General features: G+C 47.3%; 1 protein-coding gene across 1 annotated transcript; it reads left to right on the plus strand.

Annotated features, from left to right (window-relative positions):
* The first annotated feature begins 33,100 nt into the window (after positions 1–33,100).
* LOC146869900 (C-type mannose receptor 2-like) lies at positions 33,101–60,373 on the plus strand. Its single transcript, XM_085640736.1, has 5 exons — positions 33,101–33,219; positions 42,367–42,487; positions 57,185–57,323; positions 59,261–59,293; positions 60,297–60,373. The coding sequence occupies exons 1-5, from the start codon at positions 33,101–33,103 to the stop codon at positions 60,371–60,373; spliced, it is 489 nt and encodes a 162-aa protein (XP_085496862.1).
* Positions 60,374–63,019: the final 2,646 nt, after the last annotated feature.

Genomic DNA, 63,019 nt, shown 5'->3' on the forward strand with positions numbered 1-63,019 from the left:
CTCAAAGAGGTTAATGAACTTCAGGGCTTGGGACCTTATTGGTATTTCGCAATTGGGCGATGTATGGGTGGGGGACAACATGCGCTCCTTTGGCGACCTCCAGACCAGATACTCACTGCACCACTCACAATATTATAGGTATCTGCAACTGCGGCACGCCCTCCACACGCACCTTACAACAAGTATACAACTTCCTGATCACAGCCCACCTAAAGCTCAGATTATGTTTGGGGATCTGGGGAAGGGTGGCATCTCCCGCATTTACTGTACACTGATCAATAATACCCCTACTTCCCTAGGCCGACTGCGAGCTCAGTGGGTGGACTGGGAGGGACTCTTGGAGGAGGACTGGCGTGACACCCTTATGGCCCACAGAACGGTCACAGCATCCGCTAGGCTGCGCTTGGTGCAGCTCTACTATTTACATACCGCATACCTCACCCCGGTGCGCCTCCATCGGGCGGGGTTCAGTCCGACCTCAGCCTGTACTAGGTGCGTCCACGACCCAGCTGACTTCCTCCATATGGTGTGGGCCTGCCCCTGCCCGGCGCGGTTCTGGGGGGAAATCCAAGGAAGAACTCACCGAAGTCTTGGGGTGGGAGGTCCCCCATGACCCAAAACACACAATCCTGGGCATCACTGATGGGTTGGATGGGTCTCGAAATGAGAAATTGATTTTTACTACAGCTATGGTGGTTGCAAAGAGAAATATTGCGGCCTCCTGGAAATGCCCTGAACCCCCGAGTGTGGGGCGATGGCGGACTGGGGTGGACTGGTGCGCCACACAGGAGAAAGTCATGTATGTGACACGTGGGTGTCCCAAGAAATATAATAGAGTCTGGGGGAAATGGTTGGGGGGGGAGGTCTAGTCATAAAAGTGATTGTCCAATTTCATGCTATTTGGTTTTTATTAGTGTCTGTACATTGGGTAGCGCAAACTTGTTTATGTAATCCCCGATTATTATGGTGTGGTGCTGAATGGCTGGTGTATACTGTTTGCAAATCAATAAAAATGCGTTTATCAAAAAAAAGGAGCTACTGCCTTTGAAATGCAGGCCTGGCTTTCCTCACAGGAGAGGAAGCTGGCCTCCTTTTTCCAGAGCCCTTTGGCACTTGGACAGGCAGAAAAATCAGCTAGTCATGTAGGTGTGCAAACCCCCCAGGCTAGTACCAACCCTAAGATGGCCTAGTCTGAGGTGGACACAACTTTTCACAATCAGCCATCTCTGTGTTGGCAAACTTAGGAACTGTGGGACAGGGCTATGCCCACTTCCCACAGGAAATGGTCAAATAGGGGACAAAGTGACCCCAAGGGTCAATAGCCCATTGGATACTATCCTACACTGCCCTAACGCCCCTAAATAAAGTATTTTGGGGAGCCCCTGGTTCCAGAAAAGCAGATCCTGCTGACCTTAAAAAATAAGACTTACGTGAAGTCGCACAACAAGAACAGAAAATAACTTTGCGCCAACCCTGTCGGCCTACCTGCTGACGTAGACAATTGTGCAAAAAGACGACTTGTTCTGCAGCTGCTGAGTCTCCACAGCCTGGGAGACCTGCCAGCACTTCACTCAGGAGCCAAGACTTCCCATGGGACGGTGGAACTGTTCCCTGGGTCCTGCAGACTCTCAAAGAGGAACTGCGAATACTCCAGAGCCGCCAACACTCGACCCCTCCAAGTACCACTGCACCCTAGCTACCTAGCATGTGTTGAAGTTAGTCAGCTTTGTTAGGGTGGTCCCCAAGCCTTCAAGAGACACTGTGAATTTGTCCCTCATGAACTCTCTGGCATCACCTGCAGCCTCTTTGTGCAGGCCACCTAAACCACGAGTGTTGCCGGATGAGAAAACCCGAACAGCCCAAAACTCTGCACCCAGATGCAAGGGCGGCTGCTGCCAAAATAAAGTGATGGGGCATATAATATTAAAAAAATACTTAGCTGGTACTCCCGCTGCCGGCTCAGTGCTCCTCTTCCTGGAAGTCCATGGGCCAGCACAGGCTCCCAGACACCCCACCCAATCCAGATGCTGCTCTCATTCTATTACCCAGCATGAGAGCAGCATCAGGATTGGTCTGAGCAGCCTGTTTACGTGCTCACTAAAGGACTGAGAGCCTGTGCCTTTTCTCCACCCGACTGTACAATTTAGCTGTGTCGGAGAAATCCAAGTGTGCATGTCGGTTTGGCCGTCCTACGACAGCTGGGCAAACCGGCATGCACAGTTACAGTGCTACTGTGTGGCCCTGCCCTGCCCTAGTCTCTGCAGCATCAGCTGTCAGCAATAAATAAAATGATAATTAATTTTTTTTATTATTGTTTTATTTTTCATCTGCAGTGGGGCGACGCTCCTCCGCCATTACGGAGGAGCCATCGCTGCCCAGATGCCCCGTACTGAGGAGAAGAGGACCAAAGGTGTCCCCACGTCCCCCAACATCGCAAGTCCCGAAGCCACTCATTGGTTTTATAAATTGGTGTGGATCTCCTTATTGATGCATGTGTCTCACGTATTCACTATTATGTATATTGGTGACTCTCTAACACTTCCCTCTGTTAAGCATAAGACTGCTCAACCACACTACCCCCTAAAGAGCACGTTGGAATTGCTAGAGCAAGCACCTGTTCACTTGTAAGGCAATACCTGGACTCTTTGCATGATAGTCCTCTGTTCGAAGCATATGAGCTGTAGATCGCATACTTTGGCATAGATCGCCATCTGGTGTAAGGATCGGATGTTTGCACTTTGTTATTGTAGAAGTCTTTGTATTCACAAGATAAGTGACTCCTCCTTTGGTTAGTAGTGCGCATGGGCATCAACTCCATCCTTAGATTGTTTTTTTCCGCCATTGGGTTCAGACGTAATTTGCTGCGCACCGGGCCGACGTCGTTTCGATTCCCCTTCGACGCGCAAAATTCTCACCGCTCGACGGCATTCTTTCGATAGCGATCTCTCTCGATGCGTATCCAGTTCCAAAGAAATTTCGAGTCCGGTCGTCGTCGTGGGCTGTTGGGCCGATCGGCACCATCAACCAGCATATGGAAATGACTCCATTTAAAAAATGCAAGTGTGGGGCTAAATTCCCACACACAGATCTCCACGAGGTCTGCAACCTTTGTCTCTCGCCAGAACACGAGAGTAGACACTGCCAGGCCTGTGACTCTTTCAGGTCCAAGAAGACTATACGTGATCGCCGGGCTTGACATCACGAAATGTCCAGATCAACAGTCTCGGTGCCGGAAGACATCTTCGAGGAAGGCACCGACTATCTGGAACCAGAGACAGGAGATGAAAAGGCCAGCGTCTCCGAAGCCAACGAATCGGACTCAGAAAACCAGACTATTACTCTAGGTCAACGGAGCGTGAATACTGACTTCGACGCCCCTGCCCCGAAAAAACAAAAGGCTCCGGTAACACCTTCACCTTCGGGTCTGGGTTGACACCGAGACTAGACTAAAGAAGCCCCGCCTCCGGGCCCGGCTCTGAAGCCCACAAAGCCTTCAGGCAGCTCGGGATCGAGCCAGCTACACCACGGTGCAGAAAAACCATCTTCGGCACCAAAACATAAACCCAAGGTCACGTCGATGCCAGAATCTTCGGCACCTAAAGGGAAACCCAGGGTACCAGACTCTTCGGCACCGAAGCAAATTCAATCCAAGTCCTCGGAGCCGAAAAAACAGCCTAAATCTTTGGAGTCGAAAAGTCCACCTGAGCAGAAGCACACAAAAACCCCTCTTAAAGCTAAGGAAGATAGGCCAAAACACCACTCTGAGCCTAAGTCCTCGGCGCCGAAAAAAGACAACGGATCCAACAAAAAATCTTTTCCATCCAGATCCACCGGTTCCTAAGCAAAGAACACTCCATATTGACCCCATTACCGGCCAAGTCACCTCCATACCACCTAAGAAGAGAAAATTGGACACCTCAGAAACACCTGCGATACCCTCCAAGAACAACGACTCCTCAACCTCACCTATGAGGCCTTTCTCTCCACCTCCACAACCCCCAAACATTATACTCTCTCCAGCACACTCTCCAGTGCCTCCTCTTTCACCTGCACAACAAGAGGATGATGAAGATGTAGGGGATGAGGACATAAACCCACATCATACAGATACTGATGATGACACCCACAGTACCCCACCTCATGACTCTTGGGATGATTACAATGTCCCAGATGTGCCTGAGCCAGATTTATAGCCCTCCAGACCATCCCCCCAGATGATAATGTAGGGTTTGCGCAACTAATAAATAGATCAGCATACCATGGGGTTCAACTCCATTCAGACCCTCTAGAGGAAGATTTTCTTTTAGAGACATTCTCCCAGCCACAAAAAACAACAAATACTCTCCCTAGGCTCAAGAGGATGATTAAATATGCCCCTGAGGTTTTTAAAGATCCTGTCATGGCTAGGGTGCTTAATCCTAGGATTGAGAAAAAACTACAAGCCAGCTCCAAGCGATCCAGCTTATATTAAAGGTCAACTCCCTCTGGAGTCATTGGTAGTGGCAAATGCCCACAAACGGGCAAATTCCCAAACCACAGGTGTTGCCCCTCCGCCTGACAAAGAATCTAAGCTACTGGACGCATCAGGTAAAAGAGCTGTGTCCCAGGCAGCAAACCTTTGGCGCATTGCCAACTCACAAGCTTTAGTTGCGAGGTACGACAGGGCTCACTATGATGAGCTTGAAAAGTTAATGCAGCATCTTCCAGATGAGTACAAGACCAAAGCAAATGATCTCCTACAAGAGGGAAAGTTAATCACAAACACCTCAATAAACTGTGCCCTGGATGCAGCAGATACAGCATCCCGTGCAATTAATACAAGCGTATTACTACATAGACATGTGTGGCTGCGCATATCTGGTTTTAACAAGAGGTGCAGTTTACCATCCTCAATCAACCCTTAGATCAGGAACACTTGTTTGGACCCACTGTGGACACATGTTTAGAAAAGATGAAAAAGGACACAGACAGCCAAATCCACGGGGGCTCTACAAGCAACAACTAGTAGAGGTTCTTTTCATCGCTCCTCTTATAGAGGCGCCTCCATGACCACTGGAACAGAAACCACCTCCTCCACTTATAAAAGCACCACTCAAACTTCCCCTAACAAAGGGTACTTTAGAGGGAATTACAGAGGCAACAACAGAGGGAGAGGGCTTGGTTCTAATACCCGCAACTCCCCCACCACAAAACAGTGACTTCCCTCCACTCCCCGCAGACCATTCCACTCCAGTCGGGGGAAGAATATCAAAGTTCCTACCTGTATGGAATTCCATCACCACAGACAGGTGGGTAAGACAAATTATCCAGTATGGTTACTGCCTGGAACTCCATTCTACTCCACCCCACATACCTCCCAAACAATGTCCAATGTCCGCAGAACATCTTGCGCTTCTCAAGCAGTAGGTTCTCTCTCTCTTGCAAAAACATGCAATAGAACTGGTTCCCATACATCATCAAAACACAGGGATTTACTCCCTTTATTTCCTCATTCCCAAAAAAGGACGGCACTCTCAGGCCAATATTAGACCTCAGACCACTAAACCTGTACACACAATCCGACCACTTCCACATGGTCACGCTACAACAGGTCCTCCCCCTGCTTCAACAAGGCGATTTCCTTACCACTCTAGATCTCAAGGACGCCTACTTCCACATTCCTATTCACCCTGCTCACAGGAAATACCTACGGTTTGTAGTGGACGGACAACATTACCAGTTCCAGGTCCTACCATTCGGAGTCACAACACCACCCAGAGTCTTTACAAAATGCCTCGCGATGGTAGCAGCCCACTGAAGAAGACAACACATTCATGTATTTCCTTACCTAGACGACTGGCTTATAAAAGCCAAGTCACGCAACCATTGTGTAGAAGACACACACACAACACAATACAGCTGCTACACAACTTAGGATTCACAATAAACCTCACCAAGTCGCATCTACACCCGTCCCACACCCAACAGTATCTAGGTGCGACAATAGATACTTCCAAAGCCCTTGCATACCCCAACCCAACCAGGGTAGCCAGTATGCAAGCCCTCATAATAAAATTTCAGCCGCAACACTCACTACCAGCTCGAGTGTTCATTCAGCTGATAGGGATGATGGCCTCTTGCATCTTAATCGTTCCTTACGCAAGACTCCAGATGCGTCCTTTACAGGAATGCCTAGCACAACAATGGAACCTGACTCTGGGTCAACTTTCAGATCTGGAGTTGGTAGACAGGCGCACATATCGCTCTCTGCAATGGTGGAACACGCAAAATCTTTTCAAAGGGCGGCCGTTCTTAGACCCGGTTCCACAAATAGTGCTAACAGCGGACGTATCGCTCACTGGCTGGGGAGCTCATCTCTTAAACCACACCATACAGGGTATGTGGACCCCTCAACTAAAACTCCTTCACATCAATCACCTGGAGTAACTGGCCATATTTCTCGCCCTAAAGTCATTCCAGAAACATCTCATAGGCAAAGCTGTCCTCGACCGAACGGACAACATGACAGCAATATACTATTTACAAAAACAGGGCAGATCACACACTCTGCAGCTTTCACGCCTAGCACAAAGCATTTGGAGATAGGCCATTCCTCTACCTGGGATTCACAATCAAATTGTGGATCTGTTCAGTCGTCAACAGCAGATTCACAAATGGGAACTTCATCCGCAAGTTCTTCATCCATTTTTTCAAATCTCCTGCATCTACAAAGATGTAATCTGGCATACACATCCATACGATTACATCTAGCTGCTATAGCAGCTTACTTACAGAATAGAAAACACTTGTCGTTGTTTAGGGTACCTCACATCAAAGCTTTCATGGAAGGCCTTAAAAGGATTATCCCTCCCAGAATTCCACCCTCTCCAGTATGGAATCTAAACATTGTCTTTACTAGGCTCATGGGTCCCCCATTTGAACCTTTACATAAATGTGAGTTACAGTTCCTCACATGGAAAGTAGCTTTCCTTGTAGCCATCACATCTCTCAGAAGAGTGGGTGAACTCTAGGCATTAACCATAAAAGTACCATTTTTGCAAATACATCACAACAAAGTGGTTCATAGGACAAACCCTAAATTCTTGCCTACAGTAATTTCGGCCTTTCACCTTAACCAGTCTATTGAGCTCCCAGTCTTTTTTCCTCAACCAGCCTTGGTAGCAGAACGAGCTCTTCATATGCTTGACGTCAAAAGAGCTATTCTTTACTACTTTGAAAGGACAAACGATTTCAGGAAAACGAAACAATTTTTTGTAGCTTTCTCACCACCACTTAAGGGCAATCCCATATCAAAAGCTGGAATTGCCAGGTGGATCGTTAAATGCATTCAAATATGCTACTAAAAAGCAAAGCGTACATTATCCATTCCCCCTAGAGCGCATTCCACACGCAAACTAGGGGCATCCATGGCATTCTTGGGAAACCTCCCCATGGATGACATTTGCAAAGCCGCAACACTTTCACAAAACACTACTGCTAGTGTGGGCCAGGCTGTACTAAGAACACTTTTTAAAACTACTGCAACCCATACAGGTAGCCACTGCTAACATAGGAACTGCTATATAGTCTATGCAAAAGTATGCGATCTACAGCTCATATACCTCGAACGGAAAATGCTACTTACCAGTATGCATCTGTTCTTGGCATGTAGAGCTGTAGATCCGAAATTGCCCACCCGCCTCCCCGGACACCTATATGTGTTGCAGTACTGTAGGAGAGTAGGATCTGCACTTATGTTGCCACCACTTTTTTTCTGATGTTAACACTGGTTTCTGGCTATAGTCTGGCTGGGTCCCTGCTAATCAGGGCCCCAGTCTCTCTGTTCTCTCTAAACAACTTGGAGTGCATATTAGATGCACTAGTGATTGGATACTGTGGTGCCTTATGAGCCCCTAGTATATGGTACCTTGGGTACCAAGGGCATAGGTACTTTACAGGCCTACCAGGGGCTGAAGCATGTATTATGCCACCGCTGGGAAGCAGACTAAATCTGACACCCCAGGCCTGCTACTGCAGTCTGGGTGAGGTAGTGTTAGCACTCCTCAAAGAGGTTTAGGTTCCTATATCTCACCATACACACACATATAAAACCTATCAGTCACCCCTAAGGCAGGCCCTATCAATCCTGAGGGCAGGGTGCTTGGTTTCCAATGTGAGGGTGTGCCTCTGCCTGAGCAGGGCCCCTCTGCAGCTGGCAGAGACTATTCTCTGTGGCTGTTTGTGGATGCGGATAAACCATATACCCTTAAGTGCATTATAACCTAGCAGTAAATGCTAACTTTGGAATGACTGCATCAAAACATGTCATGTTTGGTGTCAAACAACTTGGAATCATACCCCCACACCAGTAACTGGTGTGGGAGTTTGATCCCACCCTTCTAGAGGGGACGACATGTACCTACTGTGGAAACACAGTAGAAATCTGAAAGAGCCCTGGCATCACAAAATGGATGCCACCAGCACAGACACTGGGCTGCCCTCCTGCTGCTGACTGAAACTCGCAGTGAAGGAGGCCCAACAATAGGCATCCTGTCACAGGGAGGTGTCACCACCTTCCAGACAGGATTTAGTGTATTGGGGCTGTGTGGGTGCACTCTCAGAGTGCTTTGAAGTCCTGCACTGGGGGAGCAGTAGGCTCTTCTGTGCATATGCCAGCTCAACCCGCTTCAGGGGCTACCTGCCCCTGCTCTGGCGCAAAACTGGACAAAGGGAAGTGAGTGTAACCACCCACTCCCCTGACCCTCCCAGAGGAGTGGACATAGAGCTAGTCCCTCCCTTTCCTTTAGTATAAGATAGGGAAACCTTGCCATTGCAAATCAGATATCCCTGGACGATGCTCTACAAGAAGAATCCTGGCCCTTCGACGTTCCACTACCTTTGGAAGACTGAAGAATCTCCCTTGGAGTCAAGGAGTGACTCCCCTGCTTGGCAGGCACCAAAAACTTGAATCAACGGTCGTAAACGTTCCCGCTCCCGCCTGAGTCCGAAGTCCCTGCAGCCCCGGAAGTGGATTTCCTGACTTCTCGACGGCCATTGTGAGTGCCCAGCAGAGCTGAGGCGAATGGACCCCACGAGTGACGAGGAACAGCAATACCCGGGTACCGTGCACTATTATCAAGTGCAACCCCTTCACGATGGTTTACGAACTTGTGCATTGGACCACGTGCGGTCCAAACCTCCAGCAGGATTTCCCACGAAAATCAGAGGCATACCTCTTCTCGAGTGACCGTGGGCTCCTGTGAAGCGAATCCTCCCGAGGCGTCTTTGCGATCCCTTGCCGGCTGGCTTGTGGGTCCCCTGAAGACTTTCTCTTTGGACCAAAGGGCTCCCCTGGTTGCTCCAGGCCTGCCCTGACTTACCCTCGCTGGGTGAGTCCCTCAGACCTTGCTGGTCTACACCGCTGACTTTCTTCGATTTCCATGAGACTTGCTGTTGCCAAGGCTTGTTGGCTCCAATCCGGTTGCCGACACCTCAGTAAGCTGCAGACTTTGTGGGACCCTCCGAATCCAGCTCCTGGCCGTCGTCAACGCCTCCTGGACCTCGTGGCTGAAGAGTCAAAACACCCTTGATCACCTGAAATCACCCGACTTCCGTGGGCATCCATCTTCCGGGCCCCGGGTCACTGGCAAGTGACGGTGAACACTGTCCCTTCTGCTTTCAGGTCTTCTTCATCTTGAATCCAGCCTTGGATTCCACCGGACACTTCTCCAGTCTTCGCAAGCAGCCAAACTTCTTCGGCTTCCATAGAAAACGACGACGCGACCCGACACCAAAAGACACCTATGCACCCGGATTCCCTGGGTAAGGTAACACGTGCACTCCGGTGCTCCTGTGGGTGTTGGCCCTCGAACTACTTACCTTGTAAGTGGCTTGCTTGTAGACTCTCTAGAAGTTTAAAAATCCAAACGCAACTTGCTCCATTGAAATCAATAGGGAACCCGCGGCTGTGTTCTCACACTGCACGCGTCTCCCGTGGGTCTTTTACTTACCTGCATTGGGTGGATTAGTGAAGCCCCAGCGATTCTACAGGCCCTTGGCCTTGTCCCCTTGCAAGTCGACTTTCCTAAACCTCTTTTTTAGTATATGGTCTGGTACGCCCCTAGGGCCCCAGCCATATTTGTGCTTAACTTATTGTGAAACGTTGATATTTGCATATGTTCCTGACTCATAAAGCGATTAGTAGTGTGTGTCTAGAAATAAATACATATATATTTGATATATATACCTGCGGGGTGTCCTTTCATTTGGTAATTCAAGAGATTATAAGGTAAAACAAGCTGCTTTACTTTCCTCTGAGACTTAGCCTGAAGGCAGCTCTCCACAGCTACCACTAGGATAGCTTTCTTTAAAAGGTTGTCTTAAACCTATCTACCATAAGAGTCGAATTGGACTGGTGCAAGGTGGCCACTATAACTAGTGACCAGCATATGCCAGGCCAACTTCTCACAAGTACTATCTTACTTAGATACATTACACATGGACATCTTATCTATTTCTAACTAACTCCATCATCACCCTTCATGGTAAAACAATCTAAGGATGCAGTCGATGCCCATGTGCACTACTAGCCAAAGGAGGAGTCACCTATCTCTTGACTACAAAGACTTCTACAATAACAAAGTGCAAACATCCGAGCCCAACACCAGATGGCGATCTATGCAAAAGAATGCACATCTACAGCTCTACATGCCAAGAACAGATGCATACTGGTATATCATATAGGGATCCAGCTTTCTACACCGGGACTACCGAAGATGCAGCTGCCCAGGCAGAGGTCGCCTTGCTTCTACAGGTTAGATCTGTCCGCCTTCCATGTGCGAGGATGCCAGGACCTGTCAAAGCCGTACAGCACCAATACCCGGGGTACCTGACCCCTTGCAGCAACCAAGGTTTAATATGCAACATACACTCCACACAATACCACTCAGTGCCACATAATTATATGCTACATAATTACACTGCACTGAATGCAACATACACTCCAAATACTACCACTCAGTGCCACATAATTACACACCACACAATTACACTGTACTCAATGCAACACAAATGCACTCCACATAATGTGAGAAAGTGCCATCTTTCTTGCATGGTATGCCCCCACTTTTTGCTGAATTGCTGAATGTACTTTGACTGAGTGTGCCCTGGGCTCCTGCCAATCAGGTGCCCAGGGCCTATGTTCCTTCCCTAAACCAAAACCTCCAACCCAAATTGGCAAACCCTGGCCACATGTCAGCCCCTGGTAAATGGTACCCCTGGTACCCAGGGCCTTGTGACCAGGGAAGGCCTCTAAGGGCTGCAGCACTCATTGTGCCACCCTTAGAGGCCCTGTACCCTAACGCACACACACTGCCCTTGTAAATTGTAAATTGATACTTGTATAGCGCACTACTCACCCGCAAGGGTCTCAAGGCGCTTGTACGAATACCGCTGTGGAACCCATCCTGGCTTTTCCCTGTGAGGCGTCCACTCCTGGGCACCCCCAAGGTGGAGGCCAGGCATCCTTAGCGTTGTGGGGGCCGTTGTGGAGATTAAGCAAGCTATTGCCCAGAGTTGCAGAGTGTGACTCCATGATTGGAATGGCACCGAGGCGAGAATTATCAGGTCCGTGGAATTTTGAGCCCAAGACTCGCCGAGGCGGGGAATTGAACCCTGGTCCCGGGCTAGACCTCTGCATCAGGGTCTGCCGCTCTAATCATTGAGCCACACTTCTCCACACTTCTCCTTGCAGGCTGAGTGTCTGGCTACAGGACAAAACAGAGTCGACATGGCACACATGCCTGTGTGCCATGCCCACAACCTACACTGCCCTGGCATACATCAGCCACCCCTCTAGCTGGGTGCCCTATGCCAGTGGTGTGGGCACAGGAGCATGAGCCCTGTGCCCCTACAGTACCCAGGTCCATTCCTTGGCCCTGTAAGTGCAGTGCTGCCATTTAAGAGTACATGGCGCTGGGAGCTTGTCAAACACAAACTCCATAGCACCATAATGGCAACACTGAAGACTGAGAAGTTTGGTATCAAACTGCTCAGCACATTAAACCCACACTGATGCCAGTGTGTGATTTAATGTACCAAGCACCACAGAGGGCATCTTAGAGATGCCCCCTAAAACCTAACCTATAATCCACGTCTGGTCTGAGAGGCTGCCTAGGCTGCCACACAGCAGACATGTTGCTGGACCCCTGGGTAGGAGCGCCCCTGCTCTCCTGGGCCTGTAACAATGCACATCCTGGGCGAGGTGCTAGATCTCCTCCCCCAGGATGGGCAGGGGGAAGCTTCAAAGGCATGCCGCCTCTGTGAGCTTTCCCAGGCCACTTGCAACCCCCACTCTGGTGGGAAGCTTGGCCGGAAACCCCAAATAAGGACAGGGGATGTGCCAGCCTGCCAACCCCACCCCTCAGGTGGGGGAGGCGAGGTGAAGCACATCTCCGGGCGGTCGCCATCTTGAAGATGGGAGGCCCTGCCCAATCAGGACTAGGCTACTGCCTCCCCTCCCACAGGAGAGTGGCAGAATAGGGGGTGTACCCACCCCAGGACAGGGACCCATTGGTCCCTGCCCTTTACCTACCTGTAACGCCCCTAACTCTAGTATTTAGGGGCACCCTGAACCTTCCTTCCCCAGATTTCGAAATACAAAGAAGAAAGAAGACCTGCCCTGCAGCTGCTAAGAAGAGGAAGGCACCAACTGGTTTGGCCCCAGCTCTACTGGCCTGTCGACCCTCGAACCTGCTCCTGCTGCAACCCGGCATCTCTTGTGGCCAGCAACCTCACAAACCCCGGAGGACCTGGCTACCTGTTGGCTCTAAGCACCTGGGACTCCCATGAGTCGAGGCTCTACTCAAAATCAGCTTCTAATCCCTGGCATCAGCCCGGAACCGCGAACCCTACACAATCTGCACCCGCCAAGCCTGGCCTGTACCGGAGTGAACAAAGACCCCGAGTCCGGCACCCAAGGACTTCCCTCGACGCTCCTGATGACGCCTACAGCCTCAGAAGCAGGTGCCCCCCCCAACCGCGATTAACAGATGGTAAGATTTCCCGACACCAAAAGGCACCCCTGCACCGGGCGCCCCACGGCCCCCTGTGCCCAACTCCTGGGTACCTACCTATCCTTCAACTACCCAATTTACCTTTCGAAGTGGTGGTGGCACCTGAAGAATCTTCGTCCCCGAGCTTGCAGTCTTTTTCTAAACTGGAGCTTTCCCATTGAAATCAATGGAGCGCCCGAAGGCTCAAAGCACCCTGCACCCAGCCACCCGAGAGGCCCTGGCAGTGTAACCTTTGCACCGATCTACTTCCCCATTTGCCCTGAGCAAGTGACCAGGAGCCCAGCTCCCACAGCCGCGTGGCCTGCTAGTTAGCAGCCACCCACCAAGGCCCCCCTGCCTCCCATAGGATAACATTGGGCCTAACTCACTCTGCACCCGGCTGCCCCTGTGCCGCTGAGGGCGTAACAACTGTACCTACCTGACCCTGGGAGACCCCTGAGTCTGTGCCCCAGAACCTTAACTGTGCCAGTCAAGTACTTACCTGAAAGCCGATAACTCTATTTTCTCCATAGGGTAACATTGACTGGTTTTTCCTGAAATTTCTTGTAAGTGTGGACTTTACAAAACTTAAATTATTCACCAAAAATCAGCCGAGTAACGAAAACGAAAATACTCACCTGCTATTAGGTGCGCTCCCAGTTCTGGATCTTGGTGCCCAGCACTGACCCTGAAAAATATTCACAACTGTACTTACCAGTAACCCAATTTTCTTCCATAGGAAACCATTCTTCTAAGTGTCGATTTCTGCAAACTTTAAATATTCTTTAAAAATCGTATAAATTGTGAAAACGTAATTAATTAACCTGTTTTGGATAAAGGTCCCAGTACTGAGTTTAGGCACCCAGTACTGGATTACAAAAGTAACAAGAACATACTATACCTGCAACTTGAATTTTCTTCCATAGGGAATCATTGACTGTTTTCTATGAAATATTTTCTAAGTGTCAACTTATAAAATAGCAAAATATTGTCTAAAAATCATAATAGTAACCAAGTCGACTTTTATCAACTGTTTCCAAGTACTAACCCAGGACTGAATCTAGGATCCAGTCCTGGATTCCCAAAAGTAATCCTAAAAGTAATCTATTGCAAATAACTTGAAACTTCCATTGAACTCAATGCATTATTGTTTAAAATTGTGCTGCCTATTGCAACCACTTGTAACTTTCTACAAAAGTCAATTGCATATTGCAAAAGTATTTATATAAAGCATCTCATTCTGAGAAAGTATATTTTAATACATATTGTTGGTTCTAAAATAAAACAAGCATATATTTTTTATATATAAACCATTGGCCTAGAGTTCAGTTATTGTGTGTGTGAGACCATTTGCTGTCTGAGTGTGTGCAACAAATGCTTTGCACTGTCCTCTGATACTGCCTTACTGCTCGACCAAGCTACCACTTTAGAGAGTAAGGTTATATCTGACTTTAGCCTCTGCCAAACCTCTGGGGACTGTGGACTCTGTACACCCTGTACCTATGTGGGAACAGTATATACAGAGCCACTTTCTCACACATAATACCACTCAGTGCCACATAATTATATGCCATATAATTACACTGCACTCAATGCAACATACTCCTAATACCACTCAGTGCCACATAATTACACGCCACATAATTACACTCTACTGAATGCAACATACACTCCACGCAATCCTACTCAGTGCCACATAATTATGCTACATAATTACACTGCACTCAATGCAACATACACTCCAAATACCACTCAGTGCCGCCACATAATTACACGCCACATAATTACACTCTACTGAATGCAACATACACTCCACACAATACCACTCAGTGCCACATAATTATATGCTACATAATTACACTGCACTCAATACAACATACACTCCAAAGAATACCACTCCGTGCCAACTCAGAGGAAGACTGTCCTCCAGGGACACAGAGACCCACACAGAGAATTGCCCAGCTGTCCTGCTTGTCCATTTTTCTGCAAACCCAAGTGAAAGAGTGAGTCTTTGACCACCGCCATCTCACAGCAGCCTTGCACCTGTGTCCGAGGGAAGTGATGGTGCCCACGGGGCCCTGAGAACCACAAGAGCTGAGTCCACCCTTGGGTTTAGCCAGACTGGACTTCCTGTCACCGCCTGCAGCCTCTTTCCGCAGACCCCTACAACCACATGTGTCTCCAGGACGTGACCCAATGCCAAAAGACACCTCTGCCCCTGAGCCACACAGCCCGAAGTGAAGTGGACCAACGATGTCCCTACGTGCCCGAGCTTATTTTCTACCAGACTGTCCCCAATTGAAGTGAAAGGGAGGCATCCAATCCCGAAACACACCTCTGCACCCGGCTGCCCCAGAGCCGCCAGAAGTGAGCTGTGCATGTGACCTTGGACCTCACCCCATACTCCTCTTAAGCCCAGGAGAAGGGTCCCATTAGTTGCTGTTAAGTGCCCAAATGCAGTACATGTTTTCCTCCATAGGATAACATTACTGCTCCCAAAAATGGCACTGTCAACTCTTGAAACCTGTAAAAATTAATACCTTGAAAAGTACTTACCCGATTCCGATGATTGTTATTTTTATGAATTAGTGTCTGATTACTTTATTGAATGTGTGTCTCGCGTACTGCCTTTGTGTGTGCAATAAATATTTAGTACTGCCCTCTGATGAGCCCGACTGCTCGTCCACACTACCGCAAAAGATAGCATTAAGGTTATCATGTGTGCCTTTGTAAGCCAGTTGGGGTTTGCCTGGACTCTCTGCAAAGTGTACCTTTTTTTGGTGCACTGTATAGAGAGCCAGCTGCCTACAACCGCATCGCATCCACAACATCCTTCGTCCCTTGCATCAGAACCACTTTCATAGGGAAGCCCTGCAACAGATAAAAGTGCCGTTGAGTTGTCTGAAGACTGCTTCACCTTACGATGCAAATGTTTCTGAGGACCTGACTGGTTCCCCTTGACTGTCTTCTTACAGGTGTTGGTCACCTAAAGTGACTCTTAGGTGACCACTTTACAACTAGCCCAAAGATTTTGGTAAAAATGTTTTAAAGTGTGAAATTTGTGAATTTGCCAGTGCTTGCTCGTGGTTGAGGTGTGTGAGCTGTAGATTACATGCTTTGCATACTCCTGCTATCTAGTGTTGGGTCCGGATGTTTACAAGTTGTTTTCTTCGAAGAAGTCTTCCCAGTCACAAGGTAAGGTGACTCCTCCTTTCGGTTATACTGCGCATGGGCATCGACTTCATTGTTAGATAGTTTTTTTCCGCCATCGGGTTCGGACGTGTATGGCTGCACTCAGGTTCAAAACTATTCCTCGGGTTTCCCTTGGTGCTCAGTTCACTTACCCTCAACGGTATTGTTATTCAATCGCATTTCCCTTTCTCTGCGTAACGCATCGGCTTCAAAAAAATCGCTTTCGATCAGAAACTTTGTGGAAGGCTATCGGGCCTGACCGTATCAGGCCATCTCGCAGCCGATGGAAAGGACTCCATTGAAATTCGGGGGCGTGTCCAAGATGGCGACCGCATAGGACGTGCCTTGCGGTTGCTCCGGCCCGCCGAGCTCAATAGCTCATCAATCGCATCCCATCCGCCGACCTCAGAAGCGGGGGACACTCGCACTCTTTGGCTGGCACCTATGGACTGCCCCTTGAGTGCCTGGCTGGCCGCTGCGACCTCGCCGCGAGCGGAGGAGAGCCGCATGGCCGCCGAGCACGGTGTGCGGCAATAGAGCCCAACTGCCTCAGCTCGTCGCGGAGTAATCGCCCCCCCTCCCCCGGACGGCAAGATCATCCTGTGGCCCTTTTGGGACAAACCTCGCCCCCTGTGGGCACAAGGTATTTGTCGACGTGCTGCCCCCCCCACCGCGGTGAAGGCTTTTGCCGGCGCAGACTCGAGACGGCGATGCTGTCCTGCGAGGCTGCGGCGACTGCAGCGGTGTTCCCCCATGGCGCCTCACCTGATTCTGGTGGCCCATCGGTGCGGGGGCGGGCTGCACGGAGGCCAAGGTTAGTGCTGCGCCCCCTGCTGCCTCCCTGTAATAGCCTGGGGTTGTCCACGTCGAGGTGGGGGTCGGCGGCTGCGGACCAACGCCAGCCTCAGGGGCGGGGGTGCCTGCCACTCCCATGGGGCCCGGTCTGAAGAGCGGCCTACTCCCCATCTGCCCAGCTTCTTTGCCTCCTTGCTGACCCCCATCTGCGGATCCTGACTCCCTCTGCGTGGGATAGGTCCTGGCGGCAACCTTGCAACTAGTCCTACTTTTTGCGGGGCCCTCAGCATGCTGTTTGCGGGGAAGCCTCTCTGACCCCGGGAGAAACCTGCGAGAGGGGCCTGGTGATCTGGGACACAGGGGGCCCAGTGGGGAGGGAGACGCATATGGTGGATGCAGCTCAGAAGACGGTGTCGCAAACAAGCGGTGAAGCGCGCTCCCTCCTACGGCTCTGAACATTATTGTGCTCTGTCCATATGGCTGAACCAACCTTATCCTACGCTGTTTCCACTGTGGGGTGGTAGGCCCTGACGCTACTCACTGGAGCACTAAGCAGCACGCGCCACCATCCACATCATATAGGCCTGCAAGCAGGATCTACGAGTTTCCCTGCGGGGCCCTGCCCCAGTGACAAAGCAATTATTCACCACGTGCCCGGGGAGTCGTCCATCCGTCCCCGGTGCCCATCCCAGCTAAGTTCTACGTTTCAACGCAGCCCCAGATGTCACTTGGTGGCTGAGTCCCATCATACAGAGTACTCCCAGATGTCAACCCCCATGGCGACAGGGCAGCCTCAGAAGGATCGCTCAGTAAAAGACATGCTACAGGCCAAGACCGCGAGTCAAGGCTCTGAGATGGCGGCTGGGGCAGCGGAGGGAGAGGACGCGCCGGCCATGAAGGCCTTCATGACCTCGCTGTTCTCCACGCTTAAGGCGGATCCCCAGGAACTCAAAGACCAACTTGCAGTAGATCTCTGTGAGGTCTGCCGCGATGTCTCGGAGATAGGTGACCGGGTTACGACATTGGAGGAGCATGAAAATGGGCACGACAAACTAGAAATGATGCAGCAGGAAATTCTCCTTCTCAAATAACAGCATGTTGCTCTACAGGGACAGGCGGAGGACCTAGAGAACCGCTCCCGCAGCAACAACGTGTGTATCCGCGGAGTGAAAAAGGGAGCGGAAGAAGGAGGTATTGGGGAGTTTGTCCAAGCCCTTTTTCGTCATATCATAGGCCCGGGGCATACAACTGAGATCCAAATTGATTGATTGCACCGGGCTGGTCTGCCTCGCCGAAACACTGCACCTCCACCGGACATTCTAGCTTGTGTGCACAATTTCCAAATGAAAGAACTTATCCTACGCAAAGGTAGAGACTCACAGCCTCTGCAATTCTGCGGTCTGGCTCCGACGCTGTATCAGGACCTCTCTGCGGTCACATTGCTCAAACGGGGAGAGTTCCGGCCCATTACTCAACACCTGAGGGGAAAGGGGATCCCTTGCGTGTGGGGCCACCACTTCCGCATCGTCTTTAAAGTTGAAGGAAAATTACGCCAGCTCAGCTCTTTACAAGAAGCCTCCGACCTTTTGGGTCTCCTGCCTACGGACCCGCCACGTCCGCAAAAGGCTTTCACGTCCCGCAACAACAAACCAGACCGCTGGCACACCGTCGACAAGCCCTCCTCACCGTCCCATGGGCCGGATGCAGCAGCTCGAGCGAAAGAGAGGGAAAGAGTCCTAGCCTCACTAGCCGGCAGCCCTGCAAATTCATCCCCCTCCTGATACTTTTACCTAGCTCAACCATGGGATTCTTCACTTGAGCGGGCCGGAGGGCCGGCCCCCCTATAACTACATGGGCTTGAATTGTCCCCACACCCTGAAACTGTTACTATGACTAACATATGTCATCCCCGCACTGTTGCGGATTTCCCCTTAATGTTACAGTAGTTGGCCGGTTCAGGATCGGTCTCGAAACGCTTTTGCCAATCTTATGGTTTTGTATTTGGGGTTGTTTTTTTCTCTTTGGGGACTGGGTGTCCTCTCCTCAGTGAGTCCTTTCGTCAGCTATGTGCACAACAACCTCACACACCTGCCCATTCCCATCCACCGCGTCCTCTCTGCCCTCTCTCTACCCTGGGCAGCGCGCCCGCTCATAGAGCTCACCTACCTCCTCCCTTCCCATCTGGATCTTAAGATAATCAGTTTCAACGTTAGGGGTCTTAACAACCCAGTTAAGCGGAGGGCGGTATTATCCCTCTTGGAAAATTCAGGGGGAGACATCTGCCTCATCCAAGAAACCCGCCTATTACTAACTGATACCCACCACTTGCGCCATAGCCACTTTTCTTACCAGTACTGGTTCTCGACAAACAGCAAAAGAGGAGGGGTGGCCATTCTTGTGGCTAAGCATTTTAGAGGCACAATAGTGGGGACTGTCTCGGAGATCAAGCGGCGCCTTTTAGCACTGCGACGTCGATTGGGTTCCTCTTCCTGCACTATTGCCACCAGCTACTCCCCTAATGACTTCCCAGAGAAATTCTTGCTAGAGGCCACTGCTGAGGTGTTGCATTCTCCTGATCCAGTGGTGGTGGTGTGTGGTGACCTCAATTTTGTGATGAGCGGGACACAGGATCGTTCTGGTCTCCGCACCGGGGGTGCGGGCACCCTTTCTGCAAAGGGAGGGGGATTGGCTGCGTGATGCAGGGATTAGGGATGCCTGGCGCTGCTTACATCCAGATGTGATGGATTTTTCATACGCTTCGGCCGCGTATGTGCCCTTCTTGACCATTTCCTAGTCCCCCCAGATGCCTGGGCCTTGGTTACGGAATCTACTATTGAAGCAAGAGCCCTCTCTGACCACGTGCACATTACCCTGTCCATTCGCGACCCCCTCCCCCCCCTCCCTCCCTCCCCTTCCCCCTCCTGTCACCCCTGCTCCCCTCAAAGTAGTGCGAGGGACATGGCAGGGCTGCCCCCTGTCTCCCCTGCTCTTCACCCTCTTTATGGACCCGTTGACCCAGCGACTCCGAGACAACCCCCTTGCACATGGCATCCCATTTGGCTTAGACCAGCACCTCATTAATTTATACGCGGACGACCTTGTTTTTTCGGTAACACACCATCTGTCCTCTCTGCTGACTATCGTGGAGGACCTCCAGACATTTAGTCAGTTCTCAGGCTTTAAAATCAACATGCCGAAGTTGCAAGAACTCAATCTCACCGCTGATCAGCTGACAGTGGAGACCCTCCGGAATCGCTTTGCCTTTGACTGGGTGTCAGAAGGAATTACATACCTTGGGCTGGTCCTCCACGGGAGTCTTGCGAAGACTGCAGAGGTGTACTTCTAGGCACTAATAACTCGGATCCGCTCAGACATACACCGATGGCGTCACCTTCCCCTGACTTGGTTTGGGAGACTGTCCGCAGTTAAAATGAATAGCCTTCCGCGCGCTCTATATTTATTCCAAACATTACCACTAGAACCCCCGCCTCACGCCTGCGACAGATACAGTCGGCAATTGAGGGATTTGTTTGGGGTCCGGTCGCCCCGCGATTACGGAAAACTCAGCTTCAACGGCCTAAGAAGCATGAGGGTCTAGCTTTCCCTAATGTCACTCGATACTTCCACACCTCACATGTATGTTATTTGGTGGAGTGGAATTACCCCATGACTGAGAAATATTGGGTATTCATGGACCCGACAGTGGCGGGTAATCACATCTGGTGCGATGCCTGGATGCCGAGGCCCGCCCGCGCCTGAGGCCTCTATTCCTCTCCCGTCACGCGTCCCACAATGCTCACATGGGATCGGGTTTCCCAGAGGGCCAACCTGACCACATTCCCCTCTCCCTTGACCCCGCTTTTCTTGAACCCCGCCTTTCAGCCGGGGATGAATATTGGGGCCGCCACACGTTGAATTGAAGGGAGTTGTAAACGTGTGGGGCATCTATTCGACCTTCGGGCCTTATCCCCTTTCAGGAACTCCAATCTGACTACAATCTGTCTGTGACCAATTTTTATTTGCACTCCCAGATGATACATTAGATCTCTGGGGCCGAGACACGATCCCTCGCATTCCGTCCGATGTTACCATTTGAGAAATGGATAATTAACAAAAAGGACGACAAACGCCTTATCTCCGAAATCTACTCCCTCCTCACCACAGCCTATCCTAGGGCCTGCACCGCTGGACAAACGCTGGGAGACAGAATTAGGGCGTACGGTGACCGACAAGGAATGGGAAGATGTTTTTCATCGGGCGCACCACACTTCGCACTACTCGAGCCACACAGAAACGGCTTTTAAGATCGCGACCTATTGGTACAATATCCCTGATAGGATTTCTAAATGGCAAACCCAATGCGACGGCCCCTGTTGGAGAGGATTCAGTAGCCCTGGGACACTTCTCCACCTACTTTGGAATTGCCCAAAACTATCCCGTTATTGGGAACAGATACTAGACGACATTGATCTGGCTTTCAACACCTCCATACCTCGGCTCCCTGCATACACTCTTAGGGCTCCCTAATGCGATAACCTTCCCCCTGCGCTCGTTTAGGGGTAGGCAAATGGTGCTGGCATTGAACGCTGCACTCAGGGTTATATTGCCACAGTGGAAATCGGACAAGGTACCGGAGCATATACACTGGGTTCACCAGCTATGGAATCTCTTAGTGATGGAGAAGCTATCTATGGCTGCGGCGGGTAGGTGTAAGGACTATGCCAAAACCTGGGCCCCGTTCTTAGCTATTCTCTCCACGGAATTCCGAGAATTTACGTGCCCACAATACCGCCGCATCCTAAAATTGGTCCCTGACGACACTACTATTATCCCATAGTAATGCGTACTACTGGGCCCCTTTCACTCCCCGAAGTGGTGGATCTGTGGTCATATACAGGGCACAGGGACTAACATCTGTCCTTCCTATGTTTGGCTCACTGAGGAGAAAGGGTGGGGGAGGGAGTGGGTTATGTTTTGATTTCTTTGTTTCATTTTATTTCTTGTTCCGTTCAGTGTTTAAATTCGGCATACTACTCAGTGCCCATCGCCCCCAGTGGACGCCATACTACCTCCGTAGCCTCTTGCTTCTCAAATGACATGGGCGCCAGCCCTCAGCTCTGTCAATTGGTTTCTATTTCCTCTTAAGACCCTGTTGGGTTGTAGGCAGCTTGCTGTGTTATACACTGAGAAGCCCTATTCTTATTGATGTTTTGCTTGTACAGCTGGATTCCATCTAGCTGGCCCGCTGGGTTGTAGGCGACTTCATGCTGTCTCTCTGCTTTGTATTCTGTCAATAAAAACAGATTTAATACTAAATTCTGTCTTGGGTGGCATGCCAAGTATCTGCGCACCGACTCGCAGGAAGTGTGCAACTTGTGCTTCTCCCCGAAGCATGACGAACATGACTGCAACGCTTGCAAACCGTTCCGATCCAAGAAGATGCTCCGTGACTGTCGGGCTCGACATCACGAAATGCAACAACAATACAGCGGCTCCATTCCTGATCTCTTCGGAGAAGATTCCGAACAAGACGTTGATGACGTGCCAGAAGCCGAGGAAGAAGAGGATCTCATTTCTGTGTCAGAAGCCAACTCAGACATGGACGAAGAGATTCCGCAGGGTCAGCGTACCATGAGTACCGATCCTCCCCTGTCCCAAACTCCACCTCTGCCCAAGAAAAAGGCCCTGGTCCCTCCTCTGCCTTTGGGTCAAGGTCGGCACTGAGAACATTTTTCCAACGCCCCACCGAAACAAATATTAAAGCCTTCAGACACGTTTTGGAGTCAGCTACTTCGGTACCGAAACTGAAACATCTTCAGATCCGAATACTTCGGAGCCAAAAACCTTGGTTCCAAAAATATTGCCACCAAAAGAAAAAACGGCTCCTACTCCATCAAAGGAGCCTAGTTTTGATGTCCTGCCTTCAAACCCAGACCCGAAACAAAAGGAACTGGTCATCAATCCCAAAACTGGACATATTCAAGAACAATTGCCATTAAAACGCAAACCAGAAACGGAGGACACTTACCACATTCCTCTCAGGAGAAAACATGTTGGTACTAACCCCTCTCCTCCTCATCCAACACCTCCTTCCCCACGTAACCCAAATTTGTTGATATCAGCCACAAATTCCCCATGACCACACACGACAACCAGGATGATGGGGAAGGGGTAGATGATAATAGTCCTGTTACATGGAACGATTATAACACGGATCCAAACACAGATAACAATCCAGATCTATACCTTACAAAACCCTTTCCACCTGATAATGTACGGTACATAGAACTAATGAATAGGGCTGCTGAACATCATGGAGTTCAGCTTCATAAAGTCACTGGAGGAGGATTTTCGCCTTGAGACACTAAGCTCTTCCCAAAGATCCACTCACACCCTGCCTATGCTTAAGGGTATGCTAAAACATGCGGATGGCATCTTTAATGATCCGGTTTGCGCACAAATTCTTACACCAAGGGTAGATAAAAAGTATAAATCTGCACTTCCTTAGAGAAGATGAAGGACACAGATGTTGCAAAATCTAAGGGAGCCCCTACAGTCGCCATCCAATCGGGGTTCTTTTCTTCGCTCCTTCTACAGGGGGGGCTCTTAAAATATATCTACAGACAGCACCTCTACATCGTATAAAGGTAACAGTCAGTCATCCTCTTCAAGAAGTTACTTTCGAGGCGGATTTAGAGGCAATAATGGCAAGGGACGAGGTAAAGGTTCCACACCCTGCACCTCCCCCTCAACAAACAAACAGTGACTTGCCTCCCGTTCCCCCCGATCATTCCACACCTGTCGGGGGACGTCTCTCTCAATTCCTCCCAGTCTGGCATACAATAACTTCAGACAGATGGGTCCTTGGAATTATCCAATCTGGTTATTGCCTGGGGCTTACCAACAATCCCTCAAACATTCCTCCAAATGCACACAAAATGAAACCAGAGCATCTACACCTCCTCAAACAGGAGGTTCACTCTCTTCTGCAAAAGGGAGCTAGAGAGCCTGTACCATTACAATATCAAGGATCGGGCGTGTACTCCCTATACTTTCTCATACCCAAAAAGGACGACTCCCTCAGGCCTATATTAGACATCAGAGAGCTAAATCAATATATTCACTCAGATTATTTTCATATGGTCACTCTTCAACTAGTGCTCCCACTCCTACAGCAAGGCGACTTTATGTCTACTCTAGACTTAAAGGACGCATACTTCAATATTCCAATACATCTAGCTCATCACAAATATCTCAGGTTTGGTGTAGTGGGACAACACTACCAGTTCAAAGTGCTTCCATTCGGAGTCACCACTGCTTCCAGAGTATTTCACCAAATGCCTGGCAGTAGTCGCTGCTAACCTGCGAAGATAGCATATTCATGTCTTCCCATACTTGGACGACTGGCTCATCAAAGCCAGTTATTTCCCAAAGTGTCTTTAGCCTTCTTAAATAACACTGCAATTACTGCACCATCTGGGGTTCACAGTGAATGTGTTAAAGTCCCATCTCCAACCCTCCAACACATAAACATATTTGGGAGCCACTCTCAATACTCCAAAAGCTCTAGCCTGTCCCAATGCAGCCAGAATCTGCAATTTTCAGGCTCTAATCTCAGTTTCAGTCCGACCCGTCACTACCAGCTCGAGTATACATGCAGCTTCTGGGAATGATGGCGTCTTGCATCATGATAGTTCCCCATGAAAGAATTCAAATGTGCCCCCCTTCAAGAATGCTTAGCACGTCAGTGGAATCAGTCTCGGGGTCAATTGTCAGATCTAGTGTTGGTAGACGGCCGCACTCGTCGCTCTCTGCAGTGTATTACATACAGAAACAGGGGGGGGGGACACACTCTCTCCAGCTGTCACGCCTTGCACAAGCCATTTGGAGGTGGGCCATACATCATAATATTTTTCTCCTGCCATAACACCTCCCAAGAGTAAACAATCAAATAGCAGACCTTCTCAGCAGGCAGAGACAACATATTCACGAGTAGGAACTTCACCCTCAAGTTGTCCTCCCATTCTTTAAAATGTGGGATATTCCACAGATAGATTTATTTATTTATTTATTATGCAACTTATAACGCGCAGACTAAACCCGAAGGTATCAAGGCGCCTATCAAAATCAATAAACAATAAACAGAATATACAAAGCACCACTACGGGAATGCACGTGTAAAAAGGTGAGTCTTAAGCGCGGATCTAAAAGTTTGCAGAGAGGGACTGGATCTTACTTCCAAAGGGAGGGCATTCCACCACTTAGGTGCCAGGAAGGAAAAGGCCTTGCCTCCCCATCTTGCTTTTCTGACACGGGGTACAGAGAGGAGAAGTTTGTGACTGGAGCGAAGATTTCTACTGGGGTTATGCCGAGAAAGAATGGATCCCATGCTTGTAGGGCTGGGTTTAGCTAAGGCTTTATACACCAGGCACATGGATTTGAAAAGGATCCGGTATTCAACGGGGAGCCAGTGCAGTTGTTTTCGGGCTTCGGTGGCAGAGGCACGTTTTGGTAGGTCAAGAGCCAATCTCGCTGCCGCGTTCTGGACCACCTGCAAGCGCTGTAGAAGACTCTTGTTCAGCCCTGCATACAGCGCATTGCAGTAATCCAGTCGCGAACCCAAAAGAGCGACAGCAAGTTGCTTTCTTGCCTGGGGTGACAAAAAGTGCCTGATTTTCCTCAGAATGTGGATAATCCCCCAGCAGGTCGAAACAGTCCTGTTGACCTGTTGGCACATACTAAGGTTGGGGTCGATCATAACTCCCAGGTTTTTTGCTGACAAGGTGGGCTCGGGACATACGCCCAGCGAGTTCGGCCACCACTCCGCCGACCAGATCGGTTCCTTTCCTCCAAAGACCATCACCTCCGTCTTCTCCCCATTCAGTTTTAGTGAATTGTGGATCATCCACTGGCCAACTGCCTCCATGCAAGATCTAAAATTGGCGGCAGTTGATGTAGCTGGCTGGGAGAGAGAGACTAAGATCTGGGTGTCGTCCGCGTAGGAAACTACCTCCATCCCAAAAGATCTAATGAGTCTGGCAAGGGGGGTCACATAGATATTAAAAAGGGTAGGACTGAGCGCTGACCCTTGAGGGACCCCACATTGCACAGACAGGGATGGAGATAGAAACGATCCCAGCATTATCCTTTGTTCTCTATGGTCGAGAAAAGAGGAAAGGAGTCCCAGAGCAGGCCCGCGGACCCCAATCTCCCTCAGGCGAGATGTTAACACCACAGGAGACAGGGTATCGAAGGCCGCTGTGAGGTCTAAAAGGATCAGGAGGGAGGTCTGACCCTCATCAACTCTAGTGCGGATGGTATCCAGCACTATGGTGAGGGCAGACTCAGTGCTGTGTTCCCTCCTGAAACCATGCTGGGAGAGATCCAAACAGCCCGAGCTCTCCACAAATGCAGCCAGATGTTTATTTAGATGGGCTTCGAGCATCTTTGCGGGAGCCGGGAGCAGTGATGTGTAGATCTGTTTGCCACACACCAAAATGCCCAAACTTTGCCTCCAGGTATCCACACCCATTGTCCAAAGGCAATGCACCATGGATGAACTGGTCCGGGATATTTGCCTACGCTTTCCGCTTTGCCGCCTCTCCCACTCATTCCACTAGTGGTTTGGAAGCTCAGGCAAACATCCCTCACACAGATCCTAGTAGCTCCCACATGGGCCCGTCAACCTTGGTTCACTACCCTATTGGAGCTCTCAGTAGTTCCTCATCAAAAACTACATCTCACACCCAGTCTCCTCACACAGAGCCATGGAGACATAAGAAATTCAGATCCCAAAGAAATAAACCTAGCGATCTGGCACCTGAAATCATAGTTTGGTTATCTGAACCTTCCACCAGATTGTATGAACATCATTAAATAGGCCAGAAGGCCTACTACAAGGGCTTGCTACGCAGCTAAATGGAAGCGTTATATATTGTAATAACAATCATATCAACCTGTTAGATGCTTCCATTCAAAATCTCATATGTTACTTACTACACTTGCAGCAGTCAGGATTGGCTTACACATCCATATGCTTACATCTCGCTGCAATAACTGCATACCTTCAAAATAGACAGCATCTGGCCCTTTTCAGAGTACCTGTTATCAAGGCTTTTATGGAAGGACTCAAGAGTTATTCCACAGACTTTCACCTGCTCCAGTGTGGAATCTTAACATTGTCCTTACCAGACTAATGGGCCCACCCTTCGGGCCATTGCATAAATGTGAACTGCAATTTCTCACTTCACATCCAATTGGCCGCACTCTGCTCGTCTTACCAGCAAGTTGCCCCAAGGAACTATGGTCCATGTAGTGGCGACGGCGAGTACACCTGTGCCACAGTGTTAGAAGAAAGTAAGTGTCGCATTAGCCATCCCTGGACACGTGTTTTGAGGTAGTTGCCTCTCGTCAGCAGGGAGTAGGTGAGTGTAAGGGGGTGCCGCGTAGACTGCCAAAAACGTATTAACAGGTAACGTACCACTCATGGCGCGCAGGTGCTGGTCCAGGGCTCGTCAGCCCAATGGCTCAAGGGAGCCTCAATACAACACATCCAATTGGCCGCACTCTGCTCGTCTTACCAGCAAGTTGCCCCAAGGAACTATGGTCCATGTAGTGGCGACAGCGAGTACGCCTGTGCCACAGTGTTAGAAGAAAGTAAGTGTCGCATTAGCCATCCCTGGACACGTGTTTCGAGGTAGTTGCCTCTCGTCAGCAGGGAGTAGGTGAGTGTAAGGGGGTGCCGCGTAGACTGCCAAAAACGTATTAACAGGTAACGTACCACTCATGGCGCGCAGGTGCTGGTCCAGGGCTCGTCAGCCCAATGGCTCAAGGGAGCCTCAATACAACACATCCAATTGGCCGCACTCTGCTCGTCTTACCAGCAAGTTGCCCCAAGGACCTATGGTCCATGTAGTGGCGACGGCGAGTACGCCTGTGCCACAGTGTTAGAAGAAAGTAAGTGTCGCATTAGCCATCCCTGGACACGTGTTTCGAGGTAGTTGCCTCTCGTCAGCAGGGAGTAGGTGAGTGTAAGGGGGTGCCGCGTAGACTGCCAAAAATTTATTAACAGGTAACGTACCACTCATGGCGCGCAGGTGCTGGTCCAGGGCTCGTCAGCCCAATGGCTCAAGGGAGCCTCAATGCAACACATCCAATTGGCCGCACTCTGCTCGTCTTACCAACAAATTGCCCCAAGGAACTATGGTCCATGTAGTGGCGACGGCGAGTACGCCTGTGCCAGTGTTAGAAGAAAGTGTCGCATTAGCCATCCCTGGACACGTATATTCAGGCTCCCTTGAGCAGGTGGGGCTGACGAGCCCATGGCTATGCACCTGCGCGCCTTGAGTGATACTTTACCTGAGAATATTTTTTGGCAGCCTACGCAGCAACCCTACACACATACCTACTCCCTGCTGACGAGAGGCAACTACCTCGAAACACGTGTCCAGGGATGGCTAACCCGACACTCATTTTCATTTTAAACTTTTGGCATAGGCGTACCCGCCGACGCTACTTCATGGACCACAATTCTTTGGGGTAACACGCTGGTAGGACTAGCAGAGTGCGGCCAATCGGATTTTTGCAATTTCTCACTTGGAAAGTTGCTTTCCTCCTTGGTATTACATCACTGAGGAGAGTGGGTGAGCTTCAGGCAATAACCATAGAGGAACCATTTTTCCAACTCCACAAAGACAAAGTGGTTCTTCGCACTAACCCCAAGATCCTACCCAAAGTGGTATCTGCCTTTCACATCAATCTGTTGAGTTGCCTGTGTTTTTTCCTCAACCAGATTCAGTGGCAGAACGGGCTCTACACACTTTAGATGTTAGACGTGCCTTATTGTATTACATAGACAGGACAAAACCATTTCGTCAAACTAAACAACTCTTTGTGGCTTTTGCTCCACCACACAAAGGCAATCCTATTTCTAAATCGGGTATTACTTGGTGGATTGTTAAATGTATCCAAACATGCTATGCAAAACAAAGAGGACTTTACAATACCCCCTAGATCGCATTCCACCTGCAAACTAGGGGCTACTATGGCTTTCTTAGGAAACATCTCCATAGCTGACATCTGTAAAGCTGCAACATGGTCTTCACCGCACACATTCACCAAGCACTATTGTGTAGATGTGTTACCGAGACAACAAGCTAATGTAGGCCAGGCAGTTCTTAGGACACTCTTTCAAACAACTGCAACAGCTACAGGTTAGCCACCTCTTTGGGAGAATACTGCTGTATAGTCTATGCAAAGCATGTGATCTACAGCTCACATGCCTCGAACGGAAAATGTTACTTACCCAGTAAGAACCTGTTCTTGGCATGTAGAGCTGTAGATTCACATGCGCCCACCCACCTCCCCGGGTACCTATACCTGTTGCAGTTTCTTACTCCTATACATATGCATAGACATCTTTATTCTACACTTACTAACTCCATTCTCACCCTCTGCGGGAAAACAATTTAACCATGGAGTTGATGCTCATGCGCAGTATCCCCGAAAGGAGGAGTCACCTTACCTCGTGACTAGGAAGACTTCTTCGAAGAAAACAACTTGCAAACATCCGGACCCAACACTAGATGGCAGGAGTATGCAAAGTATGTGAATCTACAGCTCTACATGCCAAGACCAGATGCTTTTTTGGGTTAGTAACATTTTCCTTACTATACTTTGTAAATTCTATATCTCCAGAACCCTCTTGTGGATCTTTTTCATTATGGTGTATAAAAATACAGTCTATTTTATAAATTGGTGTCCGAATTCTTTTTTGTCTTGTCGATGTATTCTTCAATTGTTTTGGTGCAGTTTAAATGCTTTACATTTGTTCCTTTGTGTAAGCCTTGCGGTTCAGAACTAGGGTTGAGCTGAAGGTTTGACAAACTAAACCTAAGGGCCCTAAAAGGGTTGGTAAGTGTATTACATGGTGTGGTCACCTAACCACGCCATGTAATACACTCAATTTCCTCACAGTATCTTAGTCTGTCAGCAGAGCATGGGGCAGTGTTTTAGAGTCTATGCTCAGTATGTGTTACTACAGCTGTAAGGAAATGCCTCTTTGGTATGGTCGGCCGCAAGTTTTTAGACTAATGCTGCTGGTTTTTCGACTGAGATTGCACTGAGGCAAGACCTCCGTGCCTGTGCCCTTACCCTTAAATGGATATGTCGAATTGGCTCATACCCAATTGGCTAAGCTAACTTGCCTGCAAGTCCCTAGTAAATGGTAACTAGAGCATGTAAGATTGAGGTTCACCCCATGACCTGCAGCACTAGTTGTGCCATCCTGGGTGTGACACGAGTAAAACGAGACCCCCAGACCACCATTTGCAAGCTGGACGAGCAGTTCTAACTGCCGACCTGACTTTGCCATTTAAAGCAATGGCAAACCCAGACTCCCCCTTTGTATATGTGTAAGTTACCCTAATGGCAGGCCTATCGAGTCCTAAGGTTGGGTGCAACATATCCTATGGGCAGGACATGTATTTGTACATGTTCTGATAATAAAAACGCAAAACTGTTTTTAGTTTTGAAAAGCTTGGACGCCCAATTGAGTTACACACTGACCCTCAGCTGTACTAACCTTAAAACAGTGTGACCAAAGTGTGTCATCCAATATATCTAACAACCCGTCATATTACGCCCTACTTGATTCTCAGGTCGAAATTAATGTAACAAGTAGCAGTGTGCAACTTTAGCAAAGTTGCCACTATGTTGCCTTTAGTTCTCTGTCCCCATACTAGTTGCACATCTTATTGACGAAACCGCTTTCTGTCGTCCTGGGGAAGACTTGCTAATGACTCCAAGGAAAGGATAGAAATAGGGGCATGCTCTGGAAGGAGGTGTCCCCTCCTTCTTGCAGGAAGCCACACAGGTGTTGGTCCAAAAGGCGAGCTTCAAAGGAGAAGCCACCTTTGTCGACCTAACAGGTAAGACTTGGGAGAGGGGCTGCTCTGCAGACTGGATGATACTTTGTACAGGAGAAGGGAAGCCAGCTGACAAACCGTTTATGCAGGGGCGTGTATCCCCCTTGGAAGCCACACCTATGGGTTAGACTAGGGAGCTCCACATGCCGGTAGAGGGATCCTGCCATATTGGAAGTGGGCAGAATGGTTCATCCTGGGTTGCCCAGGTGCCACACTGCGCAGGAAGTGGTCATCAGGTGGCAGGGAACCTGGTAGCCAATTGGCTATCAACTGCATTCTGCCCTGAGGCATTTCCTGAGAATAAGTAGGGCACCCCTGGCACCCCGAACTCCGATTTCGACTAAGTTGGAAGAAGGACTGCTCTGCTGCCTGCTGTGTCCTACTCGAGGAGAAGTTCTCTCCAGAGCCCAGGCAAAGCCAAGATATTCAAAGGGTCAGTGAGCTGGCATCTTGTTCACAGCTCAGGGACAGCTAAGAAGCCTGGTAGGGCGAGCTGGTAGTTGAAAATCTTCAACCCACCACAAAGGAAAAGCACCTGAGTTTGCTGAGGACGATTTTTCGTCCCAGGATGTATTAACCTGTGACCGTAATACTGGGCGACTAGTAGTCCAGTGGCAATTGGACTTCTATCAGCACCAAGAGGACTTTGAGGGACATTTACCCTGTTACAAGGACCATCCTTCACTGACCAAGGATAGTTGCAGCAAGACCCCCATCGACCTTATCGCATCGACAGCATCCTTTGAGCATCTTTAGCATCCTTCATCTCGTGCATCAGGACCACTTCCAGAGAAAAGCCCTGCAAAGAATAAAAATGCCAGGACTGCTTAACACACTGAGGTAACTGTTCCTGAGGACCTTGCTTTGCCCGCCTGACTGCCTCTACTGGAGTTGGTCACCTAAAGTGACTCGAAGTGACCGCATTAAAGCCACCCTAACCTTTTTGCTGATTTCAAAGTGTCAAATTCGTTGAATTTGCCAGTGCTTGGTCCTAGTTGAATGAAAATACCTTGATTTACTATACCTTGTAAATTCTATGTCTCTGAACCCTTGTGTGGATCTGTTTCATTGTGGTGTCTAAAACACATAAAAAATACAGTCTATTTTTATAAATTGGTGTCTGAATTTTTTGGTGCCTTGTCGATTTCTTCTTCAACTGTTTTGGTGCTGTTTAAATGCTTTACACTTGTTCCTTTGTGTAAGCCCTGCTGCTCAAAGCTATGTCTACCCCAGCTTGAGCTGGAGGTTTGACAAATGAAGCCTGAGGATTCTATACGGTTGGTAGGTTTATTACACAGTGAGGCCCTACAACCACACCATATAATACATCCCATTTCCTCACAACAGCTACACATTTCTAAGAATGGAAAATATTACCTACCCCGCAAACATCTGTTCATAGCATGTACTGTAGTAGATTAACAAGCGCCAGTCCCCTTTCACGGAAACCAGTTTGTGAGATCTCTTGCTCACTGTATTTTACTGCAGGAGTCACACCATGTCTTGTTACTCAAGAGACTTCTTTGAAGAAAAACAATTTGCAAATATCCGAGACCAACACTAGATGGCAGGAGTATTCAGAGCATATGAATCTACAGCGATGCACGCTACAAACAGATGCTTTCAAGGTAAGTAACATTTTCCTTATTGTAGGAACACCGCCATTTAGTGCATTTTCTGTGCCCATGCACCCTCAGTCCAAGTAGCGATAACACTGTGTGATGACAGCCCCACTTTTGTTCTTTAAATGAAACTTCGTGTGAGCGGTTTTGGAGTATTGCTCCGCCACGCTCATTCAGTAAGAAGTGATATATAATGCCTTCATCCCTGCCTGTTTGTGATTGTGTTACTTAATTTGCCTGCAAGTCTTTACTTGCCTTACACAATTTAGTCAGCCCTGCTACATAATGTGGTCATCCAGTACTGCTTAATTCAACGGGACTATGTATGGGCTAGGGATGTTTGAGCAGGGTGAATAGCTATTAAGATTTGCAGAAGTCCCTGGTGGATACTTAGCATTCCCACCCATCCTTAATACCTACCTAGATACAGGAGCTTGAAATTCAGAGAAAGCAAATGCTAGCTCAAGAAGGATCATAGCTATAGCAACCAAAACACTTCAACAATATCTGTGAGAGTGAAAGAGTGACAGAGAGAATGGAGAACCAGAAATGGGAGGTGGTAAACAGTAAGAAAAAAAGGATCATATGGAGAGAAAGTAGGACCGACATTGCAGATGGACAAAAGCAAGCTGCAGTTGTCCAAGAAGCAGTCTGGTGAGATAGTTGGATGAATAGAAGGAAAGATAGAGAAACATTCATAACTTATAAGAAGCTTGAACTCAAGAGCCAAATTGAGTGCCTCGGAAGGTTCATGCTTGAGCCGGCCTGGGCCCATTGGAACATGCATACACACTACAATAAAATGGCTGGTTTTCAGGGGTTGGTCAGAATGACCAACCCGATTATTGAATGGTGTGACGCTAACAGAAATGTTGCAAGAGTGGAGATCCAGAACCCGCATGAGCTCACTCTTGTGATTTAGTCTTCTTTCCTCTGATATTGCTTCTCTAGATGCACTGTTTTTCCTATTAATGACTTGGACTACATTTAAAATGCACGTAGGTCTAACCAAGAAGGTCATTGGTCATCTGTATTTGAAAGTTTGCAAAGGGTTATGGACAAGATGTATATGTGTGAGTGCAGTTTGTTGTTGTGGTGATTTTTCTAACCAAAATGTAATGCTGTGTTAAAATGTGTGTGCGTGTAGTGAAGCTGTTCTCTCTGTGTGCGGACATGCTGCACTGCTGCTGTCACCACCTGTTCTTTGTGTTTTAACTTAATTATTTATATTGCAAGACATTGCTAGAACTTAGTTTCAGGGTGACACTGATTGTACTTATGCGTAACCAGTGCTTTTATTTAGTGAAACTTGGTAAACATCCTCAGTAAACAAGAGCCAAAACAATTGGTATTATTAATGCTTCTTAAATTCTGTTACCTAATGTTAGGTCTTGCCTATAGCGGTTTGTTATCAAAGACCTAATATGTAGAATACCAGGAACCTACAATGGTCTTTGTGTAAGCCCATCGATTCCATGGCTCACATCAAGAAATTAGGTTTATATCGATCTTTGAACACTCCTGGGTTTTGCATGTGTTTTCTTACTCTCTCTCTTCCATGTACTGCCCCCACCCCCCCCCCCCCTGCTTCCTTGCGACCTCCATATTGCTTCTCAGCTCACCTATCGAATCACAGAAACCTGTAAATGTTTCCCCAAATTTGACTTTAGACCAGAGTTCATCTGGTTGGTCTTCTTACGTTTCCTATCTTCTACATGTTTCTTGAAATCCCAGCTTGGCACACATGGGCAGCAATTAAGCAGCTGGGGGAGGGGTAGGCTATTGCTCTCAGCCTACTTTTGAGGCTGAAGGGTACCTAAGCTGGCTAGAGTGAAATAAGTAATTGCTCCCAGAGGCCTGTAAATCTTGTTACCAGTCTATTGCAGAGCACCAAAGGGCCGAAGCATTTGTTCCAGTTCCGAGTTGTCCGGTTTTGCAAGTGTTATCTGACATGTTCTGATGGCAATCCGCCTCACTCACCAGAAATTGTTCCTGCCCGTACCAACTAGACAGCACCAGACCAGGTCAAACACCAGAAGGGTAGGGGAATAAAGAGAGAGAGAGATAAGGGGCATGCCCGACTCTTCTTTAGTACAGCTCTCTTTGGTGTTACCTCTCTGGTCACAGTGCAGTATTGACAAAGTACGATATTCCAAACAAACATATAATAAGCATGTCTACTCACCGGCTTCCTAAAGATGGGTTTTAGAGTACATAAGCAAGGAAGAAGTGAACCCGGTAAGTCCCAAACTCAGAAATGGATTTGGGATAGTGTGAGTAAGGAAAAGGAGTGGAAGATATATAGCCAGACAACAAAGCCAAAGCAGAGTCCAAAGAACAAGGTCATCACAACAGGGAACGAGCATTTGCAATGCAATAGGTCTCGCAATTGTGAGATTTTGAGGTATTGGCACTGTAAATGACAATGCCTTTTATTTATGCATGTAAAAAAACCTGAAATAATAAGGCATTCTCATTTACAATACCAATAGGTCACAGTTAATAAAATGTGAGACCTATTGCATTGCAAATGCTTGTTGATTGCAAGCGCCCCATGCTGCGCTTTCACGTTGGAGGCCACGCCCCTTTCTTTAGACGAGCCATGGTTAATACAGTTATTGCACCAGCTGTGAAAATATGTAAATCCAGCCTGTCACAGAGCATAAAACTGATAATAAGATTCATAGGTAAATGTACTTGTTACAGAAAATTATGTTGTATTCCGTTTTAGGTGTCCGTATATAGGTTTTCCTGAAACATGTCCTTATATGGGCACAATTCGCATTGCCCTTATATAGGCATAAGATCCCAGTCCTTATTTAGGCATTAGCCTTGCTATTCAAATACAGGCATGGTCACTGACATCCGTCCACCCAACGTCACTACGAGTTCTTAGAATCCAGACCCTTAAGCTCTTGGGAGGTCCCCTAGCACAGGATTATTGATTTCTCCAAGAACTCATTTATTATGCATGAACTGCTATTCCTTAAGGGTTCATTCCTGACGTCTTCCTCTGCCTGACTTTACGTCAATGCTAACATTTCAAGGCACCTACCATGTATAAATATACCTTCCCTTGCCCAAGCAAGTAGGAGGAGACCTCGACTTTAGAGGAGCCCGTGTCCCGGCCTGACGCACTGACAAGAGACGCTGTCATCCCTGCTCGCAGAGAATCCATCTTCCAGTTTTCTGACTCCCTTCGCGGGGTGTTAGAGTTCGAGACCCGGAAAGAGATTCCCACCTCTCTCATTCTCAAGGTATGGAGCTGACTAGAACCTAGAGGAACTCTTGGCATACCAGACTATAGCATACCATACTATAGAATACATCACCTACTTCTTACCTTGTACTACACTTAGGTTAGGTACACTGGGGTAGAACTAGTTAGAGAAACATCTTATGAGTACTCGCATTTTTAGCTTATGTTATTTATGTATATGAATATATATGTCATAGCTAAAAGATAATGCTAGCGCAGTATTATTTCTTTCTTCTGCTTACGCTGTACATAATATATCTTGCATACTGTCTTACGATTGTAACAGCTCATATCTCTTACATGAGAAACAAGACTGTTCAATAAATCCTTTTATTGAAAGGCCCGTCTATTCTTTCTGTGTAACTCTGAAGAAACTAAGCATGCACGATTAGCTGAGTGAAACTGTTATCTGTTTCCACGATTCTGAGAGTGTTCCGATTCTAAAGGGAAACAAAGTCGTCATGTTTATGCGGTTGCCAAAAACTACTCCCTTCTTGTTTACAAGGAGTTTCTAGTGGCCTCTGAGTTAGCTGGTACAAATTAATTAACTTTAAAATACTCGATAGGGGCATACTGACCTCAGTGCTATACCAAATCTATAGGGTATATTATTCCAATGCGCAGAGCCTATTAGGGAAATAGGAACTACACTACAGTACAGGTGCATGAGCCAGTTAATGAGCCTGCTGCAAAGCATTGTGTCTAGCCCACAGGGGCTATATTCTATGCAGGAATGCTCAGTTGGGGAGTGTTTGTTGCAGAACCGATAACAAATAGACGTTTGTATTTATTATTGTAACTTATTTGGGAACAGATGTACCAAGTCCTTTTACTGTCACAAACTCCGCCATATCACACGGTTTGTGACCGCATAAGGGTCATTTTTAATGTACCTCATAGGTGATGGTGACTTATTTGCAAATGGGAAAAGGTCCCCTAGGACCATCCCTACCCTTTGCTAATCCGTGTGGGGCAGAAAGGAAGTAGGATGTGGTCCAAGAGACCACCGCCTGCTCCTCCTGAAGTATTCCAAAAGCTTTTTTGAAGCAACACCAGTTCCTTTATGTAACACATGCTACTTAAGTTTGTAGTTTTGGAATCTTACTGCAGGCATGGTGGTCCAATGTCTCTTACTTGCCACTATAGGTATGATTGCAACCAATCACATGGGGATCCAAACTGCAACCTGCCTAACATACATTATGCAGGTTATTCTGCGACCCCCTGCAATTAGTTATTTCCTGAACCGATCTATTCATGCATAAGTTGGTTCGCAAAATAGGATTCCATTCGCAAAAGGAGGGTAATCTCTTTTTGTGAATGGAATGATAGTACATCTGCCCCCAATTATGCACTTATTTGCCAATCATGTATTTTTGTATGTAACCTTTCCTATCATCTTTACCTCTACTATGTCAATCTTGACATGTGAAGCATCCTGTCAACCACATAGGGTCTAAGTGTGCTACAACCACGACTATACAAATGAAATAAAAAGTATATTTAAAGCAACAGCTTACACAATCTGCCGCCAACGTTTGAAGATGATGCCCCCTCTCTTTTGGTACGGGGCAATTGACACTCAAAGGCCCAGAACACGTTTTAAAAATTATTCTTTATCCCTGGAATCCTTTAGCCAGATAAGCTTACATTTCCAGATTACTTTTCCCCCAGGATTTCTCGAACATCATTCGACCACCATCACTGTACACGTTCCAGCGTGATCGTCCACCTCTCCAGATTCCCCCCAGGTAAATAACCTCCGGATTCTCCAGGGAAAATCACTTCAGCCGCCATTCAAACCTTAATTAGTTCCTACGGATCACCCACTACACATGATACACTCCGTGTGCCCCAGTTTGAATCACGGCAGGCCGGCATGTATTCGCCGTCACAGTGACCTCCTTCAGCATTAGCCGCCCAAGCCTTCTGCTTTACATATAGCTCTCGGTTCCTCAATCTCCTATAGCAGGACACTGCTGTCCCCAGCTCACGCAAAGCCTCACTGAACGCCCTCAAGCACCCATACTTGCTTCAAGATTCTGATCCTCAAACCCTGATTTGCCCCACACCACTCACAATCCCCTTTGCTTGTCCTGTGCACTCCCAACCCGTCCAACGTCGCCTAACCTTAAACGTCACACTGATAAAACTCAGCTTTTGCCGCACTCACCCCCGGTTAGGACCCTTGGGGATGAACCAGGGCACCACGGCACCCACCACTCCCCAGAAGACACTCATGACGATAATAGGCCCTGCCAGCCCCGGCTACGCCATGTCTGCAGCCTTAGCAAACGCTGCACAGAAACTGACGCACACCGGTTTACTTACACCGGAACCAGTTCGAGCTGCCGGAGTCACGTGAGCAGGTCCCATCACCTGACTCTGAAGCCGACGGAACGATGAACAAACAAGCTGTCGCCATGAGAGTGAAAGTGCGAGGAAGGAGATGTGCATACGCTTGCACAACTCCTGTCCCCCGCACGCGTGCACATGTCCTGTCCCCCTTCGGCCAAGAAACCGACAACAATAGAACTCACCAAGGCGGGCATCGCATGCGCTGCATCGCTAGGCGAGACCTAACAATGCGTGCAACGCATGCGCTGCGTCGCTAGGCGAGACCTAAAAAGGTCAGAGTTGTACAACTCAATCTGCAGTATAATCAGTGCTTTAAATGGGCCGGTACTCACCGGTACTGATTACCGGCACTTCTTAGATTTGTCACTCTGAGTACCGGCACTTCTCTACTGCCCAGGAGAGTACCGGTACTCATGAGAGGTAGGCTCACTGGCTGAGAGTGGTAATGAGCAGGAGTGGAACTGTCTGGCAGCCAAGGCGCCGCTTCTGTAGCCCCGATCTGAGCCTCTGCTGAGCTATTCATCCGGGCTCATTTGAATAATGTGCGGTGCTCACCGGCACCCTGTGCTTGACAGAGCAGGGTCGAAATTCATTTTACCTGCTAGTGTGCGCGTGTGATTTTCAAAGCGCAGCACTTCAGGTAGTGAAAAGTCAGTGCAGGGTAATACTGTAATCATAGAAATGTTATCAGGGGCAAGGGCGGCAGATTCTCACACTTCCCATACTTTCTCTCGATCGGAGGGTTAATGCCCAGACAATGCGATCGAAGAGGCCCCTGGAGCGCTAATCTAACTGCTTACTGCACTGGCACCTACCTTCCTAACGCCAAAAGCCTCAATGACCCTGTCTGTACATAGGCTTTCTTGATGAGACACTGCAGCAGGGCTCGCTGTCTGACTCTGAAGAAGAGACAGGCTAGAGATCCCCGCGGTGCCAGCCAGCAGCTCCTCGGTGGATCGTTCTGACAGCTGTAAAGAGATTCAGCTAAGTCAGATATTAATTTAATAATTTCCTGCTGCTGACATTTAAAATGTTTGTTACGGAACTGATTAGGGGGCTCCAGCACGGCAGAGAGCCTTGCAAATGGGCAAACTAGAGTGGTCTGTCTGTGCTGAAAATGCGCTATGTTCTGTCTAAACTAGCAGTTCTGCTGATTTATTAGTAGCGCAAAGTGTTTAACATCCCTGCTCGACAGTGCACTACGAAGCAGCACCCTTTATTTTCTCAGCACAGTTAGACTTGCCAAGTCAGAGATAAGTCATTCCCGCTGTAGAGAGGTCAGAATTTTCTCTACTGGCACTCTCATCATTAAGTAGCGGAGAGGGTGAATATGCCTCCTTCAAAAAAGCATATTGTATTGTACTGTATTGTATGTGGATAGCTCAGTGAGGTGCTGTTTTTGTCACAGAGATCCCTTTGTTACGTGTGGTTTGGCAGTACCTGAAGCTGAGGTTGGGGTGAAGGGTGCTGATTTTTAAAAAAAATTAAATAATAGCTTCAAAAGCACCTGCTGCAGAGTTTGACTTCTTTGTTGCTCAAATGAGTGTAATTTCTGATATTTGTCTATTTCCATTGACTTCATTCCATGATTTTGGTTGCAAGAAAGTGCCACTCTAAGTGTTACACATCGACTTGTTGCCTGGCTCTCGTAAATCCACTGAATCTATGAGATGTCACACATTAGCAATCTGAAACATTAGCAGCTAAACTCAAATGAGTGCCATTTCTGATATTTATATGATTCCCTCGTCTTCATTGCTTAATTTTGCTCGCAGGAAAGTGTCACTCATAGTCGTTGCAATGTCACTCATAATTACAATGAAAACATGAAAATGTCACACATAGCAATCTGAAACCTGGGCAGCTCTGGGGTCCATTCAGGCCCTCTGCTGTCAACCACATTCACAATATCCTCTGCATTTGTGCAAACACAGGAATCATGGCAGTCCCCTGGCAGTGGCAATTAAAAAATCCATGGTGACTAGTATAACATGGCTTTTAACATATCAGAGTCTTTTGTGTGTCTGCCTATATTTGTGTGTTTGCCTGCATTTGTATGCCAGCTTTTTGTAAGAAAAAAGCAAGAGAGAGAATCAAGACACTCTCAGGAGGTATTTTAAAGAAAATGGGTGGCACTTTGTGTGTACATGTCTGCGGCGACAAAGGTTCATGAATAACATTGTAGGGAGGATTGGTGGGTGAGTTAGTGGATGGATGAGTGAGAAAGGGTGGATATATACATGGATGAATGGATGGATGAGTGACTGGATGGATGAGTGAATGGATGTATGGGTGAAAGAGGGTGAACGATTGGATAAAAGGGCTGATGATGGAAGGATAAGTGAAAGATTGGATGGATGAATGAAAGGGAGGGAGGATAGATGAGTGAAAGGAGGGACTGAGTGAAAGGGTGGATGGAATGAAAGGGTGGATGATATAAAGGAGTGATATGGTTGATGGATAGATGAGCAAAAGGATTGATTAATGAGTGAAACGGTGGATAAAGAGATGGATCAGTGAAAGGATGAATGCATAGGTTCAAAGATGGATGGATGGATAGGTTTGGATATGAAGGGTGGACAGACGGAATGGTGAAAAACTGAATGATGGATGAAAAACTGAATAGACGACAAAATGTAAAGGGTAAATGGTGGACATCAGCAGGTAAATGGTAGGATGAAAGGATGAATAGATAGATCGATGGAAGAGATATCTTCAGGGGAGGGTCATGATGATTTGCTTCATTTGCTTGGTGCCATAAGAGCTTTGGTTTGAAGTGTGGGTATTTTCAGTTTCTTCCTACTCACGTGCTCAAAAATATAAAGTATTGTGCCAAACAACATCAATTAACAGTATGGCATTAAGAAGGTGCAACTATTGCAAAAAAACAGGAAATGTTAACATCGCATTTCTCTTTAATTTTGTGTAACGAGTTAACCTGCTTTGTTTATATAAAGACATTTATCATGTGTTTTGGTGTGTGCTGCAACTATTATGGAAGTTGTTAAGTATCATTATGTCTTGCCCTTAGCCCCGCCCACTCACTACACCTTTAGCTCATTTTAATGAGTACCTGCACTTATTTTTTCCCATTTAAAGCACTGAGTATAATGCCAGAACCAAAACAAAACCGAAGAGCAGGGTCAATATAAGCAGGCAAAGGGTCGAAAAGCCTGAGAGGTGGAAAGCCAAAACAAAAGCTAACAGAATCCCTAGAGCAAGTTCAGTGTAGATCAGCAAGGAGGTCAAGGGTACAGAGGAACTGTAAACGGGAGGACACAACAAAGGCGAGGGAAGGAAACTATGTATGAACCAGCAACAGAGAAGAGCCAATGGGACGTGAAGTTGCAAGGCAGCTTCCTACTGCTTTTCTGAAAGTTACGTACTGCTGCTGCCTGTCGATGGTGGATACCCGTAAGTCCTGCTTTTGACTCCAGCCGGCTAGCTATTCATGGCACCCCAGCCGCGATAGACTAAAATGTCAAAGCCTTAAAGGAAAACATCTCACTGCTGTTTTGATCTTTCCAGAACCTCGGAAACTCTCCTAATTCCTGATGCGAGTCATGTGCAAAATAATTGACACATTTTCCTTTAAATCTGCCACTTCCTCAGACAGCTGTTATGCTCTTATGTACCCGTGCTAGTCCTCTGTGGTATTATTAAAGTGGGTCTCCTTCAACAGAAGTTCTGTTTGGTTTCCTCTGTCATTTTAAAAACGAACATATAGTTTATAAAGATTGAACATTTTGAATTAAATGTTCAGTTTTGAGTTACCTTAAGATATATTTACTTGTACTGCATTATTTTCAAATATGTTTCTATCTTTTGCTTTTTTTAAAGCAATGTTTTACAAGCAAGCATTGGGAAAACCAATAGTTTATAAATGTGAGACCCATTAGCTTTGCCAGTGCTGTTAGTCATGTCACTTTTGTTTGAAGGAGGTATTTGTGAAGGAGAAATTCCTTTTGTTAATCTTTGAGCCTTCCACCACAGGTCTTCTGGTTAGCCACTCCACACTGTTTTAGAGCTTTACATCGTCCCCATTTTACCCCTCCGTAACCTGCACTTTAGGTTTGGTTATAATGCATGTTAGTATGACAGCAGTTGTTTTGCCTTTTCACCAAAAAATCTAGATGTGGGGAGTGATTACTGTGAACAAGTGTTAAACCTCTTTAATCTCCTAGTGGTTTGTCTTTGTTTAGAGAGCCTGAGTCTGACACACGTGACCGACACTGGTTTTGGATTGGGTTGAACAGACGGGACCCCAGCAGCGAGAGTGGTTGGACCTGGAGCGATGGATTGGGAGTGAGTAGCTTCACACCATGCATTTGACATGGCGTTGCTCAGTTTCCTCAACTGACACAATAAATGGAGCTTCCTTCATTTACACTGTTACTATCTGAATATATTAGAAGTGCTTCATTCCAGATACCCAAGTGTTACTCCTGCCTTACGCCTTTTTTTGCTTATACTTCAGTTGGTTCTACTTATATCTCAAATCACTGACCTGTGAATTTAATTTGTTTCCCCATCTTTGTCATTGAGAACTTCTACACACCTAGATATAGCCATACTAATTTCCACATTCTTTACATAATATATTCTATAGTAGTTGCGTTTATGTCTCTGGTCTCATACATTTCAGTAGAAAAAACACACACACACACACACACACACACACACACACACACACCCCCCCCCCCCCCCCCCCACCCCCACCCCCATTCCCATACCTTTTGATCATATATAATTCCAAAATTGGTGGAAGTTTCAGCATCTGTAGACTATTGCTCATTCCCTATATTGAGTGTGCACAGATTAATGTAGTCTTACTCATTCCTGAATATCCTGCATTGTACAGATTGTGCCATGTATGCTCCAAATCACAAACACAATAGCAAGAAAAAAAACAATCTGAAAGAGAATGTGTCGTCATGCGATGCGGATTTCTGGGGAGGTATTATGAGTAACCTCGAAACCGAAAGCCCTTCTTCAAAGAAAAACAACTTGTGTCCCTGACCCAACATTAGGATTGCAGGAGTGTGCACAGCATGTGAATCTACAGCACTACAAGCTACAAACCACCTGTTTCAGGTAAGTAATTTTTTTCCTTCCCTGCAGTCGCAATGGCCTTTTACATTGTTGGCTTTATGTGCTTCTTTGAAGTCCCAAAATCTCTGGCAGTCATCAACTGTAGGAAGCTGGCTATTTATGTAGTGTACCAATGGAGGGCTACACATGCAAATAGTCTAGGCGACCCTTATTGGTTTACAGGAGCTTACTTTAATAATCCAAAGTGCTCTATTTGTGGTAGTGTGGTTGAGCAGTTTAGGCTTATTAGAGGAGAATATTAAGCTTTGTTATGCACACAGTGTCAATAAAAGACACGCACAAAAATAAATCTGAGACCAATTTAGAAAAATAACACATTTTTATATAATTTTAGATACCAAGATCATCTGGATCAGGTAAGTCCTTTTCGAGTTATCGTTTTTACAAAATAACAGTAATATGCAGAAATAACGGCTTTGAGGTACGAACCTCGAACACGGTAATGTTATCCAATGGGAGAAACATGCACTGCATACATATATTTGCAGTAGTTTCTTGAGGTTGCCTTTTGAGACTTAAGGTGCTTAGGGGCCAAAGCCCAAGAAACCACCAGCAGTTCGGTTTTACCTGGTCTGGTGTGCCTGGGTGCAGAGGTGTTGGTCACGTTGGTAGACATCGAGCACTACAGTTTAAGTCATTGGAAGGGTACCTGAAAAAGAAAGGCTGCAAGTGGGGCCACAAAGTGGGGCTGTGGTCGTGAGGTATTCTGGAGCAAGGGGTTAGTGTCGATTGTCGTGAACCTGGGCTGTTTGTCTGGCCACTTGAGTTTAAGGCTCTCACGGTTCTTCGGTCAACCTGGAGGGGGAAGAAAGGACGGCATAGGTCTCATCAGTTCTGATGTCTCTCGTTGGTAGGTCAGTCTTTGTGGTGGTGGTGGTGCTGTCAGGACTAGACACTCAATAAGCCTTGGTTGCCGCAATTGGTCCAGTACTCAGAGTATTGGTGCTCTGAGACTCTGGTAAACAGGCCTGACTTGGAGTTACAAAGACCCTCTTCTGGGATGCTGCTCCCTCTGGACCCGGTGGTCAGCATGATAGTGTACCAAACAGGTGCGGTGTTTGCCTGCAGCTGCAGGGAAATGACTCCTCCACTCCAAGGGAGATGCTGGCTTGTTTTTGAAGCACTGGAATGTCCTCCAAGGCTTTAGGAGGATGCTCGGCTTTTGGACGAGTTCGGTCCTTGCAGTTCTTGGGACGGAAGCAGCCAGGCAGAGTTTTGCGCCAATTTCAGAGCTGGTCCACAGTTCTTACGATGTAGGCTCTTAGTCCTTCTTTGGTTCCCAGTAGAATATTCTCAGTTCCTGGCATCTGGGAGACTACACCCCCTATATGATCACTTCCTGCGAGGAGTGGGCATATTCCTGACACAGAGTTCCTAGTTTCACCCAATCCACGATGGTGAAACCCTTCTTTCGTTGTTTACTTCAGGTAGCCCACCTTAGGAGTGTGACTAGCATGTAAGTGAACATGCCATCTGACTATCTAATTTTTCCGCCTGCTCTGGTGTCAAATGTGCCCCAGGGCAGAGTGTGGCATTTCCAGGTTTGTGGGAAGGGGGCGCATATCAAAAGCAGCAGAGTCTTTGAAGTCTCTGGACTTGATATGCTAAATTTGCTAGTCATCCTGTTGGAGGAGGTCTGATCACCTTCCTCTGGAAAGGCATTGTATCTGACCGCAGAGAGCATGGGCTCTCACCTTCAGGGTATCAGAAACACGTCCGTGCGGGTAGGCTGGACGATACCATTCAGCCAGCACACTAATTGACAAGTAGGATTCAGGGGTCACCTGCAGGGTATCAGAAACCCATCAGTGGGGGCAGGCTGGACGATACCAGTCAGCCAGCACACTAAGAGACAAGTAGGATTCAGGGGGCACCCTAAGGTGCCCTCTGGGTGCATGTCAGAATAAATCTGATACTGACATCAGTGTGGATTTGTTAAGGCGAGGTATTTGATACCAAACGCTACTATTTTCAGTAAATCCATTATGAACTGGGTAACTCGTAATGACCAGTGCCCAGTACATATATCTAGGATGGCTTCCTGATCACTTGCAATGTCTAACAATAGAACTAGACATCACAGAGGCCTATCTGCTCATGCAGATCTGCCCTCGCATGTAATATAATGTACCCTGCCTCGGCTTTAAGGCCTGCTGTAGGGGTGACTTGCATATAGTGCATAAAGTGTACTTTGGCATGGCACAGAGGGAGTGTGCCATTTTGTGTTTTCGGAAAGTTTTGCACCACTTCCTCACATCCTGCAATGACAGTCTGCATGCAATTTGTGTGTGGGTCCCTTTAGTACCCATGCCCTGGATACCAGGGGTGCCATTTACCAGGGACTTACAGGGGTGCTAAAGTCTTTGCTAATTGGTGTACAATTGAACATGTTTGCAGTTTTTGGAAAGAGCACTGACCCTGGGACCTGGTTAGCAGGCTCCAGAGTACATCCAGTCAAGAACATCAGCACCAGTGAGCAACGTGGGGGTGACCATGTCAAAAAGGGGCACATTCCTGCATCTGCCCATTCTCCAATTGAATGACCATGTGACCTTTTGTAGGAAGCTGGCTCTGTATATACTATACCAAAGTGAGGTATAGTGTGTTCAGAGTCCAGTGGAACCCCAAAGGTGGGCAGAGGTAAAAGTAGATAGCACTTTAATCTCTATTTCTGGTAGTTTGGGTAAGCAGTAAGGCTTCATCAGAGGGTAGTGTTAAGCATTTGTTGTACACACTCAGGCAGCAAATGATGTCACACACTCAAAACCTGAACTCAGACCAATGCCACGGGCAGTGCTGCCATGAAGGCTAACACACAGCAAAGGCTACTGACAGTGCCCAGAGCCACACCTTTAGCTCTTCACTGGTAGATGAAGTGGCTACCTTACAGGCTTCTTTGGATTCTGGTGGCCTGTTTGCTGTTTTAGGGTAGGGGGCCACCATACTTTGTAGTGAACACCCTACTTCTGCCCTCTGTTCTGTCAGCTGAGGACCACCAACTCAGGCTGGACAGTTGCCTGACAAGTCAGGTCGTTTTGTTGGCTAGGGAGGACTTCACCAGTGCCAATTTTGGAATTCTCCCTTAATGGGATAGAATCTCCCAGGCCCACTGGAACTATGGCTAACAGTTGTCCACCTTTCCTACACTCTCTTATTTTTCTTTTGGGGCTTATCTGCACTAACTGCAGGTTCAGCCCCCCAGGTTCCTTGGATGAGGTCAGGCACTGGACCATTACATCTCTTTTGCTCAGACCAACCCATGCTAGTCATTCCTAAGGAGATAAACAAGGGAGAGGTCTTTATTGACTACTACCTTTCTCCAACTGAGGGACCCAGCTATTTCTAGAGGCACTACAGCCACAGGCCTAACAGAGACCTCCCCTAGGATAGCCCTTACCCTTTTTCTTTCCCCTGGGGCATACTGGTTTGAGATACACAGGTATCTCTCAGGGCAGTGGCTCGGATTCCATTCACCAGTAGGTGGTGGAAGTGTCTACAACCCTCTGGAATCACAACTCACCTTTTGGGCCCATTTTCCAGTTGAAGGCTAGGAGGACTTCCTCATCTGAGCAACCACCCTCCAAAGCTACACTTGCATCCCCTGGAGCTACACTAGGGGCTTGGATTTTAGGACAGCTAGGGTCCTTGGTGTGGTGTCCTGTCCTTTGACAGTTGTGACACCATACCTTGTTGGGATTCCAACTCTTACCTTGGTACCCAGTTTTAGTTTGTAAGGTGTCTTTGGGCCCACCCTCCAGGACAGGTTTTTGGGGAGCTACCTGGGTCTCCTTACTTTCATCTTTAAGATGCTCTGTCTTTCCCCTGGGGAGGTATTGTAACCCCTTTCTTTAGGTCACCCCCAGTGGACGTCCTGGTCACCCTCGTCTTGGCCCAGTGGTCCACCTTCTTTCCCAGTTCTTGGGGAGAAATTGGACCCAGGTCTACCAGATACTGATGCAACGTTTCATCAATGCAATTACTTAATATGTGTTCTTTCATAAACTAATTATAAAGACCATCATAATCTTGCACTTCACTTCCAGTCAACCAGTCACCTAGTGTTTTCATTGAGTAGTCTACAAATTTCACCCAGGTCTGACTCGGAGGTTTCTGAGCCCCCCTGAATCTAATTCTATACTTCTCAGTAGTGAGTCCAAATCCCTCAACCAGGGTACCCTTCATGAGTTCATAGGACTAAGGGTCAAAAGTCTGTCTCTGCAGTTGCCAGAGAACAGTTCCCAAAGGAGTACGCCCCAGTGAGTTTTCTTTACTTTTCTGGCTTCACAAGCCCTCCCAAGTGCTGTGAACCACTTGGTGATATTATCACCATCCTCAAATTTAGGGGCAATCCCTTTGGGGATTTTGGGATCATAAGATTGCTCTGTGACCCTATTTATTAAGTTGCTGCCACCATTGAAGGGTGCTAGGCCCATCTCTGCTCTTTCTTTTTCTTGAGCCAGGAGTCGGGTATCTAGGTATAATCTTTTGGCCAACCTCACTAAAAGGTTAGTCTCTTCATTATGCTGTCCTCAATGGTCTCAGAAGCACCTGACCCACATGTGTGGGATCTAGGTGCTGTGAGTTTTATTCTTGGAGTCAGGGGCACAGGGGCCCTGTTCTCCCTAGGAAGTAAGGGGGGGTGGAAGTTATCCTCATCCCTTCCATCCTCTTCCCCTTCTGAGAGGTCTTCACCATTCTCAGAGGGATGGTTCTTAGCAAACCCTGCCAACAGCTGTTTGGAGGGATGGGACCCATGGTTATGTTTTTAAGTTTACATAGAGACCTTAACTCCCTAAATTCTAAGTGGAGATAAGGGGTGAGGTCGAGCTCCTCAACCATATTCTCTGTCGAACCCTAAAACTCCCCCTAAATACAGTATTTAGGGGGCAGCCCTGAACCAAGAAGGCAGATACCCACAATCTACGAAGAAGAAGGAAGAAAGAAGACACCCAGCAGAGAAGAACTGACTTGGCCCCAGCCCTACCAGCCCATCTTCAGTTTCCAGAGATCTCGTGCCAAAAGTTGCATTGTCCTGCAGCCATCGACCTCCAGAACCCCTGGGAGGACTGACTACTTTCAACAAAGACCGGATCTCCTGTGAACAGCAGCTCTGTTCAAAAGAATCTCCAAAGCAAGACTCGGAGCCTGCTGAGGACAAAGAAACCTGATGCCTGGAACCACCACTGCACCTGTCGCCTATGGCCTGAGTTTGGGTGGCCCACCAGTCCCAGCGAGGTCCCCCGGCACTCTAGAGTTCGAGTCCACCATGGGCCGACCCCTCCAGGACTCCCAACGTCACCTGCAGCCTCTGCACAGAGACCCCTAACTGTGAGTGGCCTGGTAAGGTGAAATCCAACCTCAAAAGACACCCCTGCATCCAGCTGCCCTGCGCCCTGGAGAAAAGAAACCAAGGTGCACCTACGTCCCCAAGCCCTTCATATTACCAGCCCAGTTGTTGATGCCTGCCAGAAGTCTTCCTAGACCGAGCCTGCAGCTAAAAACCAAAAACGAGATTTCCCGTTGAAAACAGGGCACCCAACGCCAAAACAGCACCCTGCACCCGCTGCACCGCTGCGGGTGCACCTTGTGTGCTAAAACGCATCCCCCTTTGCCCTTAGCTAAACCCCAGGAGCTTTGCTCCCACAACCTTGTGGCCTGCTTGTGAGCAACCACCAACCGGAGGCCCTCTATCTCCCATTGGATAACATCGGGCTTCAGCACTCTGCACCCGGCTGCCCTAGTGCCGCTGAGGGTGTTTTGAGAGTGCATCCTGGACCCTGGGGGAACCCTCGTTCTAACCCCAGAATACCAACTCCCACAAGAAAGTACTTACCTGTTAACCGATTACTTAATTTCTCTCCATAGTAATACATTGACTGTTTTTCCTTGAAAAGTGTTAGGTGTTGAGTTGGTTTTGTATGGAACTTTGAAAAACTGCAAATAACTACAAATTGCTTACTTACCTTTTCTCTAGGAAATGTCCCAGTGTGATATCTAGGTGTATCATACTGAGCAGAAAAAGTAATCCAGAAAGTCATCTTGCTTGTATTGTTCCCGCCTCGCTGAGAGTCTTACCTGGTGCAGAGGTGTTGTTTCCTTTCATCGTCGCCCTAGGAGGGGCTGCCTGCCATCGTTGCGGTGTCCGGAGGCGCTGCAGAGGGGTAAAGGCACGACTCGGGACTCCGTATCCCAGGAGCCCGCGGTCAGTTGCACCTGTGCTCTTTCCCCGCCTACCCGCCTTGGATTGTAGAAAAGACCTCGCGGAACCCGCTGGCGCGGGTCCCGCCTCGCTGAGAGTCTTACCTGGTGCAGAGGTGTTGTTTCCTTTCATCGTCGCCCTAGGAGGGGCTGCCTGCCATCGTTGCTGTGTCCGGAGGCGCTGCATAGGGGTAAAGGCACGACTCGGGACTCCGTATCCCAGGAGCCCGCGGTCAGTTGCACCTGTGCTCTTTCCCCGCCTACCCGCCTTAGTCCTGCCACTCTCTATATCAGTGGAGGCGTTAACCGCTGCGCGGTACGCGAGCGGGACGCACCGGACGAAGCCCGGACAAAGGGCGGGCCGTCTGTGGCCGTCCGGGGCTGGGCTGGGCCATCCCTCTTTCAGTGAGTGTTTGAAGTTGGTAGTAAGGTGACGGTGAACTGTTAACCGAATTACGTCGCCCGTGTGATCCATTCGCCAACAACACACGTAAGGATTTTATTAGGTCTGCTAAACATGGCTGGGAAGGGGAAGCGTGCCACAGCCTGAGCAGTCTCGGTAATTGAGCATGAAATCGCCATCACTGAGAGGCGCCTTTCTACGGATCCCATGCTCGCAAGACGCTCCTCACTAGGAATACTGGCCCAGTCAAAGTCACCGACCAAATTAAGGGCGCAGTTTCGGAGGGATGCATCTCCGTCGGCTGGCTTTGAAACACACTCTAACGTATCAACATCTTCGGACAGGTCGCTTGTTGCTATTGCTTTGTCTGATGGAATTTCTACAGCAATAGTCTCACCCAATGCCAACCCTACTCCCCCTCAGACAAGAGCTGCGACCAAATTTTCTAGACCAGTCAAATCTAAAAGGAAAAGGGGTGGATCTATGGTACGTACCAGGCAGGCGAAAATGCCTAAAATATGTAAAAATTCAGCTATCCCCGACACTTCACGTACCCAGGAATGCTTACATGGGGAGGACGCTAGTACAAATACCCCCTTTTTGCTCGATAGTAGAGACATGATTTCCCAGCTAGAACAGGCCGTTCGATCTTTAATTTTGCCAATTCTAGAAAGAGTTAAATCAGTCACCGAAAAAGTTGACAGGCTGGAACAAACTATTTTGGACAATTTTTGTTCCTTAAAAAATGTTGTAAAAATGTCTACTAGAGATAATGTTAAAGCCAGTTGCCCCTATATTGCAAACTCTTCGAATAGTGCATCGCTCCCTTCTGTAAAATCCACCTCACCAACCACCACAGACTTAGGAACTAGCTCTACCAACTCTGCGGCTATTACTCATCAGTTGCCAGGGCGGGAGGGAGGGACACGCAAGGAATCTATGAGTAATAACCCAAAGCACATTGCGGAAGGGAGGGAAGTTGTTAATCTTGTTACCCCCGCAAAGCCCTCAAGTCCACCCTTAGCCCAAATTCATTTACCACCAGAATCTCTCCCATACGTAGATGTTTTAACTGGTGTTCCAGAATTATCCGTAGGCAAAACTGAATCTTTTCAGGAGCTAAGAAACAAAGTAAGTCATCGGCTAAATATAAATAGACCAATCCCAAACAACCTGAATGGGAGAATTTTATTTGCAAGAAGAGTAAATTGGGTAGGCTCAAGTATTAAAAATGTGGCGGGTGATTGTATTATCGTTAACTTCGAAGACACCCGAATCACGAGGTTCATTATGAACCACACATCTTACGGATCCAGTTCAGGGATAGAGACACACACCCTACACCATTTTTACGCTACTGGTGGCCATGATGTTGTCAACCCTGGTCCGCCAGGGGTGCCCATTCCATCCAAGGTTTGCCCAATAGGACCTTGTAGTGTGAATGGGAAACCGAGTGACCCTATGGAGATTGTTGCACACCAAGGTTCATTGCTGGGGAATAGACAAGGCACTTTGTTATCGTGGAATCTAGCAGGTATGAAGGCCAAACTAGATTCCCCTGACTGGGTGGGATTTGTCAACAATTATGATGTTTGCATTCTGCAGGAAACATGGTCCTGCGACCCCCAGTTTTTGCTGGGCTATCTGAACTTTTATGTTCCAGCGATCAAGGGCCCAAAAGGCCGTCCTATGGGCGGGCTAACCATCTGGGCTCGCCAAGATCTATTCTCTAGGGCAGCTACGATTGATACGGGCTCCCCAGATATCCAACTAGTGAGATTAACCTTTGGCTCAATGCATACATTAGATATTTATAACTTATACCTTCGCGGGTATTGGACACTCTGATTAGTCTCATTGAAATCTACTCGAGCAATAGGGATATGATTGTCGCGGGTGATCTTAATGTTACATTTGAACCCCTGCTAGATCCGGACTCCGAATGGGGCCTTGACCCCGAAGAAGATCGACTATGGGGAATACCTGTCCTGCCGCTCCGTCCAATTAAAAGGTGGTCCACGATAGCAGTGCAGGTAAACGCACTATGCTATGAGAAAGGCCTAAGGGCCTTGAACGGAAGGACCCCTGGTGATAGGAATGGTGTATTTACCTTTGACAACGGACGTTCGGCTAGTAGGATTGACTACGTTCTTTGTTGCATGAGGCTGTGGAAGCATATTGTTGACATGGTGGTTGTATTAAGAGCCGAGAGCGACCACAACCCTATTTGTGTTACCCATAGTTGGTGGGGGGATTGTAACACGGCGAGAGGGGAACATCAATCGGGACACCCTGACCGCGTTCCTACTAATGATATGAGAAGACTTAAGTGGCCCCAGGTCAAGATCAATGTCGAGGTCATTGCTAACATCGATGACGAGCTTGCAAAGACCACTGCAAAATTGGAAGATATTCTGGTGACCAATCAAGCTAGGGACCAAGTCACTAGTCTACATGAGTCCTTCTTTGAGGGACTACGTAGCTTTTTCTATAAGCCAATAAAGAAGGGTACAAAACCACTCTTCAAACGTTTAAGATGGTATGATGAGGAGTGCAGACGAGCCAGAGGTAATCTGGCGCAAGCTCTTTGAAGCAAGAGCAAGACTATTATTCAAATAGCAAGACTCCATTATAAGAAGTGTCTCGCCCAAGCTAAAAAAAGATGGGATGAATCGTATTGGTCTGACCTGAAGGAGGCTTGCTACGCCAGGGACTCCAGATTGTTCTGGAGTGTGATTAAATGGAACAGAGGTGGCACGCCTGACAGCCCATCTAACCATGTCACCCAAGAGGACTGGATAGGTTATTTTAAACCGCAATACGCATGTAACCCCCTATACAAATCTCCGGGGTTGACATCGTATGAATTTTATTCGCATGGTCCATTTAGCCCAAACGATGTTTTAGTAGCCCTGGCCTGTGTAGCCACCGGGAGGGCACCGGGTTTGGACGGGGTCCCATCTGATCTCTTCCTTAACAACAAGCCCAGATGGAGCAAATACATCTCACTAGTGGCCAACGCTGTGGCCGAAGGGGCTTCCGTGCCCAAATCATGGGGGGGCGCAATTATAATTCCCATTTTCAAAAAGGGAGATAAATCCCTCCCAGGGAATTATAGACCTATTAGTCTAATTGACACAATCCAGAAGGTCATCGGGAGGATGGTCTTGAATGTGCTACTGGATTGGATCAAAGACAATAGGATACTCTCCCCTTTTCAAGCGGGTTTCCGCAAATCCACCAGCACGGTGGACCAGGTGTTCCGCTTTGTTCAACTGCACTGGAAAGTAGTAACATTAGGCAAAGGCAGTCTCTACGTCGCTTTTGTGGACCTAAGAGCTGCCTTTGACCTTGTCCCCCGAGAGCAGTTGTGGAGGATTCTCGAAAAGCTAGGCCTTTCCTTGGAACTTTTGACCTTAATTAGGCGACTGCACGAGCTGAATTTTGCAAGAATCCAGTGGGGAGGCCCGGGGGACATTACCCCAGAGTTTCCGGTGGAGCGCGGTGTGCGCCAAGGATGCACCATGGCACCCACGCTCTTCTCCCTGTACATCAATGGAATAGTCGACTATATGGCTCAAGTTAACACCGATGCCCCCAAGCTGGCTGGAGTGAGCACTCCAATATTGATGTTCGCTGACGACACCCTTATCGTATCTAAAACACCGAGTGGTATGCGAAGGGCATTGTTAGTTTTTGAAGATTTTTGCAGAAATCATGGCCTAGAGGTCAATGTGACCAAAACCAAACTCATGGCCTTTAATCCTCATCCGAGTTACAGAGCAGGAAAGTTTGTTATGAGTGGGCAGAAACTTGAGGAAGTAAAAAACTTCGTCTATTTGGGCATGCATGTGACACATGATAATAAGTGGAACAGACACTTGGAAATGGCCACATTGAAATTCAGGCAGATAACAGGAACCCTGATTGGTGAACATAAAAAAATCTTACACTAGGCCTATTAAACCATTGCTCTAAGTGTATGAGGCAAAGGCCTTAAGCTCAGTGTTGTACGGGGCCGAGCTATGGGGTCTCGACACAATATCATCTCTAACAGTTGTCGAAAATAAATTTTTTCGCAATATAGTTGGCCTCCCGCAGAGCACCCCCTTGGTCCCGTTACGGTACGATTTAGGTAGGAAGGCAATTAAGGACATAGCCAAACTCCGCCCAGTCCTTTACTGGAGGAGACTCTGGACTACCCCAGAGCTTCACCCATATGCTATGGGTCTTATGGATGTAATACAGGCCGACACGTTCCATAAGATTGGGTGGCTAAGGAACCTCCGGGAAACCATGATAGATCTGGGTATGGAGGGACTATGGAGCGATCCGGTGGCTACCGGGTTCCCCTCAAAGAGAGCCCTGAAAATGCTATACTGGGAACGGACATACCATCGGATCTGGAATGATTCTGCCTCACCTACAATGACCAGCCGTTTTTTGGAGGCAAAGGTTTCCCCAGCTCTTGAACCCTACTGGGATTTGATCACCCAACCCAGAGATCGGAAACTTTATTTCCAATTAAAAGCAGGTTCGCTCCCACTCAGGGCTCTAACTAAAGGGTGGGCTGGAGCAAGTGTAGGGACTTGTCCCATTTGTGGCCTCCACGAGGAAACAATCGCCCATTTTCTGTTTGTTTGCCCCGTTTACGCCAACCCTAGAAGGACATGGTTGTCCCCTTTGTGTAAAATCCTTGCCACAAGGAGCTCTGCTGTTGCTTTAAGACTCCTGTGTACAAGCACTCTTCCAGTATTATCAATCGTTTTAGCTAAATACCTGGGATGGGCTTGGTCTTTAAGACAAAGGGCTCTTAGGAAATCCGCGGGAGCATCTACCATAGGGACTCATGGGTAGTTAGCAGTAAAATCCCCTCTAAGAAAAGTAGCATTACTTTGAAACGCATTTTTAAAAAATGTCTCCATCTTCAGTCTTTTGTCATGTTTAATTCTCGTCTTAAACTGTAATTTTTAATCTGTTGACATGTCTGGTTTTTTTGTTTTCTTTTTGTCTTAATTGTCTTAATTGGAATTTTAAGATATTTAAAGGATGATTTTATCTATTTTATAAGGCTCAGATCATTGATAATTGTGTTTCTTGTATATGTTTGTGTCTTTTATGGATTCTTTTAAAAATTCGAATAAAGACTATGATGATGATGGTATTGTTCAACCTGCCTTGAACATTATGAAATACATTTACCTGTGCCAGGCTTGCTTGGTTCTAGGAAATAAATACAACTAAATAATATTTTTATACAAATCAAATTGGTCCGAGTTCAGTCTTTGTGTGTGACATAATTTGCTGATTGAGTGTGTTCACAACAAATGTGTAACACTACCCTCTGATAAAGCCTTACTGCTCACCCACACTACCACAAATAGAGAGTAAGGTGCTATCTACTTTTACCTCTTCCTACCTTTGGGGTTCCACTGGACTCTGTGCACACTATACCTCATTTTAGTTTAGTATATACAGAGCCAGCTTCCTTCAGTTTCGTCGGCCGGCAACACTCGCGGTTTAGGGGGCATGCACAAAGAGACTGCAGGATGTGTCTGAAAGTTCACGAGTGACAAATTCACAGAGGAATCTGTAGCTTGAGGACCACGCTGACACCACCCCACTTCAACATGGACTGGGGGGCTCGGCTGCAGTAGTGCTTGGCGTCATCGGATTTTGGTTGTTCCAGAGTCTTTGCAGTTCTTTGGCAGTCTGCAGAATACAATGGATAGTTCCAGTGTCCCACGGGAGTTATTGGTTCCTTGGTGAAGTGCTGGCAGGTCTCCCAGGTTTTGGAGACTCCGCAGCTACAGGATAAGTCATCTTTTGGAGCAATTGCCGAAGTCAGCATGTAGGTCGACTGGGTTTGCGCCAAGTTAGCAGCTGGGTCTTCTGTTCTTGCGACTCTTCACGTCAGTCTTCATGTTTTGGGACGGCAGGATCTGTTTTTTTGGTGCACCTGGAACCTTACGGGTGATACTAGCCGGGGGGGTGGCATGCCTACCTGGCTTGCTAATGTTCACATCTGTCCAGGTGCCAAAGAGCTCTGGACAAAAGGGGTCTGCTACTTCTCCTGAGAGGGGAGCCAGACTCTCATTTCAAAGGCGTGGGCTTCTTTGAAACTCCTCTGCCTTGGAATGCTAATCAGTAATTCATCCTGTGGGAGAGTGTGTTGTCACCCTGTTCCCGAACCAGCTTTTTCTGACCTCCTGAGATCAAAGGCTCACACCCTTGAGGGTCAAACACTAGTCTCTGGTGGCAAGCTAGCATAAATCAGTCAGCCAACACACGGGCTGGTAGGTTTTCCGGGGGCACTTCTAAGGTGCCGTTTGGAAGCATGTATAAATTAATCCAACGCTGGAATCGAATCCTTCTGGACCCCTAAAAAACTCTGAAAATTAGGACTTTTATCAGATAAATATTGTTGGAGTTCTAAATCAAGCCCTGGCAACCTTGCACATCTGTTTTTGAATGCCCCCTAATTTGGAAATTTGGTACAAAATATATTCCTTTATGCACAATATTTTAAACTTCATACCACATAAATACTTTACCTACACTTCTAGGGCCTTCTCTATGCATGGAATCAACTGGTTTAGGGAGGAGTGAACTCTTGTTACTTGACCTTTTGTTACCCCTTGCACATAAAACTATTCTAGCCAATGGGAATCTGGATCTGGAGAAATCCTCTGCTAATGGCAGTGGTTTAGATACATAAGAGGAGCTGTACATGTCATGGCTCAACAGTACCCTCAGCCACATACAGAACAAACTAGATGAATACTTCAACAAAATTAAACCATCAAGAGCACTTCTCATTACACCTTAGTCTAGCGACACCCATTTCTTTCTTTCTTTCTTTCCTTCCTTCCTTCCTTCCTTCCACCTATATTCTTTGCTCAACAACTTAGCTTTGTGTGGATTGATGTCTAACTCTTCAGGCCACTCTCTGCTATTGTTGTTACTTTCTTATTGTTATATTTTATTTTTTCCTTTCCTTCTCTCTAGTGCGTTTATACTAAGGGCCTAAACCCTAGTCGCCTGCCATATTATCATTACTCTGTACCTTTAGTGTATTTTCACCATGCAAGGGACAATGTGAAATGCCGATTGTAACAATTTGGTTTAATTTTCTGTAGTATTACTCCCATTTGTAATATGAGAATGTACTAATATGACTGACAGCTCACCTTGTTATGTTGGTTCTTGAATAAAATGAATACAATATTCTGAAATTAAATGTGGTGTTTCTGATCCCAACCACACTAGCAATTTCTCTATTCCTCCAGTACTCCTACCATAACTTTGACAGCAGTAGCCATGGCGACGACGACATCCGGTACTGTGTGATTCTGGAGCGGGTAAAACTGCACTGGGTGGCCATGCACTGTGATGCCCAGGTGGACTGGATCTGCAAGATGCCTAAAGGTAATTTTTGTATATATAGTGGGGGGGAGAGGGGGGGGGCGGGGGGAGGTTTAGGTGTAGTCTGGCATCTGGAGGCTCCTGGGGCCGTATTACAGACAGTGCCCAGGGACTCAAAGGGCATATGCACCCGCTTTAGTCGATCTAAGGGCCCTATGGTTTGAAAGAATGTGCGTCCCCTTCAGTAATACAGATAGCACTGGCTCACATGTAGCCCCAGCACTATCTCAAGAGGGTGCTACCTCATTTGCATGGGGTCACGGGCAAATGAGGGAATCTCTTTGCCTCTGCTTCGGCACTGTATTATGGACGTGGGCACAAAGACAAAGAAGCTGTCAGGAGGCGCACTGAAAGTCGTCACAAAAAGGGGGAGCATCCCTCTCGAGGGATCAAAGGCAGTCCCAGGGACCCCTCAGACATCCTCTTGCAGGCAGACAGTCACTCACTCACCTGCATGCATGAGATTCGCAAATCCTTCTTGAAAGTGCAGGCGAGTTGCCGCCTGCACAGTGAACTACAGCGCGGCTTTGAAGCCTCTATATTTCACTTGAAAACACTGCCCCCAGTGCAGCATTAGTTTGCGGCTGCCTTGAGGGCAGCGCATTCAACATAATAGAACACACTTTCCCTGTTTGCACACAGCGCCCCTGCTGGAAAGCGTGCCTTGGCACAAAAAGGCAAAGTGCGCCCCTATCATAACACGCAGGTAGGTACACCTACAAGGGATTTATTTCGAGAAACAATTCAATTATTCAAGGTAGTTTTGGGTAAGTTCTTGTTCAAGTAGCTTACATTAGAATAAATCAAATAGTCAATTAAAAGAAATGACATTAAATTGTCTGAGTCAATCCTCAAAGAACATGAAACTAAAGAGAGAAAAGAAGAAACACAGGTGTGTATATTCAAACAAAATTTAGTATTAATCAAGAATTCATTTGTATAGGGTACATAAACAACAACACAATGTAACCAGAAGTGATGTTTACATAAACTATAAAAAATCCTTCACAGTCACATTTGTGAACACCTTTTTGAAAATTCTGTTTAAGGCAATCTATTGAGTATATATAAAGCAACTATTGCCTCTCTTTCATTTGAGCAGAAAATAGGTGTCAAATCGACGTTTCGGTCTAATATTGGCTTTGTTCTTTAGACCATCTTCAGGACGTAGAAAACGTTGATTAAAAAGACCCTTTTGATTTAATGGAAAATCTTATTAATATTAACAACTGCAGTATAGTTCAACTGGCGGTTGGATACATCCAGCTTTGAGGATTTATATATGCTAGACCTGGAGATATGGAAATAACAGTTTTTCACGTCTAGCACATATAAAATAAGGATCCTGTTTAACTATCAGGCACAGATTTGCTACTGATTTATACATTGAGAGACAGCAAATAACGCTGCCGGTTTAATTGAGTGACCGTAAATAGCTAGTCTCCACTGGTCCTAAAGGGGTTGATAAGTGTATCACATGGTGAGGTCGCCCTAACACACCATATAATACACCCCATTTCCTCACAATAACTATTAGTGTTGATTGCTTCTCCTTACTCCAGATTTCCTAGTCCTCATTTCCCTCTCATTTTTTGCTCTGTCTCCACTAATTTTCTTTCCTTCATCCATCAAGACATTGGATCATTCGTTCTGTGTCGCCTTTCAACACACCCCAAGCTCAGACCTTTCTCTTCATCCTTGCTTGAGGTCCTTGCTGCCAAACATTCCTTTCTTTTCTCTTCCCTCTTCCCCCTTTTTTTTTACTCCTTTTTACCCATTGAACGGGCAACAGATTCCTCTCTTGCTGTAATGTTCAGATGCGCTTAGTGTCATTTCAAGTCCTCTGAGTAACCTATCTGACTGAGGATTAAGCCTATCATTCTTTGAGAAAAATGTTGCCCCTTATTTCAAAGCTGATGCTCGCTCTTTTTGTTTTGAAGGGTCCGATGTGAAGGAGCCAGAGGTCACCCAAGGTAGGCACACTCATGGTTTACTCTTTCTCTCTCTTAGCTTAGCTCTCTCTTTCACATAGTATAGCATTTTTTTCTAATGGTTACATAACTGAGATTCCTTAAACTCCGAATTTGAATTCTAATGCTTGTGGTCTTCTTTCAGAAAGGTTTCTAAAACATGATGGATTCTTGATCTGCAAAATCTTTACTAGGTCCACTTTTTAAAAACATAGGATACTTCAATATAATATATTCCCTTCTCTTGTGTTTAGGTTGCAACAATACAATCATGGTTAAATAGCTATATATTATGTGTATTTTATCTGTTGTGTATGTTGTATACATTTTACTTTCTGCTAATTTAATTGACTCCTTGCCTCGCTTTGTGCGAGCTGTTTGATTTTATTATACGTTGTAATGATCTCTGATGCCTCTTCACCAGATTTGTGCTTTATAAATCTCAGTTAAATACAAAATATAAATTGCTGATGAATCAAAAGCAACGTTCTAAATTTCCAGTAAGATTTCGGAATACCCAGTGAGTTGCATTACAGTTCTCATTGTAAAGAACGTTGATGGGAATTTTACTCCCCATATTGGAAATTTGAATTCCTAGTGCTCACTGACTTGGATTGAAATGTAAGTCAAAAATAATTATTCATAAGGATTATCATGCAGAAATCCGGTTCACTTGGTGGAACTGTAAACATCATTGTTACTTGATAAGAATGCTTGTGTTTATTCAGTGCTTATTACTGCAGTACGTGCCATTGCTAAGCATTATAAATGGTTTTGTAGCATGTATCTTTTCTGGATTCACATTCTGCGCATTATTCCGCCATTTAGTGGTTGGGTCCGGAATTTATTATATGTAGTATTCCTTTTTCTGTTTTCTCCATTTTCTGTTGCTGTCCCCAGTAGTCCCCACTGTTTGGTGTTTGTTCTATCCTCCTCTGACATCAGAAGCCCTCCCTGGAAGTCTTACTCTTGGTCTGAATCTTCAGATACTTTTTTTCGCCATCAGGTCTGGAAAGCATCAGAAGATCTCCAATCTGCTCGAGGAATAAGAAGCAAAGGGATTTTTCCTTTGATGGAAATTAAAGAAAAACTTCAGCATTTCAAAGTAAGTGAATTTCTCAAAACTTCAAGCAAAACTCAAAGCACCAGGAATACCAGGAACCTACAATGGTCTTTGTGTAAGCCCATCGCTTCCATGGCTCACATCAAGAAATTAGGTTTATATCGATCTTTGAACACTCCTGGGTTTTGCATGTGTTTTCTTACTCTCTCTCTTCCATGTACTGCCCCCCCACCCCTGCTCCCTTGCAACCTCCATATTGCTTCTCAGCTCACCTATCGAATCTCTGAAACCTGTAAATGTTTCCCCAAATTTGACTTTAGAGCAGAGTTCATCTGGTTGGTCTTCTTACGTTTCCTATCTTCTACATGTTTCTTGAAATCCCAGCTTGGCACACATGGGCAGCAATTAAGCAGCTGGGGGAGGGGTAGGCTATTGCTCTCACTCAGCCTACTTTTGAGGCTGAAGGGTACCTAAGCTGGCTAGAGTGAAATAAGTAATTGCTCCCACAGGCCTGTAAATCTTGTTACCAGTCTATTACAGAGCACCAAAGGGCCGAAGCATGTGTTCCAGTTCCAAGTTGTCCGGTTTTGCCAGTGTTATCTGACATGTTCTGATGGCAATCCGCCTCACTCACCAGAAATTGTTCCTGCCCGTACCAACTAGACAGCACCAGACCAGGTCAAACACCAAAAGGGTAGGGAAATAAAGAGAGAGAGAGATAAGGGGCATGCCCGACTCTTCTTTAGTACAGCTCTCTCTGGTGTTACCTCTCTGGTCACAGTGCAGTATTGACAAAGTACAATATTCCAAACAAACATATAATAAGCATGTCTACTCACCGGCTTCCTAAAGATGGGTTTTAGAGTACATAAGCAAGGAAGAAGTGAACCCGGTAAGTCCCAAACTCAGAAATGGATTTGGGATAGTGTGAGTAAGGAAAAGGAGTGGAAGAAATATAGCCAGACAACAAAGCCAAAGCAGAGCCCAGAGAACAAGGTCATCACAACAGGGAACGAGCATTTGCAATGCAATAGGTCTCGCAATTGTGAGATTTTGAGGTATTGGCACTGTAAATGACAATGCCTTTTATTTATGCATGTAAAAAAACCTGATATAATAAAAGGCATTCTCATTTACAATACCAATAGGTCAAAGTTTCTAAAATGTGAGACCTATTGCATTGCAAATGCTTGTTGTTTGCAAGCGCCCCATGCTGCGCTTTCACGTTAGAGGCCACGCCCCTTTCTTTAGACGAGCCATGGCTAATACAGTTATTGCACCAGCTGTGAAAATATGTAAATCCAGCCTGTCACAGAGCATAAAACTGATAATAGGATTCACAGGTAAATGTACTTGTTACAGAAAATTATGTTGTATTTCGTTTTAGGTGTCCGTATATAGGTTTTCCTGAAACATGTCCGTATATAGGCACAATTCGCATTGCCCTTATATAGGCATAAGATCCCAGTCCTTATTTAGGCATTAGTCATGCTATTCAAATACAGGCATGGTCACTGACATCCGTCGACCCAACGTCACAACTCAAACTCAAAGGCCCAGAACACGTTTTAAAAACTATTCTTTATCCCTGGAATCCTTTAGCCAAATAAGCTTACATTTCCAGACTACTTTTCCCCCAGGATTTCTCGCACATCATTCGACCATCACTGTACACGTCCCAGCGTGATCGTCCACCTCTCCAGATTCCCCCCAGGTAAATAACCTCCGGATTCTCCAGGGTAAATCACTTCAGCCGCCATTCAAACCGTAATTAGTTCCTACGGATCACCCACTACACATGATACACTCCGTGTGCCCCAGTTTGAATCACGGCAGGCCGGCATGTATTCGCTGCCACAGTGACCTCCTTCAGCATTAGCTGAACAAGCCTTCTGCTTTACATATAGCTCTCGGTTCCTCATTCTCCTATAGCAGGACACTGCTGTCCCCAGCTCAGGCAAAGCCTCACTGAACACCCTCAAGCACCCATACTTGCTTCAAGATTTGGATCCTCAAACCCTGATTTGTCCCACACCACTCACAATCCCCTTTGCTTGTCCTGTGCACTTCCAACCCGTCCAACGTCGCCTAACCTTAAACGTCACACTGATAAAACTCAGCTTTTGCCGCACTCACCCCCGGTTAGGACACTTGGGGATGAACCAGGGCACCACGGCACCCACCACTCCCCAGAAGACACTCATGACGATAATAGGCCCTGCCAGCCCCGGCTACACCATGTCTGCAGCCTTAGCAAACGCTGCACAGAAACTGACGCACACCGGTTTACTTACACCGGAACCAGCGCGAGCTGCCGGAGTCACGTGAGCAAGTCCCATCACCTGTCTCTGAAGCCGACGGAACGATGAACAAACAAGCTGTCGCCATGAGAGTGAAATTGCGAGGCAGGAGATGTGCGTACACTTGCACAACTCCTGTCCCCCGCATGCGTGCCCATGTCCTGTCCCCCTTCGGCCAAGAAACCGACAACAATAGAACTCGCCAAGGCGGGCATCGCATGCGCTGCATCGCTAGGCGAGACCTAACAAGGCGTGCAGCGCATGCGCTGCGTCGCTAGGCGAGACCTAAAAAGGTCAGAGTTGTACAACTCAATCTGCAGTATAATGCCAGAACCAAAACAAAACCGAAGAGCAGGGTCAATATAA

This window comes from Triturus cristatus, chromosome 1_1 (genome assembly GCF_964204655.1).
Source record: "Triturus cristatus chromosome 1_1, aTriCri1.1, whole genome shotgun sequence".
Lineage (NCBI taxonomy): Eukaryota > Metazoa > Chordata > Amphibia > Caudata > Salamandridae > Triturus > Triturus cristatus.

What these genes read in the sequence shown, in the direction of transcription:
- LOC146869900 (XM_085640736.1), top strand. Translation starts at nt 33,101, where the DNA reads ATGGAGAACCAGAAATGGGAGGTGGTAAACAGTAAGAAAAAAAGGATC. An exon ending in GTTGTCCAAGAAGCAGTCTG is followed by an intron (nt 33,220 to 42,366) that starts GTGAGATAGTTG and finishes TTAATCTCCTAG; the next exon opens with TGGTTTGTCTTTGTTTAGAG. An exon ending in GATCTGCAAGATGCCTAAAG is followed by an intron (nt 57,324 to 59,260) that starts GTAATTTTTGTA and finishes TTTGTTTTGAAG; the next exon opens with GGTCCGATGTGAAGGAGCCA.